The sequence below is a fragment of the Anopheles cruzii genome, chromosome 3 (genome assembly GCF_943734635.1).
Source record: "Anopheles cruzii chromosome 3, idAnoCruzAS_RS32_06, whole genome shotgun sequence".
In the NCBI taxonomy this organism is placed as follows: Eukaryota; Metazoa; Arthropoda; class Insecta; order Diptera; family Culicidae; genus Anopheles; species Anopheles cruzii.
Window position 1 is genome coordinate 47,253,590 of NC_069145.1, and position 71,213 is coordinate 47,324,802.

The 71,213-nt window shown below is 48.2% G+C and overlaps 5 protein-coding genes across 5 annotated transcripts in view; 1 reads left to right on the plus strand and 4 right to left on the minus strand.

The window, feature by feature from the left end:
* LOC128270495 (uncharacterized) overlaps positions 1-696 on the minus strand; it is a 5,762-nt gene extending 5,066 nt beyond the window's left edge. The window contains exon 1 of the mRNA XM_053007901.1: positions 1-696. This exon is cut by the window's left edge and continues 96 nt beyond it. Within this exon, the coding sequence (XP_052863861.1) occupies positions 1-696 (696 nt within the window).
* An 898-nt stretch (positions 697-1,594) lies between these two features.
* LOC128271668 (ubiquitin thioesterase trabid) lies at positions 1,595-5,953 on the plus strand. The gene is made up of 5 exons (XM_053009279.1): positions 1,595-1,839; positions 1,908-3,416; positions 3,494-3,950; positions 4,024-4,172; positions 4,238-5,953. The coding sequence occupies exons 1-5, from the start codon at positions 1,595-1,597 to the stop codon at positions 4,254-4,256; spliced, it is 2,379 nt and encodes a 792-aa protein (XP_052865239.1). The 3' UTR covers positions 4,257-5,953.
* Positions 5,954-6,417: 464 nt separating this feature from the next.
* LOC128274034 (uncharacterized) lies at positions 6,418-7,852 on the minus strand. Its single transcript, XM_053012118.1, has 5 exons — positions 7,750-7,852; positions 7,245-7,317; positions 7,052-7,084; positions 6,723-6,833; positions 6,418-6,656 (listed from the first exon to the last, which is right to left on the minus strand). Exons 1-5 carry the CDS (start codon positions 7,759-7,761, stop codon positions 6,529-6,531), a joined length of 357 nt encoding a protein of 118 aa, XP_052868078.1. The 5' UTR covers positions 7,762-7,852; the 3' UTR covers positions 6,418-6,528.
* A 1,889-nt stretch (positions 7,853-9,741) lies between these two features.
* LOC128270496 (mucin-19-like) lies at positions 9,742-46,692 on the minus strand. Its single transcript, XM_053007902.1, has 11 exons — positions 46,633-46,692; positions 45,025-45,538; positions 34,271-34,358; positions 26,572-26,742; positions 19,744-24,119; positions 15,535-15,737; positions 13,668-15,420; positions 13,081-13,491; positions 11,782-11,882; positions 10,363-10,697; positions 9,742-10,136 (listed from the first exon to the last, which is right to left on the minus strand). The coding sequence occupies exons 1-11, from the start codon at positions 46,690-46,692 to the stop codon at positions 9,902-9,904; spliced, it is 8,247 nt and encodes a 2,748-aa protein (XP_052863862.1). The 3' UTR covers positions 9,742-9,901.
* Positions 46,693-50,190: 3,498 nt separating this feature from the next.
* On the minus strand, positions 50,191-57,418 carry LOC128275200 (uncharacterized). Its single transcript, XM_053013616.1, has 5 exons — positions 54,698-57,418; positions 53,807-53,923; positions 53,578-53,743; positions 53,315-53,508; positions 50,191-53,229 (listed from the first exon to the last, which is right to left on the minus strand). Exons 1-5 carry the CDS (start codon positions 57,416-57,418, stop codon positions 53,035-53,037), a joined length of 3,393 nt encoding a protein of 1,130 aa, XP_052869576.1. The 3' UTR covers positions 50,191-53,034.
* Between the last annotated feature and the right edge of the window lie 13,795 nt (positions 57,419-71,213).

Sequence of the window (71,213 nt, forward strand, 5' to 3'; positions counted from 1 at the left end):
GTAGAACGTATCGTGTATGAAAAAGAACCCCGACTTCGGTGTGTCGTTACCGTTGTTCGTTTCGTTCCAAAGCGATCGGTTTTCGCTTATTTCGTAAAATGGACCTGCATCACAGTTGCAGTAGATTTTGTCCTTCAGCTCCGTAAGAAATTGTGAGCTAAGTACGTGAAACTCATGGCTAAACCTTGGATGCCGCAGTCGCTGGCCGGTTTTGTGCTTGAACGGCTCATAGATTCGAATCACCAGCAGCATTTCCTGGAACGGAACCAAATCGTTGCCGGGCAAGGTTTCCGTGGACAAGTCCACGTACTTGTGCTTGCTGTAGCGTAACTTTCCCTCCACGGCCCGTTTGAATGTACCTTGGCGTGACTCAGATGCGTGTTGTACACATTTGAATTTCATGGCTTTAGTCGGTATTGTCTTGCCAACCACATTCGGGATGTTCTGAATTTTCGCGGGATTGAAAGTGAACACGCCCATGTCTTTTGGACTGGAAAGATGCTCACCAACGTCCACGGATTCCAGCAGTTTTTCGAAGGTGTTGCTGCTACCGGTGAAACCCATGACTTCCTTGATGTCGGTGTCCGATTGAACAATTCTGGAAATGCGGTTTTGAAGTAGCTCGTTCCGAAACTCCGACAAAGCATTCCCCACATGGATTATTTTATCTATTCTCGGTTTGTATATGTTTTCCATCGTATAACTCTGTTATTGTGATCTTTCACAGTCCCGTTGAAAATTATGACAGAATTCAGAATCGAGGTTTGACTGTTGCGCTCAATTCAAGGATTCCCGGCTGACTATCGTTCGCATCTTTTTCATGGGGCGCACAATTACGTAAACTGTCAAATGGAATAATAATAATAATAATAATAATAATAATTCACTTACTGCAAGTGTTGCAAACTTCAGCTTCGAGCAAAGATGAAGTCGATGATTTCGTAAATAAATCATCAAAAACCACACGGAAATTCGTGAAAATAGCTTCGCGCTCCCACACTTCTTCTCACCGTAGTGCTAGCACAGTGTGGTTTCCCTTACCCTCGTTTACGATAATATAGGAGGTACAACATACGAAGGTAGTGGCGCAATTATTGGGCAAATTATGAGTGTGAAAGCATCAGTGCGTAAATGTTAGTACACAGAGTGTAAGATTCCCGTCGGCAGCCTCGGCCTTGTTTAGCCTGCTAAGAGGTTCGCAGCTCACCAGGTTCCGTCAACTGCTTCTGCGGCTGAGTGGCATTCCCTCGCCATTGATTAGTGCTATTTTCGTTTGCTCGGTCCATTTTTTATTTGGGTAAGTTTGGTGTCACAACCCTTCCCTGCATTGCGTGCGCGCTCTGTCGCCTTTCCGTACGCTTTTCTTGGACCTTGCATCCCTTTCGCTCCAGCTCCTGTTGTTTTGGCAGCATCCGTAGTTGCCAAGCGACGAACCATTCAGCTGATTGCCCCGCACAGCCCCTAGTTACGACTGTCTTCGAAAGAGGAAGGATTGTTTATTCATTTTCTTGCCCAGGAGGCCTCTTTTTGTAGCATTTCGAGCGCAACTTTTCGTTACGGTGTTCGGTGTTGGGTGCTCGGATTGTTTTCTATTATGTCCGGATCGACATCCACAAACGAGCAGCAAGACCAGGAAACACCACAACAAACCCAGCAACAGCAGGCCCAAGATGAAACGCAACAACAACAGCAACAACAACAGCAACAACAAGAACCAAATTGTCCGCCGCAACATCCGAAATGGACTTGCGAGTACTGTACTTACGAGAACTATCCCTTGTCACTCAAATGCACCATGTGTAAAGCGCCAAAACCTCTTCTCAACGAAGACATTTTTCGGTAAGTTAACCGTTTCGACCGTCGTTAACATTTCGCGTGCCAAGTTAACCGTTTTCTTGTCTCTCCAGACTTAGCCCCACGCAACAACTGTGCGCAACGAATCGTTCGAACCCGAATCTAGTGAGCGATGCGGTAACAACGGGTGCCGTGGCGCCGCTGTTGGCGACACAATCAACGTTCGCATCGCCGATCGAATTTGAATCTAATCAAACCCGATGGTCATGCAGTGGTTGTACCTATCTAAATCCTCCCCACTCCCGACGCTGCTTGCAGTGTAGCACACGGAAGGAGGACCCTACCGCGATTCTAGCAAATGCACCCCTCGCCACTATGCCGCGTCAACCCAAGGTCTCGCCACCGAAAGTGATAACCGATTATGTGCGCATCAGTGAACAGCTTAACGCGATGAACATAAGCCGATGCAGTGGTTCCGATGATCCTGTCGTACCACCAGACATGCCGGCCGGGGGTCCGGGTAAGCGACGAAACAATTCCCCCTCGAAGACGACGGCGTACGGTACGAGCTCTTCGTGCCGGATACCGGCGGAAAAAGAAACGGATACGAGCGGAAAAAGTGGTGCCGGCCTCAAGCACGGATCGTCGACACCCTCGACACCGGTGACCTGCTCGCCCGTTAACGGCGGTGGCAAATGGTTCTGCGCGGCGTGCACCTACGAAAATTGGCCCAAATCGCTCAAATGCTCGATGTGTCTGCATCCCCGTGATACGGTGGCAACCGGGGGCGGAGGAAAGAGCAATCTGGCAGCCGCGGCCAAAGTATCGCCCGAACACGACGAGAACAGCGTGGCCAGCAGTATCATTGTGAACAATAAGCGCAATCAGCAGTTTGTAGCGCACGCAGATGGAATCAACAACATGGACGTGTACCAGCAGGAGCGCCATCTGCGACTGTTGCGCCGCCAACCGGACTGGGATTGGCTGAATGCGTGCATAGGCATCGCGGAGAACAACATCGGAGCAGTGGAGGCTTATCTAGACTGCGGTGGTGACCCCAGCCGCGCTCTAACACCGGCCGAAGTGAACCTTCTTAGTCAGAATAACTGTGCTTTCGATGTGGGCCATACACTTATTCATCTGGCCATTCGCTTCCATCGTGACGAAATGTTGCCCCTCCTGCTGGCGCAAATTTCCGGTTCCGGGCCCGGCATCAAGCGGGTTCCGTCGTACGTGGCGCCCGATCTAGCGAGCGACATTCGGCGACACTTTGCACAATCGCTCCGGATACGGAAGGCATCGTTCAATTGCCAGTACGTGAATGAACATGCCACGTTTTCGCTTCCGGCCGACATCGAGGAGCTGCCGCTCGCCCTGCAGGAGCAGCTGTACGAGGAGCTGCTCGATAAGGATGCCCAAAAGCAACTGGAAATGCCACCACCGGCCCTGAACTGGTCGCTGGAGGTCACCGATCGGCTCGGGTCACGCTTGATGGTGCTGTGGAATCGAAGTGCCGGTGACTGTTTGCTGGATTCGGTCATGCAAGCAACCTGGGGTGTTTTCGATCGGGACAATATGCTGCGCCGAGCGCTTGCCGACAGCTTGCATCAGTGTGGTCATATGTAAGGGAAATATCATCTTCCATACTTTCAGCGGTATTTTTAAGCGTCCGTATCTTTTGTCCGCTTTTCATTGGCAGCTTCCTTCCACGATGGAAAGAGAACGAGCAGTTTCAGGCGGCCATGCTGCAGTACACACTGGCCGAACGGCAGCTGGAGGAAGACTGGAGTACACTCCTGTCGCTCGCCAGCCACCCGGGCTCGTCGCTCGAACAGCTACACATCTTCGCACTGGCCCACATCATGCGCCGTCCGATCATCGTGTACGGCGTGAAGTACGTGAAGAGCTTTCGCGGGGAAGACATTGGCTTTGCCCGCTTCGAAGGTGTCTATCTGCCGCTGCTGTGGGAGCAAAGCTTTTGCATTACGTCCCCAATCGCCCTCGGCTACACCAGGGGACACTTTAGTGCGCTCGTTCCGACGGAACCGTACTCGCGTATCGATGCCACGCGGGACGAACGCGAAGACATCACCTTTCTGCCACTGATGGACAGCGAGATGAAGCTTTTACCGGTTCATTTCTTAGGCAAGAACGAAGTAAGACCACAAATTCGGTGCCACTCTGAATTGCGTCAATCCAGCCAACTAATGCTTCCTATTTTGGTTTCAGATTGGCCGCGAAGAGATTTTGATCCGACAGTGGCTGGAAGTATGCGAAACCGAAGGAGGGCTGCTGGTTGCACAGCAGAAGCTACACAAACGTCCACTGTTAGTCGCTCAAATGCTCGAAGAATGGCTAAACCACTATCGACGGATAGCGTAAGTGGCGTGAAGGGTACCGTAACTTTATACCGATAAATTGATCAACCTTTTTTCGGTTCCAGAATTTCTAGGCTGTTTTAAAATACAAACCAATCCTGTTTCAACACGGCAAGCTCCAACACACAGGCAACGAAGGCACTGCTAGAATTAGTCATTTTATTATCGTTGAAGGTACGTCAAACTTTAGCACGCTGCGGGGCCGATATACGTAAAGGTGCACGTAGCAATAGTCTAATGTGTTTGCTGGTTTGGGATCATAGATTGTGGTTTGATGCCAATGCGCTTCCGATTTGGGACAACTGAATGGAAGTTTCGTGGGCACGATTCGTCGGTGAATTGTTCTTTCGCCGTTCGCCGTGCGTGTGTAAGTGTTCGGTGAAAATGTTATTATCCTTTACATTTTAAAACGCCGCCCTCGGATGGCGGTGGAATATTGAGTAACCCGATGGCAGGATTTTAAAACAAGGTTCAATGTGTACTAGTCGTAGTATCCGTTCGGCTGTGCTGCGTTCGCTTCCTTGCGTACGATTGTTGCAAAACGAACATTATGCTGATGGTGCTGTGGTACTCTCCTTTCGAAAGCCGTACGCAAGTGCGAGAGAACCCTAATAATTAGAGAATATATTTTTGTATCCCGTTTTCTCTAACTTTTTATCAACACTTCATTCCCAATTATACTATCGGTACCACGGTCCCACAAACTTGAAATGCTTCATCCACACACACTGATGGGGCAATTACTGAAGGCAGCAACAACCGTTTGCCTTTAGTGTTTCGAACTTAGTTTTAAGAATAAATACCGAATCCTGTTCTTTCCGAAACCATTTACTCAAACAATTCTCAAAAGTTTTTGCAATAAGCATCCCCCGCGTCGTTTCTCTTGACTCTCTGTGTTATCATGGAAGTCTTTTTTTCTGACGGTGTGCTGGAAAAGGAAAACGGAAAAGTATTAAAATCGAACCAGCTTTGGGTTAAGCATTTCCCAGCTCCACTACGCGTGAAGAACTGTGTTATCGGCATCCATGAATGCGTCCGGTGGCACAGAGCATCTGTGATTGTCAATTACGCCAGTGGGATGATGCCAGCGGGGTCACTACAAGCTACCGAAGCATAAATGCATTCGAAAACTCAATGCAACAGCGCACGGTAAACCCGATGACGTACGATAAGCAGTACTTGTTATCGAGCCAGAAAGCTTTTTAAGCATTATCGCGAACCACATCCGCACGCGACTACGAAAGGAGGTAGCCCTGTCCACGCTTGAGTTCCAGCACAGCTCCATCCTCGCCGGTGGTATTCGTAAACTTTAAACCATGCTGCAGATGTAGCTAAAAACGCGACTCGATAGAAGCCTCAATTCGTTCGTTGAAATTGAGTTCGGACCGATGCTGCACGAAAGGCTTCAAGAAGCCGCCCCGTTCCAGAATGTCCTACACCGTAGACCAGATAGAGTAGATAAATTAATGAACAGAGAGCCAGAAAAATTTAATTCTACACATGCGCACGCGCAAAGTAAAACGCACCGTCTGGCGATGCGGTCCCACGGTGGATAAACGATGCAACTAAAGAATCAAGCTGCGAACATGATGCGAAAATAGTTTGCCGAAAAAGTAGATAAAATCTATTTTGAGGAATTTTGATTTCTAGTGCTGCTACTGTACTCTAATATCATACCTGTAACTCCTACACACATTGTTACGCTTTGTTAAGTTTCAACGTGATGTTCGTTCGCTTTTTTGGGTTCAAAACTGGTAGAGTGTACATACAGGTTGCGTTCAACGAAGAATCGAGTTGTATTATACAATTATAGTTTAAATAAATTATTTTTCGCTCACAATATAAAGCTGGTGCACACTTTGAAGTGCCGCGAAAGAAAAAAAAAATCGGATTACGTTATGAGAGGCATTCGTAAAAAAAATCCTGTCTTACAAATACCGGTAAAAACGTCTGTGCCAATTGATTCTCGGAAGGAAGCCGTTAAATTGCAACGAAATTAAGCCGTAATTTATTCTCAACCGAATCTAAACCCGTTCCGAGTACCGTTGACCAAACACACAAGTTCAAGCTTTCGCCGGATCACTCCTTAAACGGAAAAACGGTACCAAGGTTGCCGGATCAACGGTGTGCGTGGGGGCATTCGAACTCCGAAGACAAGACCTTGACCCACACTGTACGATCCGGCCCCCACAATTTCTTTCGGAGGTAACGCAATTGAAACCGTTTCTCTTTTCGTACGACATTTACAAATCTATTGTTTAAAAAATACTCAAAAATGGAAAACAATGTATCACATTCGAACGGACGGAGGGTTGAGGGCTAGCCAGCCTATCGCCTAGCACAAATTGCTGCCCATTCAGCGGTAGTACGGTCGGAGACCACCATATCCTCCGCCATATCCTCCGCCATATCCTCCGCCATATCCTCCGCTATATCCTCCGTACCCTCCTCCGTAATAACCGCCGCCATATTTGCCCGGGTATCCTAAACACGTTAACCGCGGCGTTAGACCGGTTTCGTGCAGCTTTTTTAATCGCGGTTTACACTCACCATAACCAGCCCCTCCACCAGGATAGTAACCAGGATAGTAACCTCCGCCGCCGTAGTAACCTCCGCCTCCTCCACCGTAGGGATAGTAACCTCCATAGCCTCCGTTATTCCCTTAAAAGAAAACAAAACGGATTCAAAAATGCATCGGCAACCTTTTTTCGCTAGCGTTCACTACAAAACTGTTCAGTTTTCTCTAGACAAGTGCGCACAAATCACGGCAAACGGACACACAAAAAGGTAAATTAGCTTCACAAATGTTATGATGCTGGCAATTTCAAACCATATTCATATTGCTTATTGAGTTATAGTACAGTGTATAAGATACAAACATTGTGAACCATAGCCATCGTAACCATATCCACCTGTGAAGGAAGAAGGGAACATTGAATTACTGCTTCAGTCACACTCGGGATAAATCGACTCTTTCGGAACGCATCTTAAAACACATCGGTTCACAATGGTGCCACAATGGTGTTACACAATGGGGCAACATACACGATTTTCCACACGGGCGCTATTTACCTCCTCCCAGCAATCCGTATCCAAAGGTTGCACTGGCCGCGGACACAATCGCCACCAAAACCAACGCCGTCACCTGCAATAATCGAACGGTTATATGGGAAATCATTTATACAGTCGGAACGCCGCAACCCTCCCGAGAAACGATTGTTGTATTCATGTTTCGTTGCGGATCAAACTTTTTGCGGAATGGCTCAGCTATTTAACGTATCCCGTATCGCCAACAGTTTATTAACGGATTTTTTAAATGGGTTTGGTCGGCACTTTTTCGAAAATTACTAAAGCGAGCTGGGCCTTCACAATACAAAACAATATGTTTTAGTCACCCTTAATAATGGAACCACATAATTTGTTGAAAACTGTTCCATTGTACGCGATTCTAATCAACGATCATTCCCGATTCTTAACGTATGGTGTTGTTTGACTTCTCGAGAAACTATTGTTTGTGGCGAAACACGAAACGGCTCAGGCACAGGATAATTCGTTCTTATCTCTACTTAACACTCACGTAGCCACACATCGTGACGAGCTGCCAAAAAACACACTAAACTTTGATTCCAAACGACAACGCGGACAGCGCGGTATTCACGGTATTCCACCTACGATCGGATTTCGACTAAGCACCGTTCGCAGGGAGCTTTCGCTTTTTATACAGCATCGCGCCGTGTGAGGTTCCAGCGCACAACCGCCCAGCGTCCACCGAAGCCGATTGCAATTGAATTCAGCGTAGTGCGCTGGCCAAAACGGGGAAATGGGAGACAACAAAGCGACGCACATACTTCGCCGCCCGACGCATTAATCTTAGCTTTTTACCCTTTTTTACCGGTTGTAAGGTATATGTTTGCCGTGTAAGTTGCGAAGCGAGAAAGAATGGGCGCGATTCAAACGCACGGCCTGACCCCCCGTCGGTTGAGCTACTGTCCAACAGGTTCAACTATGAATCATCATCGGTACATTGTTTTCGGTTTGACCCTCCCAGTCGTCGGTGGCCGGTTTGAGGCTAAAAAACTGTTTCAATGTCCAAGGTCGCGGTCCGTGTAACCTTCGTGGCATGTATGCCAAAAAAAACACCGTGACATGTTTCCGATCGCGACGATGCTTTGGGTTTACATAAATAATCTTGTTGGACACAGACTTCGCCCTTACGTTGGACACTTTGGGTGCAATTGTGACAATTGTTGTTAATGTGGACCTCAAGGATCTTATGTAAATGATGGGCCACGAGTGACAACACGACCTGGACAATACTCGTAATGTTGTGTCTTCGTTAGCATCTTTCCGCTAGTTCCTTCCGCGGTTCACTATTCTACAGCACTTGACGCTCCTTTTGGGTGTAACTTTTACGAGAATAGCGACCATAACCAGAAAGATAAATAAAGAATTCGATCTTCTACTAATTCACGGGTCGGTGCCAGGTCGTTACTGGGACTGTAGCTCTTTATTAGCGCACTATCCCAACTTCCCAGCATACCAACAAGCCCAGCGCGCAAGGATTGCTAATTGCAAAAAGTTACGAAACCGGGTTTCTTGTAAGGTACGTTCTTCGTTTGCTCGGTCCCAACATCTTCGCTGCTGGTGGTAAATATGGCGCACCGTTAGAAATAATACCAAACGCCTACGAGTCGGTGAGCCGGCCAACATGCGGTCAGTTAATGCGTAATAAAAAAGGTAGGTGGAGTGTGTATTTAAATATATTAGTTGGACCCAGTTAGCTGTGACCTTCTGAGACGTTACCATACTGGTCAGTTTGATGACAGTAAAAGTGAAAGAACAAAATGAGAATTATTTCTTCTTGAGTTTAAACTTCTGACACATTTTACGCGAAAAGGGAACTTAGCTTAAAGTAAAAGTGTCGGCCGCGTATCGTTACATTGTTCCGTACGCTAAATTGGTTTGATGTTTTCTTCCAAAAAGGTCTTCCAAAACCACAGAGCACGCGATGCAAGTGCAAGGTACCCGCATTCTAAAGATGTTATCGCACGGCGACCCGAGAGGAAATGTCCCCTTCGAGGCACCGCGTACGACAAATAGTTGACCCGCAAACAATGGCTAAAACAATGATCATCATAATGGTGCTTTTTCACACGATAAACTCTTCACGTAGCGTGCGTTCTGCGCGACGAGGCACGACAATGTTTATGACACCCGGCCCGGCGTACGTGGCGCCATTTTGACCTCCGAATGATGTCACGGTGACCAATTCCGATTAGAAGATACCGATACAACACCGGACAAGGGTTAGTCAGACAGCACTTACCATCAACGCATTTTCTTTCGGATCTTTCGGCACCAGCCTGTGCGCGTTTCGGATGTCAACGTAGAAATCAACGGCCATTAGTCTAGTGGTTCGTTTTATTACGCTCTAATACATATGTCACCTTAGATCTGAAGAGAAAAACAGCGTACTACGAAGGTGCAGCTTAAAGTGGCGTGGTGTGGCACACCTTCAAACCCACTTCGCCCGGTTAATACTCTCGCTGTACAGTCATATTTTTTGTAACCGATCGCCAATTCTTAAAATTTGCCCACTAATTTGTTGGTGCCATGATTGAGAGTCTTGTGTAAGACTGCACTGCAAATGTGCTGATCCCCGGTCCGGCAGGCAGGCAGGCAGGTGTTCCGATCGGAACGCGGCCCACGACCGGTCGCGACGGCGGTCTCTAGGAGAAGTAAGGCTGGGTACGTGTGTAGCACGGGTGGTGCCTTCGGGTGAGGTCTTTCTCGCTCATGGTCGGCACTTTCGGTTTCAGCTCCGGTGCGATCGCGTTTCCCATGATCGACAAGCAGTCCATCGCCGGCGAACCCAACTGGGCCGGGTGGTGTTGACTTTCCAGCGACAGCCGGCGCGCCTGCTGATGATGCTGCGGCTGTTGGTGGCCGTAGTAGACGTTATTTCTGAAATTTAAAAAACGAAGTAACACAGTTAGACCACCACAATCCAAGAAGCCCGGGCACTCGGTTGTTTAATGAGTTTAACGCTTGAAGTTGAAATTCGGGAGCAATTTTGAAACAACACCAGAAGAAGAGAAGATGTGCATGGACCAGCAAGAGGAAAGCGTTCATGATCGTTATGGTCTACGACTAGCTCTAGTGGTGCGGACAGTCTTTACTTTACATTTACCCATAGTCTTCTAGATGGTATGGTGGCTCGGGATGGTGCATGCGCTGCGAAGGATGCTGCTGTTGCGACACTAGTGAGGGTGATGATGAAGAGAGAAACTTCCCACCGCTCCCATTTTGCAATGTGGGGTGGAGTATTTGTGCTGAAGCCTGGGGAACGTTTACCGGACGCGATCGGTTCGATCGGAGACCGGCGGCCGCTGGACCGCGCGAACTGAAATGATGCTGCGGCGGATGCTGCTGTAGATGGTGGCCCTCCTGATGGTGGTGGGATAGCTCGTGGTAGTTATTCGCGATGGTACGGGTTGCCGAAGCAACGACACTACACTCCACCGTCTGCGCTCAGGCAGGGTATGGACAGTTCCGTGGCGTTCCCGTGGGCATCGCAATTCGGATGCAGCAAGAATGAAAGGAAGGCGTATGAGCAACATATCCGAATGGAAAAACGCATGTTCAAACACAAAGTATGAAGCTACGATCAGTTTTGGCGTATGGCGGCGAATGACAACTTCCACATACTGTCGCTGTTTAAGTTACGGGGACGAAAGTTACAAAAGCAAACACAGAAATTGATTAACAATGAACCACATTTACTACGCTACAGCCGAAGCGAACGAAACCCTCCCACAAAACACTAAATCTAATGATGATGGAGCTTGGTGGCCTTCGGAACGAAATCGTTATCCGGAACCACACAGCTTCCGATGAAAAAGCGGATATGTAACCACAAGAAATCGCCACAAGGTGTGACGTTGGACATTTATGGGACAAAGGATCCATCCACAAATACGATGGATGATGTAATGAAATGAAAATGAATGAATATGGTCGAGGTCTGGTCGGAAGGCGAAGGTACGGTACGGACACATTTCTAGGGCAGAAACATATTAAAACACGGAATGAATAGTAAGCACATCGGAAGAGCCTGCGCCCAGCTGCCATGGCAACGTTTGCAGACACACAAAGAACGGTCACAAGAACAAAAACAGACACATAGCTACACAGCACGGGGTGCTAGATGCTAAGATGAAGAAAGACCAATAGTTTACCTAACCACTCGGCCCCCGCTACGGCCCGGGTCGTGCTCATTTCCGGAACTAGAGAAAAGAACACCTTAGCAGGAGCCAGCTCGCCAACTACAATTTCGAATTCCCCAGTGACAAGGACCACAGTGACAAAACCGTTACACCGAAGCAACGCGCACATGCGCCAAGCGTCTCTGCCAGAACTAAATATGGTAACAAACTACGCGGTTCTACGGTTCGGTAGTTAAAGGAGCCGGTACTCGCGACCACAGCAGCGCTCTCTGGTATGCTGGTCAACACGAGAATTTCCCCGCTCAACGACGCTTCGTCGTTGTGCGCGCCTGAGTCGCCGCCACTGCCGCTGATGCCACTACAACCGGTGGGCGTTCCGATACCTTGATAGCCTTCTTCGCCGTCGGTCTTGCCAAAACGTTGTGCGCTGGGCCAACATTTGGAAGACGATAGTCCTTGGCGGTGTTGCCGCCGCCACCGGGTCCTGTTAGGAGAAGGTAAAAGTAACACGCGATAGGTAAGTGGTAACGTCGCTCTAGCGTGACAAGTGATAAACGAATCGTAACTTCCCAATAATTTATGGCCCGTACTCTGATAAGACTTCAAGTACTTCGTTCGAAGGTTTGGACACAACACGCGCAACTTATTTCGTACTAATTATATTAGGTTGGCCAAACAGAAATCCATTATTTTAGCGGTAGATGGTAGATCGGTAGTGATCTTGTGAAGTATCGATCATACATTTTCAATTTTATGCTCGTTCTAAACGTGATATTTCATACTGAAGAATTTCTTTGTCTGTTTTTAGTTTATTTCATTCAGTTATCTGTTGCAGGACGTAAAAAAAGGAAGTAAATAAAGAGAAAATCTGGTACATTTTACAGTTTTTATTTGATAAAGACGAAAATGCAAGCCAAACCGCTGAAATTGGCAATGGTATTTTCGGAGCCGGTAATGTAACAGCTGATTACGTGCAATTTTGGTTGCGTCGACCTGGCTCGGTCATTTTCGATGTTAAAAATGCACCTGGCACATCCAGACCCGTCGTCGAAAATGACGATAAAATCAAAGAAATAATCAAAGTTGATCGGCATGGTAGTAGTCAGAGCATCGGCCAGGAGCTAAAGATTAATCATTGAACAGCTTAAAGCAATTTGCGCAAAGCGGGATTTAGAAAGAAGCTCGATGTTTGGGTGCCACACGAATCAACACAAAAAACGTGATGGATCGAGTTTCCATCTGCGCAACTTTAACCAAACGGAATTAAATCATATCAACCCAATGGTGACCCACGGATGGTGACTGGCGATTCGAAATGGATCATTTACGACAGTACTATATGAAAACAATCCTGGTCTAAGCGTGATTAAGCAGCTTAACCGGTGGCCAAGCCAGGACTTGCAAAACTTCATTAGAAATTGGGATCTAGAGAAGATTGCGAAAACCTATTACTAGAGTTTTTCGTCAATAAGGACCAAGACTATAAGACTATTCTATAAGAGAGGCATTGTAAGCTAACATTTTCCAACAAAACGGTACATATTTGACGCTAATCGGACCATGGGAAACATCTTAAATAATGTTCTGAAATTCACGCAGAAATAATGGATTTCTTTTTAGTCAACCCAACATTTCGAATCGGGCAATTCAAACCGCGGATCATTAACTCTACCGGTACCTACCTGTTCCGTCGGAACGTGTCAGACTGCGCTTGGGATTCAGCCCGACCGGTGGCGGAAGTGCCGCCGCTCGCGATGCGTTTCTGCTACCGCCACCCAGATAACCCAGACCATCACCATGCTCAAGGACGCCATAGTTTTCGCGACCTCGCGCTCCACCGTGACCATTCTCCATGTACTGCCGTTGGCGTCCCGGCGCCTGCGGGTAGCCTGTGCTAGAGGTATCGTGTTGTAGATGGGTTGTGGTTGCCGCCGAACTGCTCATCAGCGATTTGCCGCCACTACCACCGCCCGTTAGGGCGTTGCTGGCCCCCGTCGTCGCCGTCGTCGAACTACCCTTCGGGAAGCTTAACCTCATTTCGACGTCGGGCGCCATTTCCGGATTGTAGTTACCCGCCACCGTCACCGTCCAACCTAGCGCGGAATCCAAGAAACAAGAAAAGGCGGATATTAGTGAACAAAGTCGCAGCAACGTCTTCACTCGTCTGGTTTTTGTGTGTCACAAAGAAAAGCACACAAAGGACTTGTTGGCCTGAAATGGTCAAGAGTGGGCGAAGCGGACTTCTAAGTGAGCGTGGGGAGAGGGGTACCTTGGTTGGTGGCCGTTTGCGTGATGCCATTGATGATGCTTGGTCCAGCCGTTGTCATTGTGTCCGCCGATGGTACCACACCACCACCGCCGGACCTACCACCCGCAGCGGCGCTGGCATCGCCTAGCGCAAACCCTACCGTTTCGCTACCGGTGAAGGTCTTGAGCGGACTAAGATCGCTGCAACTTCCGCCGGCGACGGCACCTTTCAGGGCCGCCGCCCTGTCCCGCCCGTGTCCGTGCTCCTCTTCATCGTCCTGCCGGTCGGTCGTCCCCTTACGCCACTTGTTGCCCCACTTGCTGGCGCTGACCATCTTCTGGATGGACAGCTGCGACAGGTTCCGCTCACTGTTGGTCTTCCAGCGCGCAGCGGCTGGCGGCCCGTTCAGTCCGGTGGCCTTCTTGAATGGGCTTGAGTTGGGACTGGTGTCCGGTGTGCTGCTCGCGCTGCTGCTTGCCTCGTCGTAGCTCTGCGAATCCGATCCACATCGATCATCGACCATCACCGCGGTAACGGAGTGTACCATCGCCGGGATCACCGGAACCGTTACCGATGGAGCGGGTGGTACCAGCGCCCCTTTCTGACCGTTTGTGGTGCGGGATTTCGGTACCTTTTGCTCCGTACCGAGCGGCAAACTGAGCCCAATCTGGCGCTCCTTTTCCCTCCGATTGTTCAGCTCCTTGGCCGTCTTCGGGAGCAGCGCCTTGAGCGGTGCCTTCAGCTCATTCTTGACCTCCTTCTGCACCGAGTGCACCACGGTTGAGGCGCGCACCAGCTGGTTGGTGTGCTTCGGTCGATTTAGCACGCCGCCATTGCACACCGCTTCCGACTTTTTGCGCCCCAACTTCGGTGTCGACTTCTGGCCCGTGTCGGCCATACTGGGCGCGGTCGATGAGGCGATGGTCTGAGCGGTGGAACTACCTGAGGCACCGACCGGCGGGTGCGATCGTTTCGGCTTCTCGCTTGGCCTCCCGTTGCCCCGCGTACTGATTGTGTCGGAAGCTTTGGCTTTCGCGAGTTTCGTGTGCTCAGTCTTTTTGGTCGCTTCCGCCATCACACTTCCGCCGTTGCTCTCCATCGACTTGGAGGCGGTCGTCGAAGTGACGGTGGATCCCTTGAGGCTATCCGTCCGGGACTCCGACGCCACTGGCGGCGGTTTTCGCTTTTCCGGGAGCGTTATCTCCGGCAGGGAAGGCGTTGGCGTCAGTTCCGCTATCGGAGTCTGCGGCGAGGGCGGCACGGGTGAGGTCTGTATGTTGGGGGGCGTCGGTGGCGCCGGAAAGCTCTTGTGGGGTGATTGTGACTTCGCGTGACAGTAGAAACAGGTTTCGGGTGCGATCCGAACGCTGCCGGTGCCGGTTGCCCGGTGCAGCTCCGGGTTGCAGAAACAGCACGAGCTGCACGTTGTTTCGGACGTTTTCGGTGGCTCGACACTGGTGCTGGATCGAGCAGTGCGACCGTGCGCCGTGCGCAGACTAGCCATCAGCTGTTGGTGCTGCTGGTGCTGGGCAGCTTCCAGTGAGTCGGCCGTCGACAGACCGTGCCGGAACGAGTCCGGACTTGGGGCGTGCTCAACGAGCGGCCCAAAGAGATCCCCGGCGGCGCCGGTGTAGCTCTGATGGTGGTGATGATGCTGACTTCCCGCGGTCACCGGCGTCCGGTGGATGGACGTCGTTTCGTAGTACTCTATCTTCGACTGGATCACCTTACAGTCCGCCGTTTGGTACACGTGCCAAGCATTCTCCTCGCGTATCTGGTGATGGCAGGCCGGAGGCGACGAAGACGAATGGTGGAACGAGACGATGTCAGTCGCGGGACCACTTTGACACTTGCTCGGTTGCTGTTGTTCACACAGCGGCCACTTTACCTCTTTGACCGAATCCGTGGCCGTGGCGTTCAGCAAGGTGTGCCCTGAGGATCGGTGGCACGGTCCAATCGCTGGCCGACTTTCGACAACGGTGCCGGCCATTGGCGTTCCGCTGCCGCCGAACAGTAGCTGGTGGGCGGTGCAGCAGTGCATCGGGGGCGACGGTTTCGTGTTGAGGCTGTCCGTAACGAACGATTCCGTGTCTGAACAATCATCGACGTCACCGGCATCGTCGCGTTCACCACCGAAAGCGACCGAAATACCATCACCAGATACCGGATTAGTACTAACATCGGGCAACAACCTGCTGCTGTCACTAGATTGCCAGGGCACACAGTTGCCGGTGGTGATTGTCTTCACTACGCATCTACCGACGTGCAGGTTTGTGTCCCGGCTACGGGACGGGTGTTGCACTAATGCGCTGTACGGCACGATGGGGGGGTCTGCTGAAAGATTGGGGCGTATTTACAGCGGTGCCGTCGTTGCTTTGCGGCGGTAGCAGTTGAATCTTTCGTTTCGTTTACGTTGACGACGAACGGAACAGATTTCAACTGGAGTCTCGCAAACAGCGAAAACTATTCACCATTGCATCGAGATTGTTGCAACAGTAGGCCAAGATATGATTCTTCGAACTGTTTAGAGCATAAACTGTTCGAAGCGGCATAAATTATTGCCCTAAATTTCCAGTTCAAATCCGTCGTTCGTCGTCCTGGTCAGATAAATCAAAATCACTCCGTCGGCGTACTGCGGTTTGTTGACTAGCTTTATTCGTCATTACCATTCGCACAAACAAACGTGCCAAACACACTCAAATAAAATTCAGAATTCACTAAGCTCTAAATGGCGTAAATATTAACCACACTAACTTTGCACACACCACTCCTCTGTACACACATGCTAAGCATTCGCGCATTCCTCCGCATCGTCTACTACGATCTACTACTGGCTAATCGATCCTGCGCCGACAGTTAGAAGTGAGAGAAAGGAGTAGAAAAGAAAGAAAAACAAAGACTACTTTACTGATTGCGAAAAGGGCAGAACCGAACAAAAAGACACGTACATTTGCCGAAAACTATGCCATTAACGGGAAAGTGTCACACTGTGCGTTAAGGATAATCACAGGAGATTCTACTCTCTGTCTCTCTCTCTCTCTTTCTCGATGAGACACGCCATGCAGATTACTGTTAAATTTCCGAAAGTGCATTAAAACGCTACGGTTGAGAAGCTACTGTGCCAGTACGATTTGGACAATGTAGCAAAACCGAAACAGCAACATGCCGGCGTGGTTAGCGAGTCGTGCAACGTACGAAAACATCCCTGTGGAAAGGATAAAAGGTGTGTTAAAAAAGGGAAACGAAAACAAAAGAAATTAAAACAATAAATCGAAACAAATCATAGAACGAAAAATCGGGCCGTTATCGGGTTATTTAAATATACTGCGACATTTTCGTCACATTTCGCCTTCATTTTGTTTCAGTGTGGTCCAGTGAAAAGCACATAGCCCACCCGCCCAAACGGTCGACCCCCCAAGGGCTCGCGCGTTAACCTTTGGTGTCGAAGTTAATTGCGCTAAAGCAAACCATCGCCGGTCCTCGGGTTAGCGTCTTCACTGTTCGGTCCTTTTTCGGGCACCCGGGGACCTTCGCTTTACTCCTTCGAGCCATTGATTTTTTTGTTTTGTTCTCTCTCTACAAGACCCTCGGACTCACTCACGAAAAGAAACGCAAAAACAAACGGATAAAGTTGGTGAGGCATTCCTCGAAGGTTGGTATGTTTTAGATTATGTTGGCTTCCGCGACCCTCGACGGCTGGAGTTGACCCCACCGAGCCTCGGGGAGTAAATCAAGAAGCAAACTTTTCCTTCACTACGTTGTTCCTAATGAGTCCGCTCAGGCCACAGGTAACTGGCTGGATGGCGAAGGAAACGGAAAATCCTGGAACGTCTCGGACTGGGTATCCATTCGAATGGATGTTTGTGCCGGCGCCCAATGCTTTCACGTCCGTTGCTGCTGGCTTTGCTTTTCGGTGTCAAGGATACCAACGAACGGACAAATGGACGGACGGGTTTATGTGGCCCAAATTTGAATCCACAGAAAGCATAAACAAGTTCGTTCTTTTCGCGTTGCAATCCGAGTCTCGAACATGTCACCCAACTGGGCGGTCGCCGGTAGCATAGACTACGGGTTTGCCACCCTGGACGAAGTAAAAACGGGCAAATGGATTGCACTCTGGTTGAGAGCAGAAATTACAAAACCGTAAAAAACTTTTAGCGATAGTTATTTCATGAACCTCCTCGTACATTGTGTTACATTTTTTCGGGACCCCGTGGTGGTCACGGAATAAATTTCGGTCAACTGACAGCGCGGGCCCAAAACGACAAATGGAGTGTTTGCGTGTCCAGCAAGAGCTCAATGTGACGCGATAGTGCGAAGGACATTTTTCGGGCGAGGGAGCGAACGGTTAATGTGCGTCGTACGCCGTCGCTATTCGCGCTTGCTCCACAGACAGGAATTGCCACACAGAATGGAAAGGTGTCCTCCGCGGCACTTACGGCGTAATAGCATACTAATGGAACCATTATGAAGAAAAACTATGCATTGTTATCCATCGGCCGCTGCTTAAACTAATTAGTCACGGCCGATGGATCTGAATTTAAAGGGAGTACAGTGACCTTTTGAACCCAAATTGAACTTGACGTCTGAAGATGCTGTCATTAGTGGATCAATCGGAACATCAATCAATAATCGGTCAGTCCATTAAACCTAAACAAGTAAAACACTTGCATTGAGCTGCTGGAACACAATTATCCGTGTCTATCTCATGTATCTCATGTATCTCATTAGACCCTTGAGCTAGCTACATTCGAATCCAGCTTTTACATATACTTACTTACTTACTGCCATTTTAAAGGTAGCCCATAATCCCTTTCTTATAGAAGTCTTGGTCCTTATTGGCGAAAACTCTAGTAATAGACTTTCGCAATCTTCTCTTGATCCCAATTTCTTACTATTCAGGAAGCTTTGCAATGGGTGAAAAAGGTGATAATTGCTTTGTGAAAGGTCCGGACTATGCGGTAGATGCATTAAAACTTCCCAAACCAGCTCCCGGAGTTTTTGACGAGACACTATACACGTGTGTGGCCAAACACCGCCTCTGTTGGCCAATTATGGCCGTTTCTGATCGATCGCTAGCTTCAAACTGTTGGACAGTAGAGATCTGAATATAGTGTTTATCCATACGGAAGCAACTCATAATAAATTATCCCTTTCAAGTCCCACCAAATACACATCACTACAGCCATCTTCTTCGTATACAGCTACAACCGCCTAGCGGCCTTGGTCTGCACCAGAGACAATTTAAACCTTTATTGCTTTCTGTAACAGTGTGTTTTACTGGCGGAGTTGTTGGCCTCGCGGCAACCCCCTGTCACGCCGGTATCGTGACAACAACGAGCGTTTCCGACTGCTCCATCAACCGGGGAAGCTACAGCTACAGAAACAACAGCCACCTTCCGAGAAAACAATGGATTTCTTTTCAGCCAACCTTATATAGTCAAGCGCATCCAGACAGGTTGCAATGTTGACGGTGAATTGTGGCTATCTTAGCTTGGCTTAATTACAATCCAGCGCGCGTTTACAAACACACCGAACCGACGAGAAGCCATATTAGTGCCAACTCAAAGCTTTGTACTTAGGTTCGAACTAACGACGTTCGCACAGAAATCGATCAATCGGTGCAACGCAGACGGATAATCTACGCACGAGCCACAGAACGTGAGGTTCTCGTCGTTGTACGTTAATCTCGGTGTCAGTGTCTCAAATGACCTACACTCCTGACAGTCGACCACTCTAAGGTCTGGCCGCTTAAGATTAACGCAAATGAAGCATTGAAACAGTAACTCAAAGGATAAAGGAAAAATTGGGGAAAAACAATAAAGCAAACACAAATAAGTTAGAATAAAATGAGCAAAGCCAAAAATAGAACAAACAAAATCTAAGCAATTGAATCCAGTCCATCGAAAACAACAAAACAAAACAAAAGTGAAGCTGAAAGTATTTGCATGCAAGCAGAACACTCAAAGCCCGAGACCGACCGAGACAGTCAGTCTCGGTTTGTAATTGCATTTGTGAGTCACATAGAGCATTCCGTTTTTAGGGAAAACTTCCTAAGTAAAAAGAGCTATGGAGAAGGCTGGTGTCGGATAAATACCTTCGTCTTCCTGCCCGTTGACCGGGGTGGCCATATCCTCGTGCTGGGTGCTGAACCCAATCCATCCCCGCTCCTCGATGACGTCACTCTGGATGGCCGCCTTGCCGCGGCTGGTGGTGGTGGTGGTACTGTTCGACCCGTGGGCATTGGCTGTGGCCACGGGTTTGCGGGACTGCGTGGCTTTGTGTGGACTTTTCGGCACCCCGGCGGGGACGCCCTTCCGGGGCGAAGCGGCAGGCGATGGCGACGGTAGGGCAGGTTGCTTCGGTTGCTTCGAGGGACTCGGCACCGACAGCTTGGCGGGCGGACAGCTTGCTGGTGGTGCACTCGCCCCCAGTTCGTCCACGTTCAAGATCTGGTAGTTCTCGTCGAAGCTGACACGTCGCGGTGAAGCCTGTGCCTTCTTGGCGCGGCCCAGCGACGATGACGCCGACAGTTCCTCCGTCGACGAGCCGACCGACACGCTGGACCGCTCCTCAGGGATCATCTCGAACTTTTGTTTGTACCGGCCGCTGGCGGTACGGCGAGGAGTTAGCGTGTTGGCGGCGCTACTGGCCGCCACCGACGACGACGAGCTGGCCGTCGTGGCCTTCTTTTTGGAGCCCGCCCCGCCTTTGGAGGATCGACCGGCGGACTCGGCGCGGAGATTTTCGGGCGTCTTCACGAACTTGATGCCCATCTCGTCCGGATTGGAGAGCGCCTCCAGCAGCAGGTCGGCAATCATTCGGTCCACCTTCGGGTTGATGCCACCCGCCAGCGGGCTGCCGTCGCGCGACTGATTGCTGCGCCGGAAGTGCCCGAACCGGTACACCGGAACCGGGATGCGCGAATTGTTCCTGTTGGCGGCGGCGGCGGCGGACGAGGTTCCGCCGTGGCGTCCGGCACTGCGAACACGCACCACTGGCCGGCCGGCGGGGCGGGAACGCGGGGCACTGTCCGCGCACTCGACAATCTCTAGGATCTCGATGTGCTTGTCGCCCTCCTGGATCTCCGTCTTCTGGTACACTCTCCGGGGGCCTCCCTCGATGTCGGGCGTTAGGTCCGCCTGCGGATACAACTGCATCTGTTGGACGTCCTTCAGCACTTGCTTCCGGCGCACGTCTGCCGCCGGTGTCCGACCGCCTCCAGGACGACCCTTGGACGAGGGCAACGTGGAGGTCGCCGTTGTCGGCGCAGTGGACGTGGATTTCCCTCCCGTCGGTCGCCGTTCGGCTGACGTTCCCCAAGGACTCTTGGCGGCCGGCGCCGCAGCCGCCGGTCGCCGACCACTCGGAGCCGATCCGCCTCCGCCCCCGCCACCACCACTGGCCGGGGTCTGTATTTGCATGTTGCCCTTTCCGTCAATCTTGTACGACTCCAGCATACCGAGCCCGGACCGGAGTCCAGCGGCCCCGTCACTCGTTCGCTTCTTCGGCTTCATCGCCCGGAACGGAGTGGGACCACCGGCATCACCGGCCTCCCCGGACCGGGCGCCAAAAACGGTCTTCCGGCCGGCGGGTGACAGGTACTCCTTGCGGCTGATCGCTTTGTCGATCGTGCTGATCACCTGGATGGCGGGCGCCCCGTAGAACCGCTTCTGCTCGATCATCCGCATCATCTTGCGCTGCTTCTTCAGGCTCTCCTGTTCCTGCTTCCATTTCATCATCCGGCGCCGGTTGTTGAGCCGCTCCTTCATCCGCAGCGGCATCGTGTCGGCCACGACGCGTTCGTCGATCTGCTTGGCGCGCCCGCTGTCCTGGATCGGGACGAAGAACGCCTCGCCCTTTTCGTGCCGCGGTGACCGGTCGGTTGGCGGGCTTGTCTGGGAATCCGTCGTGGCCGTCGTGGCCGCCGCATCCTTTCGCTTTCGTGGAGTCGTCGCGGGACCACCCATCGACTGGAACCCGTCCAGACTGTCGACAAGACTGTCGTCGTCATCGTCCGAATCGGACCCGGCCCCAGCCCGGTCCTCGTCCTCGGCCGACGTGGATGGTTGCACCTCCATCGATTCGGTGCGCGGCATGGCGGAGAACCGGGGCACCACCACGGACCTTGCCAGGGCGGCCAGCTCGCCGCCGTACGTCGAGCCCGTGCCCACCTTACCGAGGACCTGGGGTTCCGGTTCCGACGCCACGTCCGTGTTGTCGGACGGGTCCGTTTCGAGTCCGTACGCCGGGAAGTAGTACTTCCCGTTCAGGTCGATCTGACTCGCGTCGCGCCCTGCACCGCGCTGCTGCGTCAGGTAGAACCCGTTGCCCTTCGAGCGGCGCTTCTGCCCGCCCGGATGCCGGATGACCGCTTCCAGCGCCTCCAGAGACGCCGCCGCCGTCGCCGCTTCCTTCTGTTTTCGCTGCCGGTTCCGATTTCCAGCCGGTTCCCTCTCCTCGCGTTTGCTGGCCGCGTTGTTGTTGTTGTTCGCCACATCTTCCGCGTTCTCCTTGTCCACGGCCGCCGGGGAGCAGGCCGCTTTCCGCTTGTCGGACGGTGGCGAGTTGCAGACCACACCACCGCCGCCACCGATATACTTGCCGGTCAGCTTCTGCTTCATCCCGGCGGCCAACGGTGTCGTGGCCCGGCCCAGTCCAGGCTCGTCCGAAGACGTAGCCGGCGCCGTGCCCTCGTTGTTGTTCTGCCGATCCGGATCGGGACCTCCGTCTGGGGTCGGCTCCTCCGGAGCCGACTCCAAGTTCTCCAGCAACAGACTCGCGATGTACTGATCCAGTTCACCCCCGTTGGCCCCGTCGCCTCTGGGTTCCTCCCGCCCGGTGGAAGGTTCTGCCTCGCTAGCGCCCGTATCACTACTGTCCGAGGAGTCCGAGAGGGCACTGAGTGCACCGACACTACTGGCGTCGTCCTCTTCCTCGTCGTCTTCACTGCGCTGACCTACACCTACGGCTGCCTCCGTTCCAGTCGGCCCTGCTCCTGCAGAGCCACCATCAACCGGAGCACGTTCTCCAGAATGATCGCCAGCACCAGAACGACCAGCGCCGAGACGACCAGTTTGCCCACCAACCGCACTGTCCGACCCGCCATCCCCATCCCGACCGGAAGCCTCCTGCAGCCGCTCCTGCAGTCGCTCCTGCTGCAGGAACTCACTCAGTTCAGCCTCGCCGGCCGCCGGTCGGACCTCACGAAACGATGCTTCCGACGAGACGGAACTGCTGGCTGCCGACAGATCGTCCGGCGCCTCGTCGTCAAGCTCGATCACCACACTACTCCCACCGCTGCTTCCGAGCGCCGGACCGGAAACGGTTCCCGACACCACGGCCTGCTGCTGCTGCGATTCGCCGAGATCGGCCGCCTGCGAGGAACACATCCGGCGCGCTCGCCGCCGCCGTCGGTCATCGACCGTCGGATCGGTCGTTCCGTCTTCTTCACCGTCACCGTTCGCGTCACCGTCACTAGCGCACTGAGAGACCTGCGTCCGGTCCGCGGCGTAGCCACCGAGGTACTGGCGCTCGAGCTGGGCACACTCCAGGCACGAGGCCGTCGTAGTTCCCGTCGTCGCCGTCCCGCAATCGCGAGCGGCTGCGCTGCTGGCGTTGCTGCTGCCGGTGGTACAGCTGCTACCACTGCTCGACGGCCGCCGAACCCTGCCACCCGGTTCCGGTGGCGTCGCGGGCACCATACTCTCCACGCTGTAGATGCGGCGTGGTGCTCGGCGCAACGGGGGAGACCAGCTGCCGGAGCGTTCGTAACGCCGCAACTCGCGGCTCCACATCCGCCGCAGGAGCGTCGTTTTCCGCATCGAATAGTCGCCTCCGCCACCACCGCCGCCGCCGACATCACGAAACGCGAAACCAATACCACCGGAACCCGAAGCCAGAACGTGGTGGTGACCACAGCCAATACCGACGAGCGCCGCACTACCAACACCAGCAACGGCGGCGCCGCCAGTGGGCGTCCCACACGCAACCAGACCGTTGACGCTAGAGCTACTACCCGTGAGGAGAGAGTTATTGTTGATACATCGCAAACTACCTCCGGTGCCTCCGGTGGCCAGCGCCGCCCGGCTCGACCCGAGCCCATTGCACAGGACTCCCTGGGACCGCTGGGGCTGTGGATGTTTGAGTGAGACCGTCAGGTTCGGGTCCGAACCGCCCGAGGCCCCGGCGAGGAGTGCGGCGGCGGTCCCGGTCCACTCGTGCGAGGTCGTTCCGGCGATGCCACTCTCGACGCTGCTACTTCGCGTGCCCGGCTCCGTGCGGCTCAGCGCCGCCCGTCGCATTCCGCCCGGCCCCGACTTCCGGTACGACGACGTGAGCGAGCCCCCCGCGAACCGTCCGACTCGCCCCGCGCCCAACAGGACGTTCTTGTTGACCACATCGATCACGTTGTGGTTGGTGTCGTGCAGCAGTAGCGGCTCGTCGCCGGATTTCTGCTGCGCCAGCGTGTGTCTGTCAAAACAAAACATTGGTGACATTAGAGACAGCGATCGGATTTCGTATCTCGCAACCGTATCCGGTTCCGGATCGTGGCGAGTTAAAAGTTTCGGACGATGGGATTGGCGGATTCTCCAAACCTGTGGGGCGAGTTGGATCGATAGCTCAGTCCTTCGGCCGGCCAAATCCGAAACGAATCCCCGGCACCATTCGGCAACCTTCAGCGGGGGTCGACCAATTAAAGGTTCCCATCGCCACCACTTTGGGGGGGTGCCCAAAATTAGGCTACCGCTACACGGGTTGCGAATCAGGCGAGTGACCTCGCGACTAAACCCCAGCCAGCCAGCCAGCGTTCGGGGAGGGTTCGTAAGGGTCACCTTCCAACGACTGGAGCCGACTGTTATTACGACTTTGGAGATCCGGGTGGAGAGAGTCGCCGCTCCCTGCGTTGCGTGCGTTTCCAAGTTTCCACACACTGCTGTCGGACTTGACGGATGGTTGCTCCTCTTTTTTCCAGAGTTTTTCCGATGCTGAAATAAAGCTACACCGTACTGATTTCCAAAATCAAATTGGGCATCAAACGTCTCTTTGTTTAAAAATTAAAGCCTCGTTTTATCGCAATTTGGTAGCCAATTATCAAGTACTGCACTTCTACTTCTGCTATCCGTTATCGATTTCGGGTGTACTTCAAAGTATCTCGGTGTTCAGCAGCGCGTTGAATATTTCAGCGGTCCAGACCGAGAAGCGAGACCTCCAGAAGTGGCTCAATCGGACACCCATCAGCTGACCTTGACAGAACGGCGGCCATCGGAGTGACCTTCTCTTCGGACGACCGGACCGGTCACGACCAAAACATTACCATCGTCGGGATTCGTGCGCACCGAAATTCGACGGCCATCAATGATTGAATCACCCTATGCCCTATATGCAGCCCCGACCAACAGACACCCCGGCGGTCGGAGGTCTGACGCGTGTGATGGGCCGATCTATAAATTAACCGAGCCCGCTACAACCTGATGTTTCAAAACCGTAGGTAATGAAATCAAAACCAAATGCGATAAAAGTGCTTTCGTCCGACCATGCAGTGGTCTGGACAAGGAGGACACTGGGGACTGGAAGGTACAAAGCGTCGGTACCAGGAGCACCGGCGTTCGGCATTTCTTTTTTTGCTCTCCATTGCGTAGCCATTACCGCTCGGTATCGATTTTCCGACCCGCTGTCTGGCGTGTGACGTCAGCACGCCAGCTAATACCACGGTTCCAGCGTCGGAACCCCTGTCCAGGGTGGTCCAGGGACTTTGAATTCGCCTCTCTTTTCTACGCCCGAAAGGGGCTCGGCATGGCGAAACTTTGTTTTCCCACGATGGCCAGCTGCTAAACCCGCAAGGAATCAGCCAAGACTGAACAGAGCGAGAGGGAGACAGAGAGGTTGAAGGAGCTGACGACCAATCTATCCACTATAGATGAAAGATAAACGAACGAACGTCCAGCGCAAAGTGTTGGACGAACAGCCATTATTCTATCCAATCAAAAGTTTGAGCTTTGCTTGAGAGTTATCGTTTCAAGTGTTTTGCGTTGCGTGGCAACGGTTGCAAATGGAGATTCGCATTCGTTCTTAGCTTGTTGCACAATGTTCCCGGCTCGGCTGGACAGATGGATTGGCGGCACATGGAATAGCACCCGCGCGTAGTGTTTAATAACTTTTGATCTTTAGACTCGCCAGTGACTAAGAACAGAATGCTCTTGAATGGGTGTTCCTCAAGTGTCCACTACCCTCACACGCGGGCACAGTAACTTGGCGAAGCAAACAAGTAATGCTCGTCGAGCAGTCCTCAACCTCAATGGATCAAATGAACCATGATTGCCCGCGTTTTGCCGTTACGTGACGGTGGCCGAGTTCTGAAGCTTAATCCGTTCCTCTCGAGCTGCAGCTCATACGTGGGTAAACTTTGCGAGGCTTCGGACCACACAAACAGACCAACCCCCAAAAGCGGATGGACGAATGCGCGACGGTTACGAACCGATGCGTGCACATTTTTTTTTTGCTACTCTAGAAGGATGCTCGTGTCAATAATAGCACCAAATCCTCTTCGTTTTGCTTCGTCTTTGGACTAGGCTAGCCTTGTGGTAATTTCGCTACTCCACCCACCCGAAGCCTGTGGCCGTGGGTAGGCGGGAACCCTATACATACATCTGGAAATTCGGAATGCTGAACTGCTGGGTGCGTTTTACCTCACTTGAGCGAGTTGGTAATTACATGCGTTCTGGTACGTTCCCGTCCCTACATTCGATTCCAAGGAGAGCGAAGGGGTATTGTTGCGTATTTCATTTTGTCCGTTACACCAAAGGTAGGATCAGAAACTTTGCACCTCGACGCGATACACTTTCCTTTACCAATCCGTTGGCGAACTTGTTGGCTTGATCAATCGATACATCATCAAACCGTCATCCACCCATCATCGACTTACTTGCGCATAATAATCTCCGGCACCGAATAGCGCCGTCGGAGCAGCCCCGGTCCGGGACTAGCCGCGTTCGCATACGTTCCGGCTCCCATCCTGTGGTTCTGGTAGCAGCAATAACTATCGCACGTGCTCGATAGGTCCCAGTTCGATGAGGACGACTCGCGGCTGTCTTGACTGCGGATGAAATCAAAATAGATTATGTTGCTGGTTGGACGATTTTTGCAAGCAATTCTTCGCGGAACCGGAGCCACTTTGTAAATCTCGACACTTCCGTGCAAAGAATCGCGATCAAGAAGCTCTCGGAAGGACGTCTGTGACATTGAGAAGTATTTTTAAACCACCATTTGCGGTTATCCATTCGCAACGATTCGCGTACCGGATGTTGGCGATGTGCAATTTCAAGCATGCTGCGACGCGACCACACGACACAAGAACCGCACCGCGCCGGCTTTTAGAATAGAAGCCGTCTTTGCGGTCCATATGCGCGAATCTGGTGGAGACATTTTAAAATAACCCGCCGTGGCGTGCGCTACCACCTGGTACAACGCGACTTAAACGCGATTTTCTGAGCTCAAGAATTAGCCTGAACGTCTGGCAAGCCAGATGGTTTTGCGCAGGTCGAAAGGTTGGCATCCTGAAGGTTGGAGAGGTATACTTGGCACGGATACGTAGCGCATGCCACCAACATATGCATTCGAGGGCGTTTGGCAGATGATTCTTTTGGACTTGGTGAATTGTTAAAAATGACGAACGAATCATGTGCTTCAATATGCTTCTTTATGGATCTGATTGCGATCTGTTCCAGTTTGTCGTTTTGCTTCTTGTTTTGCAATTCGTTTGCGGTCCATTTGCTTTAATAACACACGGTACGTTAGGTGCGCCAATTTGATGGATAAAATACAGGGTGCGTAATCATGGCAAGAGATATTAAAATGTTAAATAACTCCGCCACTTGCCAGTCGATTTTGGCAAATGAGCCAGTTTCTGAAACGTTAGTCTATGCCGTTTTAGTCATAGATCGATTTACGCCAAAAGAACGGGCTGACATTGAAAATGATCGTCCAACTGTGAAACCTGTGCGTGCTTATTGTTGCCGAATTTCTTCTGATTTCTTTCCGTGGGGCTTTTTGAAAAGTAAGGTTTAAGCCAGCCAACCGAAGACCATTGAAGAACTGAAAGAAATGTTGTCAAACACAATGAAAAATGCCGAAAAACCGGCCGCTTTCTGTGTGTCTAATGGAGGCGATCATTTGAACGATATTGTATTCTGAATGAATTATCAATAAGCGGCATTCTATACCGTAAATAAATCTAGCGAAGTTAACAAACATTTAAATATCTCCTGCCGTGATTACACATCCTGTATATATTTTAATTTGTCGCACCAACTCCACGAAAACACATCTTCACCGATCAAAACCAATCCCTCAATCGATCATCGATGATCGATCACTAATCAGCCGAATCGGTGTAATAAACATTATCAATCTGGCAACCGTTCCAATCAAATGACAGGTCGCTCCTTTGTTCTAAGAGATTACCGCTTAATGCCACTGTGGCCGTGTGTGTGTAGTGATACAGTGAAAATGGAGCTAACCGGTGCGCCTGGACTAGTGAAACAATCTAACGGAGCAATAGATCCTTCATGGATGTCCTCCGCCACGGGATCGACCACGGACACGGAATGGGAATCAACGATGATGACCCCGCCACCCGATGCGCCCGGCTACGGAACACTGCCGTTTGCCGGTACCCCCGCGACAAGTGTGTGGGGTTCGCACCTGTACAACGGTAGCTACGATTGGGCTCCTTCGATGGCGTACGGAAGCGGCATCCGACCGATGACCGCCACAGATGGAGCGAATTATTTCTCGCTTTACCCTGCGACGAATTACGGATACTTCTCGGGGCCACTGCAACCTTTGGCACCCCCAAATGCCTATGCTGGTGCTATGAGGGCGCCGAATGGTACCGCGATCGAGAGCGGCGTACCAAACACACCATTAGACATTTGCGGTTGGACTGGCTCGACAATGAGTGAACTTTTGCCGGTTAAATCCGAACCCGAGTTAATAGTGCAATACGGTGACGTTGGTTCGAACGGTCACCCCTACTCAGTAGCTACACCACCTCCATCACCGTGCGATCTCGTTGTAAGCGTGTCATACCCATCTGCCCCGATCGAGCCTCCCGCATCTGACACAGTTCATCATTCGGTTGATTCGGCGGAGAAAGTTCCCAAGGCTGCGAAAGCAAAGCGCGCCAAAAGCTCCTCCGGGAGCAGGCATCGCACCAACGGTATCCCGCCGGTTGCTGGCCACGGCGCGGTGCTATGGTGCGAACCGTGCAACAAATGGTTCGTCCGGATCGCCGGCCTGAAGCAACACAATCAGGTTAAACATTCGGGCGATAAGCCACACACTTGCGTCAAGTGTGGCAAACGGTTCGCCGATCCGGCCATTCTCGAGCGGCATGTCGCGCGCCACACGGCATCGAGTAAGCCGTTCAAGTGCGAGAGCTGCCCGAAGCAGTTCTTTTACCGAATGGACTGGGTGCGTCACCAGTACAAGCACACGGGAGCCTCACCGCACTCGTGCGGCGTCTGCGGGAAATCTTTCTCCCGTCGGGATCATCTGCGTGCGCATGAGGAGATACACGACCGAAAGCAGTAAGTAATTCCCCTTGCAATTGCTACAATCGTTAAATTAACCCTACTTGTTCCTTTCTTCAGGTTGGAAATGGGCAAATGAAATGTTTTCCACATTCTATGACTGGGTATGATGGGCCAAGTTAACGTTTGTTGATTTGTTACGCCTTGAATGTGATCGGCACAACGTTTTAGCGAGGCAATCGTCCCGCCTAGATACAGTAAGATCCTTTCGTCCGTCCCGTATCCTTTTCGTTGGCTCTGCTTACGGACGATATTTTGGTCCAACAAACCTTTGTTTTCAATTCAGGTGCAAAAAAACTGCCCGATCGTGTTGTGATCAGTGCATTTCCAATTTTGCAAACTCTAACGGTGGGCGGTGTTTTGTGATGAGGAAAAAAATGACACTAGAAACTAGAACATTAGCCGTACGCCGTTGTCTGGCCTGGTTCATCCTGCAGGGTAAGACTTTTGAGCGTATTTTACTCTGGTGATCGATTTTTTGGTGGCACGGCCCAGGTAGACAAACATGTACCCTTGGCCAGTGCCAGTCTGCAACGTAACGTTATTGAACATGAAGATGGTTAGGTTAGGTAGGTTAGAGACAATTTTCGTGTTCCGCCCCCCGTATGTGATGTGCTGCTGCGTGCGTCCTGCACTTCGAAGCTATTGTTGCAATGGGTAAGGCTAGGTAGTTTCCAGAAGAACTATATAAACTGGACCACAGCATCCAGATTTCATTAGTTGTCAACTGCACATTACACAGGTTACAGTGTTCCGCAAAATTTGCCGGTTCGGAGAGGCTCCAGTGATTTACGAAGAACACAGAGCAGTAAAATGCAACTAAACTCTGCCGACTTTATGGCTAGTGACAATCAGTTGGGAACGTGGAGCAACAATGCGTTTTCGTACGGAATGTTCAGTGATTACAGTGTACCGTCAACCGATTGGCTAACGCCATTTCCGCCGGACTTGGAAGCGAGCCCGCTCGACGGTGAAACCGAATTACACAAGGAACCACTGTATCCGGCGCATGGTGCTCCATGCAGCAGTGACATATCTCCCATGGATTCACCAGTTGCGGTAGCCGAAGCAGACTCAACCGAGCAAGGAGCCATGTTCGCACACACAGCCTTTAATCAGCGAATGGTAAACGTCGGGCATGGATACAAACAGCAGCCCGCGACCGTTTTATCTGTCCCCGGTATAAGCTACCTACCGCAATCCGCGTACTATTCTTCGAACGGTCTACCAGTGGCATCGGGCCCAATGCTGGGTCAGGCGAATCTATATCCCTCGCCACCGGGAACGATTATGAAGACGGAGCCAGGAGAGCCGAACAACGTTCCGCCGTACATGTTTTACATGAACAGTGATCATATTGGACATGCAGTGCCCTTCAATCGATGTTCCACCGAAAGCGCCAACATGGTATCTGCAGCACAGTACGGGCCACATCATACGAGTGGTCTTCACCAGACGTACGCCATGAATCCGCAAAATTTCGAACAACCGCTCACGCACGGAGGACCTCTGACGACACCTACGCCCAACCCAAAGTACGAAGTCTGGACATCATCAAGCGTCAATGCATCCAACGGAATGGGTTATCCGACAGCACAACAGTGCGGTGCCGAGAAGCAGGGATACCTCTCAGACTACAGCCCGTCGTCATCACTGGGCGGTGGAAGCAGCGTCATCAAGGCCGAGGTATTTTCCGATGTATCACAGTCACCTCCACCGCCGCCGATGCCCCAGCACCTTCTCGTGCAGCAGTCTGGCACGACGTTCGCCGTGGTTTCGAAAGAAACGAAACCAGCAGACTTAACATCGGTGGTTCAGAAGCCGGTACGCAAACCACCTCGTGTGATCGCCGACATGGGACAACGGTTCGTGTGCCCCGAGTGCAGCAGAACCTTCGCCCGCCAGTGCGGACTTACGCAGCACATTAAATGGAACCACTCAGGATCGAAGCCGTTCCGTTGCTTCACTTGCGGCAAATGTTTCGCAACACAAGAAGCGCTGGCTGTGCATACGGAGCGCCACACTTCGACCGATAAGCCGTTCCAGTGCACGAGTTGTCCGAAGGCTTTCTTCCATAAGAACGATCTCCGTCGGCACATGTATCAGCACACCGGAGCCGCGCCTCATATCTGCAAGTACTGCCGCAAAACGTTCGCCCGTAAGGACCACTGTCAGGCGCACGAGTATTCGCACGAGCGGAAGGCAGCAAAGCGACGCTCGACGAAAAAAGCGGCCACCGATACCGACCTTAGTGGTTCAACGACTAGTACACCATCGCCTGATATGTTCATTGTAGGACACCAATGAAGGAGCGACGGAGTTCCGACATGACGAAGAGCTAGACATTAACCCTCATACGTTTAAAATTGTAAAAACACATAATTGTATTTTAAATTGGTAACCAAGCTGCATGCGATACCTCTGCGCAATATATTGTAAGTAGTCTTTTAATAGTCAATTGTAACTCATATTTTATTGTGATTTCATTGTTTAAATTTAGTAAAGTAATTGTAATTTTTCCACAAAACGAAACACGTATCAACAAGTATAATCAAACTAGATTGCAGCACCTTGCTGTAAGACTTTACCAGACAAAATGAAACGAAAACGTATACAAGTTTGAAGAAACCTTCACTGCCTTCGAAGTAGTGAAAATTAGAAAGCTTCCCTTGTTAATAAACGCTAGCAAGTTGCTTTAGAATGCAAGTTTAAATAACGATAATCAATTTTTTTTAAACTGCTAGATATTAAACATTCAACGAGGTTGACAATCTTTTAAACTGATTTGTATTAGTGATTGATTAAAAATTATACAAACTCGACAAAATAAAAATTACTTGTTGTAAATAACACAATTTAAAAACAATATCAAAGCGGTTGAAATAGTGATCAAACTCCGGAAAGGCATCCCAAATGGCAGTGGCAACATAAAACAGGCAGAAATAGATAACCCGCAGTTTCGCGATAATTTCGAGTGCTATTTGATGAGAATAAAAAATCAGTTAACGTTCTGAAAACACGGGGACCAAAAGTCTCGTTACAAATTAAAGGGCACGACGGATGAAATACGAGAACTGTACCCTACCATTTTCCTACCCCTACACCACTTTTACCAATGTTTTTTTACCTTGCCGAACACGAACGGGGTTTCTTTCAAAGGCTGACCGAAGGACCTCGCAGAAGAGAGCAAACTCCAGCCAGCCATTAATACATTATTCATGTTTGCATGTTTTGACACGTTTCGTGGAAGTTCATGAACTTAGGGGCCACTTTCACTTTCGCACAGGCCGGCGACGGGGTGGTCGGCATTATTCGGACCTATAGGTCCGAAAAGGTCTAGGTTTATTTAGACCAGCACGGCTGTTCTAATTTGCTACGACTAGCCACTGCCAGATGGCGCTTACCTTCATTTGGGGTAACTAAATTAGTTCCCCCCTTTTTGCCGAATATTGAAACAACTTTCAATTAATGGCGAACAGTTTTACATTAAGCAATTTACTGGCAGTCCATATTGCTGAAGGAGAAAAACAATGAAAAAATCGGGCTTTTCAAGGATATGCGACACAAGAAATCGTTAATGGTATCAAATACAAATATATCTTGCCAACGAACTTTACCGGAACAAGACAAATTAACAGTATCCCAAAGCACTTCATATAATGACAATAGCCTCACGCGGCGCCACGAGTAGTGTCAATGATAAACGATCTCTCAACTTCATCGCACACTTATAAATAATGAAGCATAAAAAGTTGATACTTTTTTCTCTGTTTTTCCTTTTGCCTGGCCGTTACCGTGGCCGTTGTTTTCTAAATGTGCCAAAATAAGTTAACATTCATGTTCCATTGAAGTTAATCGTTTCGGAGTACGAGTTCCCTCCTTGGGGATAACTACTCAGGCAGAAAACAAAACTTCCTTCACTCAATCTGATTACCCCCGGGATCAAACATACGACGGGGAACTTGAAAACGATTCTGACCGTCCGAATTTTGGGAATGATGGTTCATTTTTGGAGTTCACAACGAATAGACACATACGCCACGAAGAAAACTTGTTTGCCATTGCACGTGATCGGTCCTCCGTTGCTAACGCCGGGGTCTAGTGAATTAATGATGAGCCAATTTCACGAATGGGTCCCATTGAAATCTTTTTCTGTTCCGAGCACATCAACGAACCCGCGAACCCAGCGGACAGAGTGTTGAAGAATTAAAACGCAGTCCCTTATGTGGCAACCTCCCGAAGGTGGACTCAATAATGAATTTAAATTGCAATCAAGTTACCCTGATTCACCAGCACAGGATGGTGTATGTTCACACTTCCACAGGCTCCTTGTGCAGTTTAACAGAGTGCGGACACAAATTGGAAAAGCATTTAACCTCGTTAAAACTAGCAACAATGAAAAGCCCTGTTTTGTGAGATGGGTGTGAGCTTGCCAAACATCTGAACCAATATTTTCCGGCTCATTATGAGTTGATGGAAAAACAGCACCGAAAAAGTGAAAAAGTGAAATACCTCAAAAACGGAAGTTCATCGGTAGAACCGGTTCCGGCTCGTGAATAATTGTTGCCCTACGAGCCCACATCCGTTGCGTGCTAGCAGCCAGAAGGTTAGCGACGGGCACGAGGCACACCTGTTTCTGCTGGGTGTGTTATTTATTCACAGGTTAATCGCTCCGGCAAACCGGCGGAACCGGTGTCTTGAAAACATTCGGAAGTTCCGACGGCCACGATTTTCCAGCTGGATGTTTTCGAGAAAATTTAACGTTGATTCATCCGGCATGGTAAGTGAACAACGGTACCGAATTCCGGACGTTTTATGTTTCCTTGTTGGCGGTTGTTTCTGGAACGTTGTACATATAAATGTGATGATCTTAACATGCGAAAAACTAGATCCACATAGAATTGATTCCGCCCATGGCACTGTGCTAGATGTTTTGTAGGTCAGTATATCAGAAAGTGTTACTTGGTTAAAGTTTGTGGTAGTTCGGCTTGTTCTGTGCGTTTCGGCCTGCCCACCATTTGGGATACTTACCTCCGAAGGTTTGAACGTTGCGACTTCGGTGTGTTCCAGGCTGAACGAACAGTTCGCAGAATCTGCTCGATATCTGGTATCTCGCGACCTGCAAAACAGATTTTAAGTGCAATTATCGATACAGAGAAACAGAAATAGCCAATTGCTATCGACATTAAAGGACGAAATCGAAAATATAACAGTTTGTCCGCACATGTACGTGCGATCTGGGTGAACAACGGACCGTACGTGCCTGAAGCAATATTTCGATGAAACGTGTAAAAGTACCCAAGACAGTCGGTAAATATTGAACTTTTTGATTGATTTTATTTTGCATATTTTCCCTCGTATTGACATGAGCTGTGTGATGGCAACTTTTGATAATCAATTTTGCATTCGTTTGAAGTGATCAATAATTGTACAATTAAACAATGAGAATAATATACCAAAATATCGCATTAAAATTCCTGCAGCAATCTCGTGATTGTAAAAACAAAATCTACCAGAGAAAACTAGCGCACTTCGGCATCTACGGTGCGGTTTTCCATTTTAGTGATTTTATCTTCGTCTTACTGTTGCTAACTTTATTGTGGCGTTGTTCGTTTCTTTTTGCCGTGCGACCGAATAACACAGTTTCATCGGTTGTCGGTCAACCGAATTCATACCGAAACTAGCCAACCATTTCGATCGACAAACATACTCCGCGAAGGAAAAGCGAAAAAAAGCCAACACGGAGTGCATTTCATAACCGCCGTCAAGTGATAAATATTGAACGCACCAGATGCAGTCCACACGCGTGTAAGCATGCCGCTATAAGTGTGACCGCGGCATCAAGTGTGTTGCGCACCAGTAAACTCAAAAAGCCTCTGTCGCCTTTCCAATCGCTCAAGTAGGACAGCCGGACAACGAAGAGGCTCAACAAGCGTGTTCTCTGACCTTGGCCAAGGTATGTTCCATGTTTCAGCCGATGGTGCCCCGGATCGATACATTGGCGAAACGGCGATTAGGGCGGCAGATAAAGTCACTCTCTGCTAAAGCCGCCAAGTTGAAGCACGCAAATGGTGTGGACTGGAATGAAAAAGATAACGCCAGACCGGAACTTCCTCAAACACGAAACCTGATAAATGGTTTCTGTCCACTGCTTCCCTTCCTGCGACAGTGTGTCATTAAGGACGATTGTTCAACTTAACTTCAAGTGAAATGCAACATTGCAGGGGAACCCACACTGGTACCGCCACAGGGTTTGATTGTTGGTTTTTAAAAATAAGAACCTGAAGTTAGCTGAGCAACTCAACAACCGATAAGCGAGCACGCTACATATGCAAGTATATCTGCCGACCAAATCCTGCAGCTAACAGGGTTCAACATCCAATCCTCTTGGAATCACTCCGCTCTGGAGTTGCCTTGAAACGAGCCATTAAACGGTGCTGACGTGATAGCAGATTACTTTGATCAGAGTACTTTCCCAGCCATGATAATGACAATCCGAAAAGACACTTCTTGACCGTAACGTCGCGCCTTGTTTGATGTTCGTTTTTGTTCCATCCAATAAATGCTCAGAATTCTCTTCTTAGTCTGATTTTGAATTCGACTAGTGTGTTAAGTTAACAGTAAGTTAAGTCTATACTCTTTTTAAGTTTAATTTCAATTTTATAGAAGAAACCATTCACTGTCCAATACAGCTCAATAAGGTGTTGCTCATCTTTATCGGAGCAATGGCAATACGACCATCGTCGAGACTATGAAGTTTGGATTAGCCAAGTCATCGAGTGAGTCGAGTGTAATCAATTTTATTGACGATCCCTCGAGATACCTTTCCTCGTTAAATGTTGGCACTAAGCTTTAGTCTGGCGCTTCGTACTGCCAGCGCAGGTGCAACGTGCATTTTCAGCGTGACAATTCATGCCCTTCCAACGTGATCGATCTATTCAATTAAGCTGCATGCGATACAAGTTGGACCCCACGACACTAAGGCAACTCTGCAAGTGACATTTGTACTAATTTATGCCTGCGTGGAATGACTACGCTTTCAGTTTGTCTGGTTCGATTCGCGCCTCTGAACGGTTTGATATTTAGATCCGATTAATGGACATCATTTTTAATGACGAAACTACTGCTCAGGCCAACGAAGTCTTTCCATTTGTTTAACATATTTAATGTCAAAATTATCCACCCAATGCCGCGGAATATGTTTGCACATGTGGATAGTATGTACAGAATTCTTTGCATGATTGAACCCTATCGTGTTGACAATGATCATGAAAGTATAGTTTAGAAAAGATATGTGCAAAAATGTGTAATGTTTAACATTTTTTACACGTCACCCTGCGGAAGTGTACCATTCTGTGTCCCGAATGGAAAAATGTGATTGATCGATCACATTTTCTAACCCATCGGAACTCGCGCGAAACACCTACAACGGCGGAAGGACTATAGGCATTTGAGATGAAATATTGCAATATGGCTCCAGGCAAAACATTTCCTGCAGCGAATTTCCTTCACCTCAGACATTGTCCATTTTGTCCGCTAAAATGATGTCGATGACAGCAATTTTGCATGTATGGAAACGATGGCTCAGTCGAACCACAACAAACTTTTCGTTGGTTCGAAACAGGTCCTATTGTGGCTGCAAGTGCCAACATTAAGTTCCGGCACGGACCCCAATAACGGACAGAAGATACGAGATCTATTCCGGCTGAAGGTGTGCTACTGTGGCTCACAGACGAACCCGTCCCAATCTGGAATCAGCGCACGGCAGCCGTATCCTTTGCCCCATTTCCTCGCTAACGTTTACTCTCACATGTCCCTAATGGTTTTCAGATAAGGTCAAGTTGGTTCGCTTGTGATGGCTACCGCCAGAATGTGGCTTTATTGTTTTTCTTTCTCTCCGCTCCTCGAGAAGTAATTTTGTTTCGCCTTCTCTGTGTCCAATATTTACACAACAAGATTGTGGTGAGGATAATATATTCCTCCTTGCTCCTCTGCAAGATGCTTGCGTTACAAGAAAAGCATTCAGCTTTAGTACCCGGTAGGAGATGTGCCCTTGCCAGCCCCCTGTCAAGGCAAAGCTGCCCTAGAGATTGAGTCGATTGAGGACAGCTTCATCAAATTAATTTGCAACGTAGACGAACACCGACTGAATCACCCTGTCTTAATCCACCATTTCCGTGCTATGGCCGCAAGTCAGGCGAAGAGTCATAAACCGAACATTTACACCGGACTCCGGCTCATCACGCACAGCTGTTTGATGGCGCTGTTGGTTTTAATTTCCAGTGCTTTCGTTCCTCGGCGGTGGTTGAATTTCATTTTAAAACACGCAAACTATCTATTTTCATCCCCGCAAAGCGAACCCTCAGCTGTGTTTGGTTGTGTCGGGTCAGAAAAAGGCCGGCAGCTCAAGCACACTTTGGCTGGAAAATGGAACCCATCAAGTCAGCCACTGTCCACTGACTGGCAACGTGAAAAGAGCCATCGGAGTTCATGCGGGCGCAACTTTTCCGTCGGTTTTATCCTTCAACCAGATTATATGGAACACCAGATATAATGGTTCGAAAATATTCAAATCAGACCCGAGTAGCCACGACTTATGTTTGCACCACTTTCGGGTCGAAAGGACTGGACGGAATCGGCAATTAAAGCTGCGTTTGAACTAGATTCTCTCGCGCGATACGAACGAACCTTACCGGGTGGCGCCATTTTTTTTCCCCAGGTGGAATAAAATTCTACATCAACCCCCCAGTAGTTCGTAGTAAGCAAAATTGTTCTAACGCGTTATTGTGACTGGCCGTTTCCGACTTACGGGGGCCCGTTTGTTTCCAGTTCCAATTGGGGTTTGGTTTTATTTATTCCGAAACCGCGAACCGCCCGCCAGAGGCTATTGACCCAAATTTTGTGCCCATTGGGTCCGGCGGTCGGCGGTCAGAACTTTCGGCGGGGGAGGCGACGATGCCGACAGGTCGGGTGCCACACTTTTCGATTGGACACGTGACCCGTCCGGTCGGGTTTACTACGGCACACCGGCGGTCTTCATTGGCGCCCCCCTCCCCCGAGCCGGTCGGTGGCTCTGCAGTAGCCTCATTTCTCAAGTGGTCATTGCGCGATTGCTCGCGGTTGTTGGCCGGCGGGCCGGCCGGCCGGCGTTCGTGGACGATTAGGATTTCGGCTAGCGCCAGAGAGCCCCTGGCCTGACGACGACCAATCACGATTTCCTGTTTGCTTTCCTGCGGCGCCAGCTGGAGCCCTCGCGCGGAGCACTCGAAAACGCAAATCGGCGACACGTTGCCGCCGGATGTGGATTAAATGGATCACCACGGGCCGACCACACCCACTGGCACTGGCGTGGTCAGAAAAGTTTGGTGCAGCTACGAGCGGCTTCGTTCGGATGCCAACTGTGGCCATCATTAACCCGTAATCGGTTGAAATCGCCAATCGCCCAAGTGCGCCCATAATAATGGGACTTATATTTGAGCCGCATGTGCTTCGTAATCTCACGTACGTGTGTGTCGCAGAAAAAAGACGGAGAGAAGACAATCAAAAATCGTTTCGAAACACACGAAACGATGATTAATGCTATCAGCAAATGTTTCGCTAAGAGTGTGGTTCCCACAATCGAAGCCCACCCACCGCCCAATTACGACGAATGTCTTAAGAACGCACCCAAGGTGTCTGGTTTGGAATTCATCGATTTATTGCCTGCCCCGCTGAAAGGGCTGATTGTCAAGACACGGCCGGTGGTCACTTCTCGCCGATAAAAGCCATTTCGATTGCAACGCTCTCACCGTTGAGCGATCGGAACGCGAACGGTAGCATATTTCGCCTTCTGGCCGCGTCTTTCAACCTTACCGCCTTTTCGGCGGCGCCGATGATAGATTGCGATGGTGTCGCCTGATTTATCTTAGCACCGAACCGCGAAGTCGGACAAATTTGTTTACACACTTACCGATCGACGCTTGCGGGTGGCTGGCTTACGGCACTTTGTGGTTTATGTTTTTATTCTGAATTTTGTTTTCATTTGAATGGAAGCAGAACGAAACGATAGAAAATATTTGCCCCAATGCACAGTTCGGATTGAATTTTTCATACTCATTTGTTTGGGCGAGTTCCCTGTTCCTTTCGCTGGGGAATGCCATTTGCGTGTCGCGTTAAAGAAATATGGCCGTTGAGTGAGGCGCCATCAGGTTGATTGCGCATTCAGTGGTGCATCTCAATATTGGTGGCCCCATAAAGTAACAAGTGGCCCCATTTTCGTAGAATTTTTTCTGGGATTTTGGGTTGATTTTAATTTTTCGTTCCAATTCAAAAAACACAAAATAAGGGTAGACAAGTTTCAGCTAGAAAGGAAGCTTCCATTACATTACACGCGGATTGTTATCCAATTCGAAACCAATTCGTCTAACAGCGCACTCTCGCCACAATCGATCCACTTCGGTGGACAACTAACGTAAATTGACTTCAAATGGCTGAACGCAGGATGCGTACACTCGAGCGCCAAACGAGCGTCGTTCTGGCTGGCTGGCTAGCTAATTAAGTTCATTTATGGCGTCGGTGAGGTACGTATGAGTGATGGAGCCTATAAAAAGCAATTTGCTGCCGAGTGGAATAAAATCCTTCATTATTATTTTAATGCTAGCATTTTCTTCGCTAATACCCGTGCACCGCAAGGTAACGCTGCTCACGTTCTTTCGCAAAACGGCACCCTACAGCGCCCTAGTGGTAGCTTCTTGTTGGTATTTTCTCCCTTAGGATTTACATCCCCATCTGACCTTGGCCTTTTTATCATCGGCGCATCGATGTCGGTAGTTCTGCCGCTCGGGAGGTTGATTGAGGTTCTACAAAAATAGAACTATTGTTCCAACGGCCATTGTTTGATAACAGAAGCTTCCTTGCGCATCACAAGAACAAGGAGATATGCTACGATGTGGCGGAACATTAAAGGGATATTAAACTGTAACTGAAAGCATGCCAAAGGCAGCATCCAATTGATCAGTTAGAGTGAAAACAAATTGAGTTTGTTGTTCGGAGCAAGTCCTATTTTGACTAAAAAGATCAGTCAAACTAAGATGAGTCAGCCAATTTGTTGCGTTCTTATGCTTCAATCATACAAGAAGACACGTGTGGTCGATGATTTATGATAGCAAAGGTTATCAACCACCATCTGGAAATCATATTCCGTACCGCATATAATAAACAACTAATTTGGTGTGGTAATTGGAATTATCGTCGCACCATTGATATAGTACCATAAAAATAAATAAAAACAGAAATAGATGCGCGAGATCGTTCTTTCCAGCTGGCACGCACATTGGTTCGTTTAAGTTTAGTTGCACCAGCACGTTGGACCAGACTAGACAACATCCGGTCATGTGTTGTGGCCCATCATGTTCTGATTGCTTTTCACGCAAAGTAAATTTTATATTACTCGAAATTAGACATCTAGTAAAGGTTGATCTTTATTTATTTTGGAATGATCCCAAGGTCCGCTCCTTGCTCACGATGTATATGAATAATAATGTTAGTGAATTTGAATAAAATTGAAACAGAATAAAACGACCAATACCTGAGCGTCGCTAAGCGCCCCATAATAACCAATTAAAAGATGTAAATGATGTACGCGAAGGATGCTTTTGCGAATTAGTATTTTGCCTTCCACCAGACATGAAAACTCATGTTGCGGTTTTTTGACACGCGTGTCTGGCGTGTGCTTCACGCCCAAAAAAAAGGAAGAACCAAAAACAATGCCCTCACGTGCTTTCGTCTTGCCCTTCGAAAACACACTCGCAGCCTTCGTGGCGTCTCGTTTCATCTATTTCTAACGCAATAGCAGCACGACACGGGCGCTGGAAAATTTCGTGGAAAATAAGGCCTCTAACGAGTACTTTTGCTCATTTCATAGATCGTATGGGAATCGTAATTGGCTATCCTTCATGATCATCGGTGACTAACCACTTTTCGGCCTAACCATAAAGGTCAGAGACCACACGGCACGCAAAGAAAATACAAACAATTTTCGTTTTATTTTTGTCCACAACGTCTCCGGCATCGAGAAGACATGCTGCTACACGAGACCGGTGACTCATGAAGGTAGAATCATCACTCCGGCCGGTTTGTTTTCAGCCGGGGCACTCCATGAAATCCGACGATCGGCAAAGGAAAGGTTTCTTGGCAGAAGACTGCAAGTGCATTCGGATTCGACTTGAGAGTGTCATAAATATCTCCCGTGGTTTGGGTGACAGTTTATGACCGTCTGTGGTATTTTCGTTCTCGCTTTCGTTTCTTGTTTTGGGTGCGTCTCTATTAACACGAACCGGAACGTTTCGTGTTTTATAATATTTTAAACACAACCTTCCGGAACTCATGCGCTGTCTGTTCGGTATTCACGCACGTAGCAGCTTAGCGTGACTCACGACCTTATAACAATCAGTGCCTTTTTGCAGCATCGGCGAAGAAAGTAAAACGTAGCCCAAAGGCAACACGTCGTGGGATAAAATTGTGTTACCAAAACTTATCTTGGTCCTGTCTCTGTTTTTGGGTAATTGAATTTCAACTTTCATTCGTCAGAGCTTTCGCTTCCCTCGACAAGACTTGCACTCCGAAAAGGACAACGCCACTTACAAAAGTTTTGAAGCTCCTTCACTACTTCACAGACTGACAGTCGTATCTAGACTAGTGGCCACAGCAACAGTCGATACGTATTTCTTTTCATTACACCAATGGCAATTGTTGGGGGAACACATTCTTCTCCCCATAAAAAGAAACACAACGAAAGTCGATCAACGTTCCCTGGGTGAACGTTGACAGAGCGGGAGGCACAAACCTACTTGAAAATCATCAACTATTAAGCAGTGCTCTTGCACTCGTCATGGGCGCGGGGCGTGTTTTAGATGAGCTTCCGGTTTCCCGCACTCCCGCAGACGTCTGACTGGCGGTCCGGCTGGCGTAATGGTGCAAGTTTTGTACGGAAAACTTTTCACCCATTTTGCACAAAGTTTCATGTGGGTACGTCCTCGCGGCGTTGCCGTGTACTCCCGCGGAGGATCCCCGCGAGACTAGCGGCCTACAAATACTCCGCTCCACTTCCACGCCGACGATAAATTATGGACGCGCACCGAGGGAATCGGCCCAGCTGTTTTGGAGCACTTCTCCAGGGCGAGCTGTCTTCAAAAACTTTACAAATTGATCGAAGAAACGAACGTCCATCGCTTGCGTTACGGCGAAACCGGGCACATCCGACATCAGTAACCGTTTATGGGTGTGTTTTTATGTCGTGCCGTAATCGATGACGGGATAAGAATCGGCAATACCCGTTGTTCACTGCAGTTCAGACAGTGTTCTGTTTCCCCAGTGGCTCGTGAATGTTGCACGAACGTGTGATTTAATTTATTGGCACATCCTTCGATAAGTGAGTAATAACCGGGCAACTGATGCTTGATTGGATGATGATTTGTTTTATTCAGTCGGCCGTTTTGCAATGCGCGACGAGTGAAAGTAGCAAAATATTCGATATTTTTTTCTCACCTCAAATATTGTTCTTGATAAAACCAGTTTTTAGGTCATTTGCCGTATACATTCCAACAGTTCGCAACACTAGTGTTTCGCACTTTATGGATGTCGTAAATTACGAACAATATAGTGACCCCCCGATCGCCGGCCTTTAGTTTATTTAGTCCTTGCCTTGGACCACGATTATCTAAACCGACCGCTCCGAAAAGGACAACAAGAGAGCAACAAGGGCAAAAATGCCTGAACTGTGCTACCTTCCTAGCCCTTTCCTTCAGGAGTCTGGTACCGGAAGGGGTGGCTCTGATTTGTTTGTTGTTATTTCTCTCGACAAAAGCTATTATGCTGCCCGGGATCCCGGAACCATTTCCCACGGTGCCGGATACTGATGGGAGAGTAAAGCGCACAAGGACTCATTTTCCGTCGGTGGCACAGAAAACCGGGGAGTGTGATTGCACAGCTCAGCGCCGGAGACCGAGAAGGAAGGCAGCTGGAGCATACAACTTCGTCCCTTCGGTTGAACGACCCGGTAGGTCGCAAATTTGTTGCCTACAGGACCTACCTTAATGCCGTACAGCCTGGGCAGGCTTGGTGCTGCCTTGGGCACTCGGGTGTTATATTTTGCTTTTTTGTGTTCACTTTCCGCCTAATTACGCGAGAAAATGTCCCGCGCTACGATTATGCTGCCAGTCGCGGCCTGGCAGGTACGACAGGTCACAGGCCACAGGCCACTGGCGACTAACAGGTGCGGCGCTCGTCCCGTATCACGTGTTGAAATCTGACGCCGAAAGCATGTCGTTATGTGTAGCCGGTGCGCTTTCCCTGCCCGTCGGCTCCGGCTGATAAGCATCTCCCGAGGAACATGTTGCACTTGCGATCGAATTTCCAAGTTTTCTGTTCGCTGGTGGGAGGTTCCGTTTCACCGTTTTCCTGTTTTATTTCATTTTCACATCCTCACGAACCGTGTTTCAGGCAATATAAGACAAGAAATTCGGCTTAACAGTCGGCTGCATCTTGCCACACGATTTGGTGCACTCCGCGATGTCGTGCCTTTCAGGCTGCACGCAAGACAACTGCACTTCACCGCCGTCTGATCGTCAATCAATGACCTCGCGAGGTCACCGTCACCACCGTAGCTCCAGACGCACGAAACAACGACACTTTGTTCAGCACCTCAGGGTTTTCAATAAAAGCTGTCACTAATCAAAGAACTATCCGTCCATTCCAGGTTACTCGAGTCGGACTTAACCCTGCAACTCTGTGGGGAATTCTTCGCGGCTATGAACCGGTAGCTCCCCGGTAGCTGACTGTTGAAGGACGCTAGATCGGCCAACCAGCCAGCAGTGGCAACAAACTCCGACGAAAGGCGTAAGTGAACTGTCGGCATGAACGATCCGTTTTTGGATCCAAACAGTTGCGGCGCGAGATACTCAACTGCGAGTGCCCTGTGGCCGCGCGGTCTTTGTTAGGTCGGTGAGTTCCGTTGTGGCAATGGAGGCGCAAGGCGGTTGGACGCACTCGCGGTAGTTTGTAATTACCCACGTTATGGACCTATTTGGGATCTTAATCACTACAAATTGACAAAAGCAATCTTCCCTCTTTCTGCCACTGGCGTGGCAGAATATCTATCATGGTTCCAATTGCTTCAGGATATCCGAATGTTGCACTACCCCACAAGTACTACAAATGAGTAGTCGGTAAGATGGAGTGAGCTACACAATATGTGTGAAATCTGCCCCCAATCTTTTCAATTGGGTATTGTCACCACATCAAAACTGTAGTACTTCGTTGATGAAACTCTTGAAATATTTATTAAGAAAAACAGAAAAGATATACCAATACCTCTTTCTTCGAATTCACTATTCACAGTCGCTTCTAGTTGCATTTTCCAAGTAGAAGCACCCCTTTATGGATGACCAGGCCACTCACGCGATTCCATGCGCGGCTGCGATGCGCGATTGTTGCACATATCAACAACCTCTGAGTGTGAGCGGTGTATCCGATCCATCAACACGTTGGGCATCAGCTGTTTGTTTACAGTTTTCACTAAACATTGCCGGTTACCGGCGTTTCTTTTTTTTCCCCTATATACAAATTCACATGAACAACTCGAAGGGGGGTGTCAACAAAATGAGATCCTGGGAAATAGTTTTCCACGTCGGCTGTAGGATTTATCGACGAACGGTAGCATTTTTCTCGACAATGGAATTGTTCAAATAAAAACATGAAACTGCTCATCGCCGAGTGCTCATCACTCCACAAGTCTAACCATTACTTACCATGCTGTAGGGCTAGGGCTTGCAGCAACGGGGGCATCAGAAAGTCCCGGTTCCAGATGATGCTCGGCCACGGTACGAGCCGTGTTATGCGGTTTTCCTGATCAATTCGGCGGATTTTTGACAACGTACCACCGCACGTGTCCTGTATTTCGAGCAAGAACTTTTCGAAATTACTAATCCGGCGATGCTTCCGATGCTTTTTACTCTTTCGCACCGACACTTTGGACAGTACAGCTTCCGGTTCCTGCAGCCTCGCTTCCGTCTTTCGACTGCACGAATAACCGTTCAATTTGCGATGCACCTTGACCGACGGCTCTTTGCCGGTCTGTGATTTGTGACGCCGACACTGTCCCGTTTTTGCTGGCTTTGTACCGTGTTCGGATGCAACAGCTAACGGCGAACTTGCCTTGCCCTTGGTGGCGCGGTCTCGGATCTGCGCCAGTTTGGCTCCACTGGCTGGCGAGGCAATCCCGAACGGGTGCGCGAAATAGAACATACATATCGGAGCCGGACTCTGTAGGGGACGAGAAGTACGGACATGGTCATGCTTGGCAATTTGGGTTTGGTGCACGGTGAATAAACTAAACTAAAGTTTTGAACTGATCAATTGTTATTATTTTAGGTTTTACTCTAATTTTTAAAATTATAGTATGTGAAACCGCTTTACGTGGGCCGATGACTTTCCATACTAGCTTAGCACGTTAGCTCAAGATTGAACAATCTAACGGACCAATGGACGCTTGTGGTAAGCCTCTTCTTAATCTCGAAGACAGCGTACAAACAACCAGAACGGAAACCGTCGAGTTCTTGGCTAATTAATCTTCTGTCTGAGTCACTCGAAAGAAGCTGCCTGTGCTTGTCTCCTCAACTCACGCGCTGAACGGCTGAGTGAAAACACATGGCGTTCTGTCGAACTGTGCCCGACACTGGCACAGTTGCGTGTTTCTGCTAGCTGCTGCACCTTAACATTATGCTCTTCTGATTTCTGCAACAAATATTAGCTCACGATTGGTCTGAGTGCTTGGACGGGGCCAGGAAGAGGTAGTTGCTGCTCCACGACAAAACAGATGACCATAAGTAGAGGTTTAATTGACGATCGCGATAAGCGACGTTTGGCGGGGCCAATGGTTAGGGGAGGATGCGCACTAGGAAGAGGTTGTTTGTTTCGCGCTCCAAATAACACCGAAAGCAGACACACTGTCTATCGCTTTTGCATAAGATCGTGGACCCATCCAGTTGTGGTGATCTGAGCTAACTATAATGAGCGATCGTCGGATCGGGCCCATTTAACTCTAATAACGGATTAAGCTAAATCAACTTATCTGCACTGCGTAGTGGAATTTGTGAAGTTGCGAAAGATGAGATTTGAAATATGCTAGGAGAATTTAATTTGATAAAGTTTCGCTTCTAAAATATGTTGAAAATCTTTTCTCTCAGCACATCTCCGTAGAGATATTCGTGTGGAAATTACTTGGATGATCATATTTATTTAATTTTTGAAATGTATTCTCTTTAACATTTGTTTTGTAAAGTTCATTAAATAGGGATAAATTAAAGCGGATGCCTTAAAAATTATGCTTAAATAAGCCAAGACTAGCTAAGACTTACCTGTATCAACCGATAGACAGAAGCCGTCGTCGAATTTCCTCCGCTCTTGTTGGCATTCATAATTCCTTTGTCTTCAATTTCACATTAATCCTTTAACCCGGGGCACTTGTGCTTTGTAGAACTTCACTTTCGAACGCAATGCCTTTTTATTCACCACATTTTCTCATACACTTTCGATCAACATTCATGTTAATCTGGCAGAACTTTCACGTTGCACTTTTGCGAATACAACAGCGATAATGTTGCTATCGAACTGTATGACACATATTTTATCTCCCCCGTATATGACTCCTCCTGTTGTCAATGGCGTACTTCCTTGGGTCATTCATCCTTTGGCTATTGCCAGAACGACGACCCACGGTTCACGGTTACCGACTGTCACTCGACGATTGACTCGACTTCCGTCACGGTCATTGGGCTAGTTCTGTTGTTCGCCCTACGAACAACAAGTTGCCCCACGATGCTTTGTGGGGTTCTGTCGAATCGCCCACTGTGGGGGAATGTTTTAAAACATTTTTAAACATCGAACATCAACACGTCACGAACCCTTCCACAAACTCCCCTTGCGCAATAATAACAATTTTGTGGTACTGTGGGTCGGAGGCCAAAGGTAGAAAAGATTGATGATCGCCGGGAGACTTGACGACGGAGCAAGAGGGGTCTGTCAGTTTAATTTTATTTATTTTTTTCAGCATATTTCCTGCTGTGGCTGGGGGATTGGAACCGACACTAGGGTCGGCAATGCATGCAACTGCCGTGTAATGGAAGCTGAGTCGGACACGAGTAATTGGAACGAATATAAACTCCTTAATAAACAATAGAACAAGGTAAGGTATAACGTGTCAGAGGCTAGTTAAACATACTTCAATCTCAGTTCTGGCATATTGAACAGACGCATTCACTCGTGATTCGTGGTACATTGCTTCAACATTATTTTTTTTACTACCTGCGTCGCAATAACAAGCCTTCTTGTTATCAAATCTAGGTCAGCAATCTGCACATCAAAATAAACAAACTTAGTTCCGGTAAACAGTACGCGTCGTCGCTATGTTGAATTCACTTTGAGTTTTCCACAGACCCACCGGCCTTGTCCTTCGAAGGTAACGACGGATGTGTTAACAATGAGGAAACTTTAATGTCATTAGCGAAAGTAGACCGTCACCATGGCAGGAATCACGTTACGTTATTCTTGATACACTCCATCCTAATAATGATGGAAAGTGGAGAAAGAAATGATGCATGAAATTAATTTCATATGTAATAACATTTTCTAATGGTTTTTAAATAGTAATTTTAATTCGTCTCCGTCTTGAAAGACTTCACATTTCAATTGTGTACAATAGCATAACTCATTGAAATTCATTTGAATAACAACAACCAGTTGTATGAGTTCTGGAGCTCATTTTTATTATGACAAATGCGGTTTATTATAAAATTCATTATTCCGGCATTTAATTATATCATACGTATGGCTTGGTTCCCAAAGTAATGCGAAAAGTTACTGCAAAAGCGACTACTGTTACAAATAAGTTTGGACCGTCGTCCTGGACAACCAGCACCGAAGAGAGTCCCGAAGAATGTACACCCAATGTGGCGCCACAACGAAACAAATTCCTACCACTTCTACCTTCAATCGCGATCCAAAACTACGCACATCCTGGCAAAGCCCTGCGAGTCACGATGCCAGTCGACTGAGGAACCTGAGGAACAAGGGGGAATGGATCCACATTACGGTGGTTTCCAAGACACTCGAAACCTAACGGCCGGGACGCGCAAATCGCAGGTCGTGACTATGGTTTTGATTGATTAAACATTTTCGCGCCGGTTGTGAGGTGTTGCCAGCGTTCCGTGTAGTGATCCGACGGAATTTTCACTCAGTATGATGGGTGAAAGAGGATTAGAATTTTAGGAAATACTGGCCAGGAAAAATTTGTGTTAATTTTTTCCAGTAGCGTTCTTTAACTTATCACAGTGAACACCGAAGAACCTTGGTGTCAAAGAACCTTTTAACGATCCTTCACGCGATTGCAAAACCTTTCGTGAGGAACGGTTCTTACGATGGCCCACAAACCGATTACGTTCGGGTGTCAAAATGTTTACGGAAAAACTAAACTTGTTTCGAAACAGTTTTAAACTTCGTAATTCCGACACCGCTTTACACCACATCACACTTCACCACAACACTATTTATAGGCAGAACAAAAAATTGACCATATTTCACCTCACTTCAGCGAACGACGGTGTCGCTGTCAGCCCGAGAATTTTCCTAACCATCCACTCGACGTTGAAAAGAAGCACTAGTCCCGACCGCAACTAATGCTATCAATCACACTAAGATGTTTCCCGTCGATGGTGGTTTCAAACCGGGAAAACCACGGCTTCTGTGCCGGTTCCGATTAATGAAGACGGGCGACGTGCGCGGGACGCTACACGGGTATTCCGGTCACCGGACAGTGCTTCGTACTACAGGGCGCTGGCTTACGGACAGATACAAATCGAACCGTACGAAGCGGCAGCCAAAGCGTGACTGAACCCGCGCCGATTGATGCGCATCGCCGAACCTAGCGTTTTGAATCTAATGCAGGCCCTCCGGACCACGCGAAGGGGCCGGAAGTGCACGGTAGACACCGTTGCCAGATCGAAAAGAGGGGACTGCCGTGTAGTGGGAGAACAAAAATAAGCATACATCGCTAGCACTACCGAGGCAACGTCACGGGTACGTCCTGCGCGATCGTACGGCGAGGGCGAATCATCGCGGGACTGAAGTTTTGTTGTGCCGGGTCTGACTGGTTGCTTCCCCCAACATTTGCCCAAAACGGGCACCGTCCGTGGCTTGCGGTACGAAACCATACATACTTTGTCCTCTTTCCAAAAGGGAGTCTTTTTTACGCTACCGGCTAGTGGTTTTCGGCTTGGCGTGGCACACATTTTTCCGCAGACAAGTCGAAGGGGTGACAAGTGATGTGCCACGGTTTGAGAAAGATTGTTTTAATAGCACGAACTCTAGGAGTCGGGAATGACCCAATTCTGCGATCCCGGCCATCGGCAATTTTCGTTGAAAATGGAAAAGTTTTTTCAGGGTTTGTCTGTAAGCGGTTGTTGACGGCGGTACCTAAGAAATTAAAGATTGACGCATCGGCGAATTCTGCTTGCGACTGATATTAAGTTGTTCTACAAAAAAACTCCAACGGTCATAGAATACGATACGACTGTGCCATTGATCGGTGTCGCGTGCTGCATGTTTCAATCTATATTTATGAGCCATTCGTATTAATTTAAAAATGTTCGAGAACTAAATCACTACAATTCGATTATAAACTTCGACGACCGTATAAAGACTTCCGTTCAGTTGAAAATAGGCTTTAGTCGTACACGTGTTAGACGTACAAAATCTATTACTCGAAACCCTTCAATTCGTAGATAAACCCCGGCATGGAATGCACGTCCCAACATCACACCTTGCCTAGGTCATACTAAAACAAGATACGAAGTAACGAATGTTCTCAATGAAATAAAACTAACAAACAATAACAGTGAATGTCGCTCGCAACGTTCGATTGAAACTGGTTTTAGTTTAGATTTGTTTTTATTTCTTTTTTTCTATAATTTGTTCGCTAAATGACATTATCCATCTTCTAATCGAACCCTTCACACACTCGAACAAACTGTGAATGGGCGTCAAGTCAAATATTATCAATTGGGCTGCCGTGTCATCTATGCTAAGTGGTTATGGGAAGTTCTTCATGTTTGAATGCAAATACTACTACACTACATATCATTCGACGAAGTATTCAATTGCGAAAGTAAACAAAAAAGTCTTCAATGCGATTAGTACAGTGTACAAATGTCGAAAAAGATCTCTCATCTTTTCACTTTATGTAACAATTGTTTGGTTTAAAGTTTGTTAATGTAAATACCAAGACATGCATTCTCATGGGCGTAATATTTGTGTGGTTCTCAGATGTTCTTTCGATTTACACTTTTCCAGCACAAACGTACTTTATGCTAGTGTCTTTCGAAAAGATTTGAAGTTAAATATACTATGTTACGCTCTACTACAATTTGTTTTGCATAATTTCTTTGCTACCAGAACTCCATGAGCACTGCAACAGATGGATACAGTCTACCTACCGCAACCGCCACTGCCAGAGCATGATCCTATTTACCTTTCCATTCTCTTGAACCAAATTCATACCATTGAAAAGAGTTCAACTTGAATTTAAATATTGAAAAACCAAAAACACCCCTTTTGAACGGATTCTCACCAAAAGAGATTTTATAACCGTACCAAATCTGCTCCCATTTCATGCAATCAGTCCTTACTGTTCGGTCTCTTTTTGACATACGGGATTTATGTGAAAGACGTCTGCTTAAAAATATATTTGATTTGCTGATTTATATAGTTTACTTATAACTTGTTTATCTTTTCTACTTGTCATTTTCTTCCACTGTGTTTGGCAGAGTGTTCAACTTAATCGTATGCATGTTTACACAATCTATTGGAGAGCCTCTTGCCCTGGTTGTTTGATCCCATTTTAAGTTATAGTTTCTATAGCTATATTGTATGTTTCGCTTTATCGGTGGCTATCGATGTGTCACCGTCTCCATAATGTTCACTCGCTACATCTTTGCATTCCAACAAAAGTAGAACAGATTAATATTTTACAATTATTCGTTTCATACACAGAAACAACTTTTGCAAACTGAACTGAAAAACTGTCTTTTATCTATTCATGCTTTCGAGCTTCCGACATTCTGCTACATTCATCCGGTGCACCACCTGATTAGTGATTACTGCTCTTTCATGTCGATTCTGGTGTTCTACTTCTCCATCTTTCAATAATCTTCTAACAACGGTTGATGTTCCTGGTTAGCATTGTTCTACTAATTCAATTTAGTTTAGTTTGGTTGTTAATATGCTAGGTGATCACAGCTGATGAATATTTCTTTTATGCTTCTCTCTGTCTTTCTCTCTATAGTGTTACATGCACAATGTCAGTTCTCGTCCACATCTCCTTTGTTCAGTTTATTATATTTAGCAGAATTGTTGGTTGTTGCATCGCTTCACAGTTCAAAAATTTAGTTGGTTTCCATTAAAGGAGAGTTTTTTCCAAAAAGCTTTTATTATTTACCAATAGTCGCAACGATTTCGTGTCGATCGGTCGTTCGAAAACTCAACCTCCACCAAATAGAGATTACATATGCTTTTGTTCAGATTTGATTCATATTTTATTTACTATTTCTTCGCTCCGTGCATCCCCTACTATGAAATCGATCTGCAAGTAGCAGTTTTATATGAGTCAAAGATGAAGTTTGCCATTTCCACCAAGTGGTTTGCTTCTGCCTCACAGCAGAAGCATAAACTTTAAACTAATGTTCAAATTGATCGGTTCGTGCACATTAACCGTTGAAAAGTGAAAGACTGTTAAGTGAAAAAAATCATATTCTGCCGATCACTAGTGAGCAGTGAACATCTTATCGTTAGATTCGCCTTATTTCTTTGTATATTTACATACAAATGGGCCAATCGGTTTTGGTTTTAATTCAACATTCGTCGTTTCTAAAATGAAACATTAGCTTTGGTTTCATTGCATCAATTCTCATCTCATGATTATCTGTACCTAGTGTGATGAATTTTCCTTAATTGGTTATCAGAAAGACTATAGTTCAAAAAGGTTTTATACGTTATCTAGATACAGTTCCTATCCTGCCAGAAACATCTTCTTAGCCAATGAATTTGAAATCAAATAGGACCTATATTAAGCCAAGTTCAACACATTACATGAAATTCAAAGAAAGTGGTATATAAGCGAAATCAATAACGCAGGGGTGCAAAACCAGCTGCGTGACATGGCTGCACAAAACAGTTATGTCAAATAAAAACGGAAGCTGAATTTTGCTTTTAGCAGACCACACCAAGAAATCGTGTGCTGTGAAGAGTGCATAGCTTTCCGTACATTATGAGGTATATATATTGTAATCGTCTTTTATACTGTTACCTTTTGTAATTATTATCTCGAGCTATCGGGCATGATATCGGTCGTTTGTGCTGAAAGTGTATCTAGGCTTTCGCCCAATGCTCTATTTGTTTCATTTTGTGTTCGACAATCTACAAGCATATACTGTTTTAAAATAATAACGCTCTACTTTGAGGGATTTAAATTCAATTGCTCAGCTCATTTCAGCATTCAATGATGATTTAGGTTGATAAATGGGAAGGGACAAAAGGACACTTTCCAAATAAGAACGATGAAAAAACTAGTTTATCTGGCTACATGAACTACATGAACATTCGTAAACTGCATATGCTGCGTTCAATGGAAGAAACCGATCAATCGGGCACAAATCCCTCGTCGAAGTCACACGCTGGCGACCCGTTGGCCGCTCTCCTTGTCAACTAACTCATACCGTTACGCCACCCTCCAGGGGAAAGTTTTTACTGTCCACTCCAAAAACGTGATCAGCGTAGGCAGCGGTCGTACGTGCCGTAGGTAAATCCTTCGGTGATGAGCCTTTCGTGTCGCATTCAGTAACACTTTTGTTGTTGCCATTCGAAGAACTATTATTGTTATGTTGGTGGCCACTGCCGGAAGAAATCTGCGAAATTAGCCGAAACAAATTATGACAAAATAGCCATTTTTTAACAGCTAAGCTAAAAAGTAAATGTGAGAAAATGTGGTACCTTTTTACCAAAATTAGCCTCCTCGCTGGCGGTATCGTCGGAGGCACGGGCCGAGCTACGGCGGCGAGTTTCGATCGTTTTGCGAACCTTCGACACAATAGGAAGCACCATCAACAGCGCACCGGAAACCACAATGAAAAACCCAGCCAAATAAAAGGACAAATCGTACGATTCGGTCAAATCTGAGATCCACCCTGAAATAGAAAAAAAGTGGGAAAAGTTATATGTTTTGTTGTCACAACGTCACAAGTAGTGAACCTTACCTGCCAATGGCGGTCCTACCAGGTTGGCAACGCCTTGTACCAAAAGTAACAGCCCATAAGCGTTCGTGAAACGCTCCAGGCTGATGAGTTCCACCAGGATAATACTGGTCAGCGAGTAGTTTGCTGCTATGAACAGACCAAAACCTCCAGCTAGCGCCGAAAGGTGCTGAGAGAGTGCAAAAAAATATATAAGTGATCCAACGCTATAAAATACAGCCTTGTCACTTACCGTATAATCGTGAAACAGAGGTACCAAGGCGGTCACTATTCCACATAATGCCATGCAGATCGCGTACGTGTAGTTAGCGTTCACCGATTTCCGATCTCCCATCCACCCGAGCACAACCTGCACGAATAAAGGAAACATTAGTTCACCAATTATAGGACGATATCGACCGGCGACTCCTTCGCTTAGTGGCTGCTGAGAGAATAGGACCGACGACACACAAAAACACACACACACGCGCACATTTGAAAAAAACATCTATAGGGAGCAATGGCATAAATTAACCACTACCCAGGTGCAGAGGAACGTGTAGTGTAGCAGATCCGCTGGCTCACCCTTCAAAAGAAATACAAAAACTGTCCGTCTGTCTCATCTGCTTGGAAATACAGTTGATATTATTAATTTGGTAGCTTTCGGTTGCTTTTTCGCAAACTTTTGACGAACTCGTATGCGCAGATGCCTCAGAATGTGATTATAATGCATAACGAATACAAGAAATGCAAGATGCTTGCGTGTAGCTTTGATTTGATGTAGATGTATTTGATGACTCGTGATGATGTAGATGAATCCAATTGTTTAATCAATTGATATGAACTATCGGTGCGATTTTTCAAATTGACGAAGATCATGCCTAAGCCATGCATACAGACGGCAATGAGTGCCCCGTTATTGAATGACCACAGTTAAAGTCAGTTAAACATTATTATTTTCTATCGAACATAAAGCAACACTAATTGCGACCAGAACAGTGAGCGAAACGAGCTTTGTCTGCACAATGCAACGCAATCACCTTACGCTGGCGAATCCTTCTACAACTACTACGGTCTACGAAGCGCAACGAAAAATGCAGCCAATAAACACACACTGGAAATCGGGATGGTAAACGTTTCTTACCTCGCCCACCATGTTGAGGATACCGATGATCGAGATGAGCAGGGACGATTGCTGGTGGCTAAAGCCAATCTGCGTCGCGTAGTCCCCAAGGTACACGTACGGTACATCGTAGAACGTGTAGAGCAAAAAATTGGACACGGCAAACAGCAGATAGTGCACGTCGGAGAAGTAGGAAAAGTCCAGAATACTGACAAATAGTGTTCGGAACTCTTCCACACCCTGGAACCAGGCCGACTTCTCCTTGGCGATCGTCGTCATCGAGTTGCGGTAGATGTCGGGACAGGAGGAGGCACGCAGCCGGTAGCGCTGAATGTTCAGCATAGCACCGCGGTACGTGAGCGAATGGCGATGCATGCGCAAGTCCTTCAGATAGGACGCGGTCGTCGGTGTCGGATGTGGGCTCGTCGGGTTCGTACCGCGGGTGCTGTGGCTGTGCACCCGACGCAGGAATACGGGAAGCCCTTCGTGATCGTACTGGGCGGCCGATTGCCTGTGGCCGGCCGCGTTCCGTCCTCTTGCCCCGGCGCGCTGTTCACCGGCAGCTCGTTGACGCGATGGCTGACCTGCCACCTCGATACTGTTCGCTTTCGTTTCACCTTCCACCACCTTCTTTGGGTCGTCACTCGGTGCCAATTCTACACTGTGCTCCTCAAGATCGCCACCATCACCACCACCGCTGGGTGGGGACAGGGGCTGACTGAAGCTGTGCGAACTACTCAGCTTGGGAGGGAAGCTTTGGAGCAAATGGTGATCGTGCACGTTGCGCTGTTTGCTCAGCATGGTAAGCAATTCGAGCGGAATCTTTTCGTGTCCGGAGGCACCGTTTTGCATAAACGTTGGAAGCGTGATAAGTGAGCTGAACAGACGTGGATCGTCGAGATCGTACGCTTGCTGGTTACTCATCGGTTCCGACAAACCGTTCGTTGCCAGCGCACCGTTTCCTTCGCCGGCAATGCAGCCGTTCACGAGCGCTCCGGTTGTGTTGGCACCGCCAGCCGTGTTCGTGCTGTTGCTGACCGAATCCGCTTGCTGTTGTTGGCGACGGCGCCGTTGCTTCGATTTGTGTGTTGTCCACTCAAGATCACGCATCAGCAGCCCACAGAGACACATGTTGAGAAAGACGCCGGCCAGTATGAGTGTCGTACCGCGCCATCCGTACGTGTCCAGCAGGAACTGCGTGAGGGAGGCGAAAATAAACGTTCCAATACCGCTGCCACACACGGACAGACCAGTCGCAAAGGAGCGCCGCTTGTCGAAGTAGTACGCCACGATGACAACGGCTGCTACGTAACACAGGCTAAGTCCAAATCCGGCCATTATGCCGAACGTGAGGTACAGCATCTCGATCGAGGAGGCGTACGCGGACAACGCGAAGCCACCGGAGGCCAGTATCGAACCGATGATGGTTACCTTGCGACAGCCGTAGCGATCGGTGAGAAACGAAGCTACCGGACCGCAGAGCAACGGCATGGCCATGAAGAGTGATCCGACCCAGGCAGTTTTGCCTTTGCCCTCGCCAAAGTATGATAGCAGCTCAATGTACATCACACCGAAGCTGAACGTTACGCCGTCCGCAATCAGGTTCACCATGAAGGAGGCGAAGACGACAACCCAGCCCCAACCACCATCCGGTGGCCGTGCTTCGGCGTACGCTCCGAGCGAGCTGTTGCCGTTCGAGGAAGACGACGACGATGAGGACGATGAGCCGGACGATGAAGAAGATGCTGAACCGTGCGACAGGATACTACCGACTGGACTGGTCGGTGGCCACATCGGTTCCGATGAACCCGTCGCGGCGTCACCAGAACCTCCCGTTGTTCCGGCAAGCAGCGTTAGTCGATCGCCCCCTTCGGCGTCCGAATCCAAGCGCTGTTTCGCGCTGCTGAACTGCACGTGGTGCACGGGACGTTCGGCAACCATCACGCCTTCCGGTTGCGAAAATTGCAGACTCAACAGTCGAGGGGGTTTGTCGCCGAAACTCTGGTTCGAGGGGCTCTTCACAATGCTCTTCCTCTTCCGACGCTCGTTGGTCATCTCGAGCAAAGGTTTGATCTCTTCCTCGCCGCCACCGTCACCACCAGCAACGATCGGTCCCACCGACCTGGAAGGCTCGTCAATACCTTCGTCGATCGAAACCACGGACACGGAACCGACATCGCCATCGACACTAGCACTACCACCACGGTCGTACGTTTTGTTCACATACACATTGCGATTGACCGTCGCCGTCGTGTGTGGCTGTTGATCGGCGGTCACGCCATCACCGGAAGGAGGTTGCGGTTTAGTCTCTGGATCTTCAACATTAACTCCGGAGGCACTGGCACTACTACTATTACTCCGACCACCACCGTCGCCGCCACTGCTGCTACTGCTGCTCACACTGGAACTGTTGCCCGAGTCAGTCGAGGGGCACTGTGGAGGTTGTTGCCGCAATTGCGCACTACCACTGCCCCTGTTTTGCTGCTGCTCCTGTTGTTGCACAGCGGGCACAATAGGTTGACTGTCAACACTACCGCCAGCTTTTAGGCCATTCCGCCCACTCGGACGCTGATCGTTGTTGGAGGATGAATGGTGAGCGGGATTCGGACCGGACGCGATTGAGCTTCCCTGGTGGTGCCCATTATTGTCCTTTGACTTGGGACTACGCAACAGCGGCTCAAGACTGCCGCTGCTGTCATTACTATTATAATTAATATTTCCAGGCGTTCTGATAATATCCATTCTTCTCGATTATGGCGATCGTGACGCCTCGCTAATGGATCCAATTGGGGGGCGAGCATGCGGAAAACCTACAAAACAAAGTTGTAATTAATGAAGTGAATTAGAATTAAGTGATCGAATTGTGGGCTAACCTCTTGTTCGGAAAAAATATTCCTTCTTCGCTGTGCTTGTTTAGAATATGGTGTCGGTGAGTGGAAATCACCGTCCGTCGCGTACTGTGGCCTACGTTTCGTTGAAAAGGCGTCCATGCGGTTTTATCCGTATACTATTCCTTACAATCTGACGAATCTGTTGAAGAGATAAATGAAAAAGACAACCGTAAAGTACTCATCATACTGCTGCACCAGATCACACGACAAATGTTGCATAATCTTTAACGGCAGACGTAAACTGCCCGTGAACAATTGGATCAAATTGGCTGCGGATCGCCGAGGGGACGGTCTCGGTTCCGTTCTGTTTCATATGTTTTTTTTATCGATTGGCTCACAAACGTTCTACACGGTAGAGACAATTAAATGATCGAAAACTACACCACCGTCTAACTGCATCTCGAAAGCGAAACGGAAGCATCGAATTGTTGTGATGCATGCGAAGCATAAGAAGCAATTGACAGCACTTGCCATACCATAGGGATACGATCAATTATTTCATTACACTCAATCAGCTGGCCTACAGCAGCAGGTTAAGGTTAGATCAACGGAACGATCTATAGCAATTTAAAAAATAGTAAAAACTTAAATCTAGAAAATGCGTTGGACTTGAGAAAAGTCGCCAAACAACCCAAAAAGTTTCTTTGTTTGGTTTGTTTTATTGGTAAATATGCATAATTGGCATTTTGTGAATCATTTTAAAACCTTCACCTAAGAGCCACTCGCCACTGCCCGGATGTCTGGTAAGGGCGCGCATACAATTGACTCGAAAAATTGCGTCTCGAGCGTCTTTTGCACGTTATGTGTCACTTCTTTCCGGCATAAACCGGCGTTGTGTCCTCAGCCAAGGGACCGCTAATGTCGCTGGCCACGCTCCGGGTATATTGGGTCAGATTGAAATACAAAAGCTGCTTCCGACATGCTGAGAAGCTAGCTGATCGCGGAGATGGTGGGCTTCATCAATTGAATTAGAATAAGTGTAACACAATAAGCTACGGCTGCATCCTTTTGCTGCACACGGTGGAATGCTAACCGCAAAAAGGCAAAACCATTTTTTACTTCCTATCTGCCAAATTCCTAGTACCACCACTGTGCCCTTCGCCCCATGGTCCAATTTGAACAATTATAGCGATATTACAGCTACAAAAAATCAATTACATAAACCAGTGCGTTCGATGCAGGTTACCTTGAATCAATTCCCTTATCTACTGGAGCAAGCATCAATAAAGATATGAAATTGATTGCTTGTACCAATCATCCGGCAGGAGCACCGAAATAAAACTAATTCCATGGCTGAGCGAACAGCTGTAATGATATAGTGATGTGATAAGCATACTGAATATCGATAACGCGACACTATAAACGTCCCTTAACAATTAAACAATGGTTTCAATTGGTGCTTTGTGGGAAAGCCTCTGTGCGAATGGTTGGAAAAGTCCGACGAGGGTCCTACGAATGCTTAGTTCGTGGTATTCAAGGTATTTTTCTTGGTTACATTAGAAATAGCACTACTGGACAACTGTGTGCAGTGAAAACATTCTGGAATGTAATAATAATGGTAAGATACTTAGAACCAGAAATGAAAGCAACGCAACGACAGCCGGAGGATGGATTGCCGATTTTTTCCAGAAATGAAACGATGATGGACGCAGCCATCAGACAAACGAAAAGATACCATTTGTCAAACTATCCGTACCCGGGCCATGGTTGACAGTCGTCGTCGTCATCGAAGAACGCAAACGCATATGTAACTGCAAACAACCATAAATCATCGCCAAAGATGGGGATCCTTGCTGTGCTGTCTGTGCTTTGTGGAACGGATCACAATGTGCACTGGGGTAGTGAGTTATCAGTTGTACGATCCTCAACCACTGGTTTTTGCTTCTACTCCAAATTATGCGCCATTTTGCTGGTACCTCCGACCAGAGGCGTCGGTGACCTTTCGTGAATCCTTTTCCAGCAAGATGAGGTGACCATCGCGCGTAAGTTCGTATTATCAGCATGAATGAATGAAGCTTCCTCTTAAAGCAGGGTTCGGTAAAAGAGAGCCCTATATGTTTCAGGCCACCGACCATTTCTGCGACCGAAAGGTCACGGACAAGGTGTCCTCGCGATGGCTAGGTGACCGTTTGCCGTTACCGTGGATTGGGCGCAACTATCATATTAATCTGTGCCGACACACGCTGTAGTCTCTCGCTGTCGAAAGGAACTACTAAAAACCTTCCAGATTATTTGCCAAAACAATGCGAGTGTTTGCGCGAGTAATCTATGACCGTCAAACGTCGCGAGTTCACTTGCTGATGCTTGTATAATAAGAAACCTTGCTCGAAAGAGTAAGCCATGCGCTAGATCAACGTCCAGCGCGCAGCCTTCCTCATCATAGCAACATGACCCAGACACACCAGTTCGTAGCGGTTGGGATTTCGGAACGAACCAAAGCAATAGATAGGGGACCCCCCTATCGGACACACGACACACCACGCGACGGGCGATAAGAAAATAGAGCGAAAATGAGTTGGCTTATGAGTGCCATATAATGTTTGTTGTATTGTCTACCATTTGTCCAATTGAAAATCAAACATGTGTTTGGAAGTGCTTCATGTTTTGGGTTTGATTAATACAAAACCATAATTCTCGGCTCGGTGGGGCTACCACTTAGGGCATGTACGTATTCGTAGATACATGGCGAGATCGAGAGTATTTATAAACAACAGCGACTACAATGTTGCTTATTTTGAATTATTCGCCGCTAACAGTTGGCGGCCGCATCACATCCACGCGCCTCCTCTGTTTTGGGATACTTACTTTCGATTCGTTTCACGGCGACACAGCATGCTGTGGCCGGATGGGCGCCGCTACAGCGCACCTCAGTAGGATATGGTTATTTTTGCTTGATAAAATGGCGTCCATAAAATACCATCCCACCGACGAAACCCCCCGCGAGAGGTGTTGAAAATGTCCGTAAAAGAGCACGACTGTGCAGTCGAAAACTGTGATGAACACATCACAATAATGGCCCTGCCAAGCTAATGAGCACACACACACTGTTTGTTGTTTTGAAGAAAAAAAACGTTTAAAAATATACCAAAACGTGGACACTTTTCGTGGCTTTGACGAGTTCATTTGACGCTTGGGCCGAGACCCCCCCACCGTCGTCGGGGTCGGTGTCTTGTGGAACCGCCCAGCTTCCCTCGATCGCCTCGAAGCACGAAGGGATGCATAATTCATGTGACGCAACATTGCAGCAGACGAAATGGCGAATGGCGCGTAATTGTGCGGTTTCCCAGCTGTCAATCACGGCCACCACCATCACCGTCCCGGTTCTATCTTGCTCTAGCTTGTTATGAATGTTTAACCTCCGCGATCTGTTCGAGTGAAACGGCGTGGACGCGATGATGGCAAAAAAACCCAGTGACTTTGAGGGGGTTGGAATAGCGCGGGTTGCAGACAACGTGATACAAACATGCTGATTTCCGTCGGTGAATGAGAACAGAAGTGAAGTCAGCTGATCACAGGCCGATACCGATGTGAGTGCGTCTGTCAGCAGCATACGCAGACACATTCACCACCAGATATTAGCCAAGAAGTGGGGGTCTTAATTGAATAATCAATACAATGTAAAGTATATGTGAAACTGGAAAAGCTTTTAACCACACGGCCAGCAGCTGTTCAAACCGGTGTGAAGAAATGAAGATCCGTTCCTTCAAATGTTGTTCGGCCACAATCGACCCTTTTTCGAAATCGTTAAAAAAATTGATACAGGCACAAACTGTAAAGATATTGAATATACAGGGTGTTCCATCAGGATCCAAAGATTGAAATGTCAAATAACTCCGCCATTTTTTAGTCGATTTTGACAAATCAGCCAAATTCTCAAACGTCAATGTATGCCATTTTAGTCGTGCGTCAATTTACGGTAAACGGACTGAAATTGTAGCGCTGTCCACAACTGTGAAAACTGTGCGTGCTTATTGTTGTGCAATTTCTTCTGATTTCTTTTTGTGGGGCTATTTGAAAAGTAAGGTATATGCCAGACAACCGAAGACCATTGATGAACTGAACTATTATGCCCGACGTGTTGTCAAAAACAATGAAAAATGCACAAAAAAGGGCCGCTTTTTGTGTGTCTAATGGAGGCGGTATTTTGATCGATATTCTATTCTGAGTAAATTATCAATAAACGACATCCTGCACGCTAAAAAAATCTTGTTCATTTGTCAAAATCGACTGACAAATAGCGGAGTTATTCAACATTTAAATAATTGGATCGTGATGGAACACCCTATACATAGTTACATATACCTCCAGCACCAGTCCGAAACAGTGCGGTCTGTTTAAGTATGATAATTACGCTAATATGATAAGATAATTACTGCCACCATCAATCAATCAATCGTGAATCCATCTCATAGAGACAGTGCCCGCCTCGACGCTCGACCGGGCAAGAAGTGATCCAAAAACAAATGGAAACAAACATCTTGTAACCTTTTCCTCCGCTAGAAGAACCGGCGATGTTGACCAGATGGTTTTAATGTCAGCAGCAAAATAGACCGGGCAAGGACATGGTCAACGACGCCATCAAAAGCTCACACATACACCACTGCTCAGCAGCAGTGAGAATGAACCCGTATAAATAGGCAGGCCCGTTGGCAGGTATCCCAGCATAAAAGGTGCATTCCAATCGCCGACAGGCTAGGAATCTCTCGGCGAACCAATAGGCGACAAATGGGAGAATCTTAATTAAACGAATGCAGTCGGTGTTGTGCTCTTTCAAAATTTCCTTTTTTGTTTCTCATGCGTAAAACCAGACAGAACTCATTTCGGCCCATAATTTCAGTCGGTCCAGATTAGAAGAAAATGACAATAGCCTTTTTCCCTACCGCATTGATCAATTCGTGCTTTCATCTTTGAAAACCCCCGTTTCATCGCACGCGACAACATGGTTCTTGGTTAAAGGCGCACCGTAATTGGTTTTTGTGCAACTCACAGTTATGCAATGGATCCGACATCGAATCTGTTGTCCTTCGATTACGAACGAGCCAAGGTAACGTTCAGCAAACTACCAAGCTGCCGTCCCGTTCATTACAGGAAATAGCTTCAGGGATCCTCTTTCAACAGGATCGGGGGATTATGCTTCGAAGACACCGTGTCCCTCCTTGTGACCACGATTATCATCACGTCACATCCTGTGGGGGTCCCGCCAAATTCGTGCCGCAACAAAAGAAACCCCCGTCCTAGTGGGTTCTCGCCGTTGTTTGCATTCGTTAGTGGGTTAAAAATAGACGCCCGCTCCAACATAACGTTTTGTACGTAATTCCATGTGAACTTCTCTTCGGTCGTCTCGCCGCCTCGTGCTTGAAAATTTGGAGAAAAGCTGCTCCACAGCTCCCCTAGGACCCTATTTTCAATTGAGTAATAATTTGGGGCCGGGTTTTGTTGCTTCAATTTTCTGCACTCATCCCATGGAAACGCGGATGGTGCGCGGATCGAGATTCTCCTACAACGGTCCCGGATTCTCACGGAATACAAATGAACATTTTCACCTGAATCTGAACCACACGGTGGCGCTGTGGGTCTTCTCCCCCGAAAACTCCCTAAAGTGCAATGGATGCGCTCCCGTTGACCTAGATAGCCTAATAGGATGGGAGGATCCTGCCGTGTGCTGCATGCTAGCCATCCTTGGTCTCCCGTTCCCACGACTTCCGGCTTTGATTTCCTCCTCAGTACCGACACCGGAATCTCAAATGGAAGTTCCGAAGAGAACACCGTGCGGTTCCCATTCCGGAGCACACTCGCGATCACCTGACCCCGCCGTTGCCGCCGATGAGTTTGCATTGGATAGGTTGAAAAAGTTGAATTATGCAGCACGCGACCTTATGGTTTTTTATTCTTAAACTCCCACTTCTGGCCCTTTGGTGGACCCCCGACAAGGCACATAAATCTTTGAAATGCTGCGAGCGCTGGGTCGTCCTCTTCTTCGGGGCGGGTTAGTGTTTATCTTTCTGATCGACGGAGTGAAGAGAGAAGTGAATTGTTTCCGGAAGATGAAAAAGAATGAATTTTATGATGCGCTGGCTCTCCTGGCAATTCTCGTGAAGGCAGTGGGCAGCAGGCAGGTAGTGTGCTAAGTATTTTAGATCTCAGGCTGTTCCCCGGTGGCGGAGCGCCGTCGTGACCTACCATCGTCGAGAGTGGCCACATACATTATTAACACCCTTTACGAGAGGAGTGATGCCCACACTTTCGGGGCGCAAGAATTCCCAGAGAAATTTCATATGGTGGTAAGGTTCATTTTCCCCCAGTCGCTCCCCTGAACTGGGAAAGGAAATAACGTTACCTCTACCGCAACCGTATAGTTCGCTGCATCGTTTCCGCATTATTTCCGGTTCCGGAGGCCCGGACCGAAAGGGCGGAGGCAAGTTCTTCTGCGATAGGCCGCCCGGGGCCATTCGTTGAGATCGTGTGAATAGTTATTCGGGAAACCGTCCCTTCCGTAGTAGCTTCCTTGCGGACGGTAAACTTTGTTCTTCAGTCAAATTGTGCATAATACGGGAAACGCTTTATCAAAACGGTGTGTAAGGCTTTTGTAATCATAATCCATATTTATAACGACGGACAACTTAACATGTTTGTTGTGTGAGAGACATTGAAACAACATAAAATATCGGAATTCCCATATAAAGTTTCCCAATACAAACCTATTTTTTGGTCATGGAATTTATGTGTTTTTGCGTCAAAACAATAATCGAGCAAAAGTGTAACCCTCATCAAGATACAAATTATCCACGAAGCACCGGAAGCTACGACTAACGTGTATTACTATTTACCTAAACAGACTCTCTTCGGACAATGGTTCTGGAGCGGAAGTTTGACGCTGGAGTAAACAAAGGCACACCGAAGCGTGTATTAAAAAGTATGTGGAAAACGAAATTGTTTATGTTGAAGGGACGCGGCTTAGCATACAGCAACCCACACACAATGGGTACACGCGGAAGCGAGCGGAACAAATGCACGGGCAGCATTATTGCTCATTGTATTTACATATTCCCAATGTCGTTTGGACTTATGCCATCGTCATCCAGATATCGAACCATTTTTTGGCTACGGAGTTTTTGGGTGTGCAACTTTGTAGAACAAAAGGCGTTTCGATTCAACGGGCCATTGAGAAAATACAAGTGCCCTATGGTTCTTTGAAGCAGTAGGTTCGAATACACAGTGTCTGTTGCTAAACTTCTGAGGTTCCTTAACAGCCTGCACTTTTAGAAGACACGTTCCATTTGATTCGGAAACATAACGATACATTGCGTTGTGATTCAGTCAGCACTTGGAGCGTAGAACGACCCCAGAAAACATGGTATTATGATGCGAAAGAACGCCACACTCCTCATACTAATTAGTTCAATTATGCTCCTGTTGCGGTCATATTTATAGGAACTACCAAGCATAAAGACACGAATAAGTGCTGTTTTCGCTGTTTCGCTGGCTGTTCGCAAGAAACTCTATACCTCACATTGATTTTGAAGTAAATTGCTCATTATAGTGGTGATTGTTTAATCAATCCAAATCGTAGACGTGTCTACCGTCGTAAGCGGTGTTGTGTAACGTTCTCGCTGATGACGGAACATTTCAGGAGCTTCATTTACAGGCACCGGCAAGAGCTTCATCTATGTCGATCGCGCAAATAAATCACCACACACTAGAGCACAGCCGCGGAAAGCTTGTTGCTGTCGATCCCGCGAAATCTTATCACTGAAACCTTCGCCGCCGCATGCATCATTACCATCGTTTGTAGCACGATCCTTGCCGTCATGTAGACCGAAGAAACCATGGAATATGCACTTTTCGAGCACACGCAATATAAGGAACTCGGCCCCGGCCGTCGATGGTCATCGATAGTGAAACCTAATGTGCTCGACTTCCAAGAAACCACACACGCCACCACGGGACGTAATACACTCAACAACAACAAACTTTTGCTCCGTTTTCCGCGGACACGCGATTAGAAGGTGGTGCAACTATTTCGTCTCACAGCAAACACCTCATCAGAGCGCATCGGAAACCAAAAACGACGTCAGGCTAACGCTACACTAAGCCATATATTGAACTGGCGCCGGCCACCAGCGGGATGCAGCACAAGATGTAGATCAGCTCAGGCTGATAACGAGGTGCGGCAGCCATAGCAACGACGCCGGTCACTTTTCGTACACATCCTTCCAGAAGCGCGCGCGGTGTGCGTCTTTTCGGTGGCGCTGATTTCTTATCTTCCGCGCTGGAGGCTTCTCTTGACTACACGCTTGTTCGTCCGCTGGCCGTTATCGAGCACGGAAGTAGAGACCCTGGCGCTGCTGGGCAACCCGTGAATGTCCGCGTGCTGCAACACGTTTTCAGACGCTCAACCCACACAGGAGAGTATTCGACCGTTACTGAACTTTTCCGCGATTTCGCGGCTTCCCGTGATTGATAATATACGATCACGATTTTCTTTCCGGACTTCACTCACACACGAACCACGAGCAGATGGAGGGAAGCTGCCGGAGAAGCCGCGAATGCCGGGACGCGGCCACTGAAAAGCGCCGAAAAAAAGTGTTGCCGCGCGCGCGTCACACAATCTCGCAACAAAGGTCGCGGCGCGGAACCGACACACACGCGTGCGTGTTGGCGCAATGGTTTGTTTTGGTTGTTCAAAAATACCTTTTCCCACGGGTGGACACACACACACAGGCGTAGGGGCCAACCACCACCAGCGAGAGGGGATCGTTTCGCGGTTGGGTAATTATAAACAAAACAGCTGACATCGCGGACCACCGACGGAAGCACTACCTAAGCTCGTCGATCGTCGTGTGTGAGGTTCACCGAGCGACTTCGTGATTTAAATGTTCACAGACATTGCGTCAACGCGAACGCCCGAGCATCCGCCACAAAGAATCCGCGGACTACACGTAAACCAAAGCATAAAACAAAGCCGCGTAACAATTCGCTCCACTAGAGCGTGCACGGGCGGAAGCGGAAATCTTTGTTGCTGCACTTTGTTCAATAATGGCCCCACGTTCGATCTTCGTCGTTCGCTCCGGATCCGCAGCCACGATGCGCTACTAGCTACTGTAGTGCCAACCGATGGCACTTCGCTGGTGCCGCAAACAAGACTAGTTAGTCTTCATCGGAACAGGAAAGCAGCCAGTAGCACATCCGAGTGCAGGCCAAACACACACACAGACACAGTTGTGGAATAAACGGATGAACCCGGTCCCGATCGATCGGATGACAATAGACGTTACGGAGAAATGCGTTGACACGAACGCTTCAAATGAACCGAATGAACACCCGACGAGGATCAAAATACTGAGATAGTGGTCGGATTCATCATTAGTGCCGATCGTCCGAGCGCAACGATCAAAGTTTCATGCAAGGCTCGCAGCTCGAAATTCTCTCTCTCTGTTTCGGAGCAAAGCTTTCTCGCGACAAACTGTCGGCACTTTATAGCAACGTAGTGAAATCGAAATTAATTTAGCTTAGCCGGAAGGAACTGCAACAGATATTTTGACGTGCATAATCGATTTTCGATTCAATTTTTTTTTTCGTTTCACTCACTTATGCCGAATAGTTCGATCATTTTGAGCCAATTTTTTAAAGCTGTTTTGCATGCACGTGTTTGATTTTTATCTATTCCAAAAAACGGATGGCGAAGAATTTGTATCAAATTTTGTGTGAAAGACGAAATAAGGTGCGCGAACGAATACCCAAATTTCGACTGTGGCTTATGATGAAGCTATTTTGGCCCAAAGCAGCGTTTATCGGTGGTTCAAAATGTTCTCAGAGGGCCGAGAAGATGTGGTAAACGGTGGAGAGCCAGGTTCGGTCGAATGTGAACAGTTTTGTTTACCTTTTTTCTTCGATTGCAGAGGCGTGGTGCATCATGTAGTTGTTGGCAAAGGGTAGCACGTTCAATAAGGAACATTACCTGTAAGTTACGCGCAATTTGCGCGAAGCAATCCGCTACAAACGGCCGGATTTGGGGGAAAACAAAAATTGGCTTTTGCGTCCCTGCTCGTGGTTTTCATCGTGGTTTCTGCGCGAATTTTTGGCCAAAACAACACACTTATGATGCCAAAGCCACCGTATTCCCCAGATCTGGCCCTCTGTGACTTTTTCTTATTCCGACGCTACGTTGCGATTTCGGGGATAAAAACGTTATCGAAGGAGGCGTTGAACAAGATCACGAAACTAATTTTTTGAAGATTTTACTTCGAGGATTGGAAAAAAAATACTGAAGCAAATGTATAGTCTGATCAAAGGGAACAAAATAGATTTTTATGAATAAACCAAAAGTCGCGAATATTTTTTAACAGACCATGTATGTTAGCAAAGACGTAACCACCCAAGCATGAATAAAAAATTAATTTACATCCGACCCGCTTTACTATCCGATCGCTGGTGTAAACAACATAAAATGTGTTGAAAAGGATTCGCAAAAGAAAAAAACAATCCCATCTTCCATTTTATGGGGTTTGTAGGCATAATATGTTCGTTTATCTGTTCTTTCGATGTGATTGATTACCTCTATTTTTAATACTAGAAGCTAGGTTCTAGGCTAGCCTCGCCCATTTGCACGACACGTGCGCTACCAACCAACTCACTGCTCATTCACCAGAGAAGCATTCCAACAGCAGCTTAATGTATTTATAATACCCATAAACATGCACACCGAGCCTACGAGCGGACTTCAGGAGCACAAAGTCCACCGTCCAGGCGTCCTTGCGCTCGGTCACGGGCAACGCGGGACAGTGGGTTCAAGAAACCAGCCGCCCTTCCGTGTTTGGCGCGTGCCCTATGCTCCGGGGGCGGCAAACATGCCAGGCGGGTAGCTGGTGAAGGGAAGCCCGGGTAGGCAGCAAAACCTTGAACCGAGTCCACAGTGCCATTTTTCCTGCTCCGAACGAACAACAACCGATGTGCCTCGTGCAAAACCGTGCGCCTCCATCGACCACCCCCTGCAGACGCGCGGAGTCGGATCCTGCGCGCTTACGGGTACCGGCGTACGGTGGCGCCGGTGAAAAGGACGAACGCTGTGGCGGTCAGTGCCACGGTGCTTTGAATGGTGCGGCACGAAAACAACCCAATACAATGTTGTGGATCACGCAGCGTCCAAGCGCCCAGCATGGGCAACTTAATCGATGGAGCCGCCTGGTTGTATGTATGGAAAAGGTGGGCAACGACGAGCAACGGGTTTTTTGCTGAACTTCGGATTCATTATTGGGCTATCAGCAGCCGCTTGGTGTGCTCCAAATCACAGCAAGAGCACAGCACATTGCTGATGCTGCCGGTTGTGAGTTCGATATTTGGCCTAATTGATCTTTAAAATGCAACACATGTTGAATACTAATCCAGATTGAATAATTCAAATAAATGGAAAACCTAAAAAAATAAACTCAAAAAGGTACCGCGACCTTCAGCCTGTGTTGGGGAAGCGCATATTTCACTTCAATTTCACGCAACTTTTGTCAACACTTCGTTACGCTCCAGTTAACTAGCGTCACCGGCGGCATCATCCGTCTGAACGATGCACAAGCTCACGTACTAACCAACTACCGTATTTTTCAATGTATAACGCGCACCTTTTTCCCAAGTTTTTTAGCTCTAAAATCTGGGTGCGCGTTATACAAGGGTAGTAAAAATTTTGTCTCCTCTAAACTTACAAATGTGCATTTTTAGGTACATTTTTATGGTCGTATTCCGTGGTAAACATCTGTCAATCGTGGTAAACATTGTACCAAAATTGTTCTTTTCTGATCAAATGGAAGGAATAAATCTTTCAAATAAATGTTCAACCAATAAAAAATATTCAGCCGTTTTTGCTTTATAACCAAATGAAATCATGTATCGTTAAAGAAACACCCTGTAGTATGTCTTTTGCAATGTATACGCATTTTACCTTTAGTCTACTTTAGAATATTTATAGAATAATATAGATTTTTTTTAGATTATTTAGCATAATACATTATTATCATTGGGTATTTGTTGGATATCACATATCTGAAAAATGTACAGTAAAAAACTTTTTTTCCAAATTTTTTCTCTTAAAATATGGGTGCGCGTTATACACGGGTGCGCGTTATACATTGAAAAATACGGTAAGTCGTTAAATGGATCACGTCAGTTGCCGCCCATCCTGCACTCCGAACTGCCTCTCGGTGCAGACAAATGCGCCAGCTTTAAACTGCATCTGCCGGTAAGCGGACGAGTAATTTCTACGTCCATCACTGTCCGGGGCTCGGATGTGGACCATGATGCGGAAACTGTGTCATTAGAGGCTGCAATTACTCCTGCAGTGGCAGTTCCCGTTTTCGGTTCCACTCGGAGGCCGACGAGTGAAATTATACCGCTCTTCGACCGATCCACGCCTCTCCGACACCGGTGCCGTTACATTAGTGGGGTTCACCGCAACGACCATAAACATGTTGGTGCATCATAAACATATGCAGCCGCCGGAATGGACGCATCTTGATCCGATGACACGATACGCTAAGGTCGGCAAACTGTTGTGTGCGAAATGTGATTCAATCCAATCGATTACGTGGGCCACCGTTGTTGGGCTTTGTTTTCTGATGCTTTCGAGACTACTTCAAAGGCATTGCGGCAAGGCAACTTCAATCTCTCTTCACCGATGAGGCTTTTTAATGTGTGTTCACGTTCGATTTGTTTACTTTTGTAACTAAAATGTTTTACATGTGTGCAAACAATTCGCGAAGCTCAAATGCTTCCCAGCTCTTATCGTGCCACAGACCATGAATTATGCGCGCCAGCGTCGCAGGTGTTTGCGTAAACAGACAATAATTATTCATCGCATATTAACGTATAAGGTCGGACTCGGTTACAGTAAGGTGTACCGGGCCACAACCACACCTTGATATCCATGCCAACCGTGCATAAAATGAGGCGCCGCTTTCGTTCCACGTTCGACCTGCTCTTGACTCACGGAGTCTCTTGCTTCTGCTATCGCCAGACCCCCACAACAGATGGCTTTTGCCTGGCGAACATCGCGCCACGGTGACGACAACATCAAACACATTTTCCCGGCGCCAAGCTGCGTCGCCGACGACGACACCAGGCCATAAAGGTGACGCCAGGCTGTCGTTACTATCATGAAAAGGCTATCGAAAAGCGTGCCACCTAGAGGGCTAGATTATTTTATACCCACGTGCGCACGCGGGGTGGTCTGGCGAAATTGATTCGTGGATTCACGGAAATGGGTCCATGCCATTGGTTCGTCGCATCATTCCGGTTTTTATACAAAATCATCTATCAAACTATTGCCAGACAGTAACGAAAATGGTAGCGGTAAGCAATTCGTAGCGTCCAGAGAACCTTAAGGAAGTGGGCAGCCGAAACAGACAGAAAGGCGCCACAATCGCCACAGGCGCTTCAGACGTGGCAATTCGCATGGTTTACATATGCGAAAAATAAATTATTCACCTCAAGTGTACTATGATGTTAACTAAGTTTTGCGGGTCGATACCAGAGGGCGCTGCTACGAACCTAATTTTTTTGTTATATTGGTACACTCTTCATATGAACGTATGTGAAGTTTCAATCAAATCGATCGCTTAATTATTTTTTTACAAGCCATTTAGTATCGACGTGTAGTGATT

Excerpts from the sequence above, each read along its gene's own strand:
- LOC128274034 (XM_053012118.1), bottom strand. Across the intron at positions 7,085-7,244 it reads ATACGGATTGCTGGGAGGAG|GTGGATATGGTTACGATGGC; the intron begins GTAAATAGCGCC and ends CTTCCTTCACAG. Across the intron at positions 6,657-6,722 it reads TGGTGGAGGGGCTGGTTATG|GATACCCGGGCAAATATGGC; the intron begins GTGAGTGTAAAC and ends TAACGTGTTTAG.
- LOC128271668 (XM_053009279.1), top strand. The coding sequence starts at position 1,595 with ATGTCCGGATCGACATCCACAAACGAGCAGCAAGACCAGGAAACACCA. Across the intron at positions 3,417-3,493 it reads TTGCATCAGTGTGGTCATAT|CTTCCTTCCACGATGGAAAG; the intron begins GTAAGGGAAATA and ends TTTCATTGGCAG. Across the intron at positions 3,951-4,023 it reads ATTTCTTAGGCAAGAACGAA|ATTGGCCGCGAAGAGATTTT; the intron begins GTAAGACCACAA and ends TTTTGGTTTCAG.
- LOC128275200 (XM_053013616.1), bottom strand. The coding sequence starts at position 57,418 with ATGGATATTATCAGAACGCCTGGAAATATTAATTATAATAGTAATGAC. Across the intron at positions 53,744-53,806 it reads CTCTGTTTCACGATTATACG|CACCTTTCGGCGCTAGCTGG; the intron begins GTAAGTGACAAG and ends GCACTCTCTCAG. Across the intron at positions 53,230-53,314 it reads AGGCTAATTTTGGTAAAAAG|ATTTCTTCCGGCAGTGGCCA; the intron begins GTACCACATTTT and ends CTAATTTCGCAG.
- LOC128270496 (XM_053007902.1), bottom strand. The coding sequence starts at position 46,692 with ATGAATGCCAACAAGAGCGGAGGAAATTCGACGACGGCTTCTGTCTAT. Across the intron at positions 15,738-19,743 it reads CAACGGGCAGGAAGACGAAG|ACACGGAATCGTTCGTTACG; the intron begins GTATTTATCCGA and ends ATGATTGTTCAG. Across the intron at positions 11,883-13,080 it reads GACACGTTCCGACGGAACAG|GACCCGGTGGCGGCGGCAAC; the intron begins GTAGGTACCGGT and ends TTCTCCTAACAG.